At 42.6% G+C, this 71,239-nt stretch overlaps 4 protein-coding genes across 4 annotated transcripts; 1 reads left to right on the top strand and 3 right to left on the bottom strand.

Moving 5' to 3' along the window:
* Positions 1-14,298: 14,298 nt before the first annotated feature.
* Positions 14,299-16,874, bottom strand: LOC143416918 (butyrophilin-like protein 10). The gene is made up of 3 exons (XM_076882593.1): positions 16,797-16,874; positions 15,549-15,869; positions 14,299-14,728 (listed from the first exon to the last, which is right to left on the bottom strand). The coding sequence occupies exons 1-3, from the start codon at positions 16,864-16,866 to the stop codon at positions 14,580-14,582; spliced, it is 540 nt and encodes a 179-aa protein (XP_076738708.1). The 5' UTR covers positions 16,867-16,874; the 3' UTR covers positions 14,299-14,579.
* A 9,865-nt stretch (positions 16,875-26,739) lies between these two features.
* LOC112431084 (uncharacterized) lies at positions 26,740-47,411 on the bottom strand. Its single transcript, XM_076878576.1, has 11 exons — positions 47,349-47,411; positions 43,376-43,536; positions 42,275-42,392; positions 41,989-42,164; positions 41,787-41,901; positions 33,887-33,992; positions 33,682-33,785; positions 33,543-33,586; positions 33,289-33,408; positions 33,073-33,162; positions 26,740-26,932 (listed from the first exon to the last, which is right to left on the bottom strand). The coding sequence occupies exons 2-10, from the start codon at positions 43,499-43,501 to the stop codon at positions 33,106-33,108; spliced, it is 966 nt and encodes a 321-aa protein (XP_076734691.1). The 5' UTR covers positions 43,502-43,536; positions 47,349-47,411; the 3' UTR covers positions 26,740-26,932; positions 33,073-33,105.
* A 2,606-nt stretch (positions 47,412-50,017) lies between these two features.
* On the top strand, positions 50,018-57,233 carry LOC106676565 (uncharacterized). The gene is made up of 15 exons (XM_076878575.1): positions 50,018-50,443; positions 50,904-51,401; positions 51,480-51,542; positions 51,632-52,195; positions 52,705-52,782; positions 52,927-53,081; positions 54,412-54,451; positions 54,527-54,724; positions 54,949-55,127; positions 55,212-55,391; positions 55,502-55,615; positions 55,695-55,778; positions 56,001-56,181; positions 56,267-56,425; positions 56,504-57,233. The coding sequence occupies exons 1-15, from the start codon at positions 50,323-50,325 to the stop codon at positions 56,668-56,670; spliced, it is 2,781 nt and encodes a 926-aa protein (XP_076734690.1). The 5' UTR covers positions 50,018-50,322; the 3' UTR covers positions 56,671-57,233.
* Positions 57,234-58,585: 1,352 nt separating this feature from the next.
* On the bottom strand, positions 58,586-60,555 carry LOC106676564 (bifunctional phosphoribosylaminoimidazole carboxylase/phosphoribosylaminoimidazole succinocarboxamide synthetase-like). Its single transcript, XM_024799637.2, has 7 exons — positions 60,435-60,555; positions 60,171-60,350; positions 59,947-60,060; positions 59,784-59,867; positions 59,381-59,561; positions 59,137-59,295; positions 58,586-59,058 (listed from the first exon to the last, which is right to left on the bottom strand). Exons 1-7 carry the CDS (start codon positions 60,549-60,551, stop codon positions 58,892-58,894), a joined length of 1,002 nt encoding a protein of 333 aa, XP_024655405.2. The 5' UTR covers positions 60,552-60,555; the 3' UTR covers positions 58,586-58,891.
* Between the last annotated feature and the right edge of the window lie 10,684 nt (positions 60,556-71,239).

Here is a 71,239-nt window from a genome sequence, read left to right as displayed (position 1 = left end):
TGGGAAAGCATTGCGGTAACAAAACAGTTTTATGGATTATCCTTAAGGCCCTTTTCTGTAATAGAAAGATTGATGATAGCGAACATTTGTAAGTATTGCCCCACACCTCTGCACAGTAATTCAAATACGGTGCAATCAGGGAACAATAGAGCATGTGGAGTGATTTGTGGTCCAGAATGTGTTTTACTTTACTCAAGATTGAGACACTTCTTGAAATTTTGTTATGTATATGATTTATATGAGACTTCCAGTTTAATTTATCATCTATAATCACACCAAAAAACTTATGTTCAAGTACTCTTTCAATTTCCACACCATCTACATGAATCTGCACTTGTGCATTTCTAAGGGAATTCCCAAATAAGATAATTTTAGTTTTACTTAGATTTAGCTATAGTTTGTTCCTGTTAAACCATTTTTTAATTTTGCACATTTCTGAAGTAATTGTATCCAGCAGCTCCTTTAGATTCCCCCCAGAACAAAAAATATTTGTGTCATCTGCAAATAATACTAATTTTAATATATCAGATGCCTTACAAACATTTATATAAATAATAAATGATTTTGGACCCAGTACAGAGCCTTGTGGAACACCACAGCAATGTCTAAGCATGATGAGGAATGGACACCCAGCTTCACAAATTGTTTCCGGTCACTTAAATAATTTTTCACCCATTGCAGTACAACCCCCCTGATCCCGTACCGTTCCAGTTTATTAATATGTCATGATTGATTGTGTTGAATGCTTTCTTGAGATCCAGAAATACTCCAGCTGCATACTGTTTCTGATCTATAGCATTCATAATCTCCTCAATTGATTCGATTAATGCCAGAGATGGACAAAATGGATAGCCTATAAGACTCACTCAGCCCCATAAGGCAGGGACCTTTCCTCGTTGTTGTTTTTTTTTCCTCTTCCACAGATTAGGTGTCCTTTATTCCTTTTAGTTTGTTTATTTTGTGTTCTTTTTTCATATTTTTGTTTGCATGTACCATAAAATTGGAAAAAGTACAAAATAAAAAGTTAAAAAATATATATATATATATATACCTTAAAGTCTACTGAATTTTCATGATAGTTAATTTCTAAGGCATCTTCAGATCATCTATGTAACAGTCCTCCAAAAGAGGCTGACATTTTTTTATCCGGAAATGAACAACAACACCACCAACAACAACAACAACAACAAGCACAGCAACACAAAGAAACAGAGCAGAAACTGCCACTCCAACTTTCAGTCCAAAAGATCCATCCTCTGTATCTCCTCCTGTCTGACCTGCAGGTGAGAAACAGGTGTGAGGTGTCAGGTAGGTGATGAGTGAAGAACAGAACAGAATCCATTTCCTTGTCTAGTTGATTAGGTCAAAAAATAGAAGTTTCAAAATGTGTAGAAAGGGTGAAAATGTTTATACTGGTGGGTTTTTCTGTGCTTTTCATTAAAAACATGAAACACATGATCTGACCAAAACTACAGCAGCCATCTTGTCATTATAAGTGCCCCCCCTCCCCTTGGGACATTTCCACTATTTCAATACTGCCAGAGCATACACTGACAAATAAGGTGATTTCTATTTATGGACAATAAAATGCCATTTCATTTCCCCGGGGTCAGTGTTAGTGTTAAATTTAAATATATGTTTGAGGCATTTGAAAAATCTTCGAGTTTCTGAAAATAAACTTCTAAAATAAAGCTGCATCTGCTCCGTGCTGGAGCAGGTATATATAGATGTGTTATATATAATTTTTGGGACTTCATGGTTTTGTGTTTGTTTTTTTAAATGGTGAACATTTTTTAAAAAGATGGTGGCTGCTGTTTTGGTGTCAGGATCAAATTAAATTAACTGGACTTAAAATGTATTCTTGAGGATAAATATCCTGATGAAGTTAATAATCTATCTTCTAGTAGCTTTAACGTCAGCAGCCTGGGCAATAGATTAGAATCAAGTTTGAAAACATTTACACATTTTACACATCACTAAATTAAAACTCAGATAAAAACTCTGAACATGACCAGGTTATGTTTTTAACATTAGTTACCATGGTGATTTAACCAGGTAAAAAGAGAGTGTCTGACACAGGAAGCTCTGAGTAACATAGTTTGATCAGACATTAATCAACTCTGTACTGTAAATAAAAAACAAACAAACAAACAAACAGCCACAAAGACAACAGCTGGAGAAACATCTGTCTACCTCGGACATCCACCAGCTCATCCATACAACAAACAAACAAACATCAGCAACCAGGAAGCAGCTTCACCTCTGATCACACACTCAACTCTACTCACTCACCTGGAGGAGCAACAACACTAAGATTGATGATGCTGATGGATTTCAATGATTGTGTTTCTTTTATAAAGACACCACACACGTATGTTCCAGCATCATTAATCGTCACGTCCCTCAGAATCAAAGACACGTCTCCATCCTTCATCTGTCTGTCCTGCAGATCCACCCGGTTCTTAAAAGATGGATGCTGGTTGACAGGATCCATGTTATTATTCCGGTACAAAAACACATATTCATCTCCTAGATCAGCTCTGCTCCACTCAACAGCTATAATCTTGTTGTTGTTTGCAGCTCGACATGTCAGAGTGACGTCCTGTCCAGACTTAACTGTGATGATTGTCTGGTCTGAAAGAAGAACCAACACAGAGCAGAGAGGTTAAAGGTCAAAGTACAACTGTTGACTCTACAGCAGCCGTCTTTGTCTCTCTCACAGATGCTAAGTGTCCACTCAGCCTCTTGTCTCCGTCACACACAGACAAACTGAATCCATATAAAAAAATTCTTTACGAAATTTTGTTAACATATAGAGGCTGATACTATTTAATCATCTTCATGTCAGAGTCAGATATATTTGGGCTTAAAACAGTTAAATCTCACCTGCAGAGACGAACACGACGAACATCAGCGTGGAGCAGAGTGACGCAGTTACAGCAGACATGTCCGTGTTCTCTGTTTCTGCCGATCTGACTCTTAGTTTGTTCTGAGTCTGTTAGTATTTTCACTGAACAACTAAACCCGAGTTTAAACCTGAACTACATCAGATCACATTTAAGGTTTAAATAAAGCTAAAGCTGCGGTTCAAACGCTTCCGTGTCTTTGAGGACGTCGCGTTAGAGTGACGTTTGATAGGTTGGACTGAGGATGCGCAGAAATAAGTGCGTCATAAGGCTTAGTTGTTTACGCAGGTTTAAGGCAGGTTTACGCTTACGGCTCTGTTGCTATGACAGCAAGTCCCGGATGGGCTTCGGGGAACCGAACGATCCAGGATCACGCGAAATCGTCAACAATCTCATCCAGCTAACTTACTTAGCGAGGTACGAAGAACGGGCCCCTGGACTGTAGCCAGCTCCACATGTCAGTCCAGAAGGAGTGCACTGATTCACAGTTGAAAAACAAGTGATCCAGACTTTCAATATCATTTTCACAAAATGTGCAGGCGTTCACATCTAAGTTAAATTTCCGTCTTAAGAATTCATTGGTTGGATAAACCTCATTAATGATTTTAAAGTGAACCTCTTTTACTTTAGGGGAAAGAGGAAGTGAGATATACTTTTTTCTTATCGCCTTAACCTCCATGGTCTCAAATTCTTTAAGGATATAATTTCTTTTAACCGGATTAGGGCAAATTTCGTTTATCAAAATATTCCTGATCACTTTGTTTGTAAACCTGCTGTCACCAAATTCAACTCCAGCTATGCAGAGCTGCCTCAGTCCAGGAGAAATTTTAGAGTGCACAATGTTGAACGATCTCCACAGAACAAAATCAGAACCTCTCATGTGTCGTCATGTAGGAATGTTTGTGTTACAGTCGCTGAAGCAGAAGAACGTTTTGTTTCTGACGGCAGTTTGATTCTTGTTTAAGTGATCTGTTGAATCCTCAAAACACTCTGATCGTCAGGATGGAAAAACATCCATATGAAGATAAAAAGTGTGAGGTTGGTGTAATCCATCAGCTTTCTCTGTAGGTCAAAAGGTTAGGTTAAGGTTAAGCTTAACAAAACTGCTTAACGTTCAACATGAGCATTTTTTTTTATATAAAAACAAGAGCAATGAAAAAGAAGTGTAAGAAGTCAAACTGTGGCTAAACTGACCTCTGTGCTAAATAGCACCGCGGTCAAGTGAGCCGTCAGTTGTGAGCCGCGGTCAAGCCAGCCGCTTCTTATCCGCAGGATAAATTTTCTTGCGCCTCTACACCAGTCTTTACGGTAGTGCCTTTTCTCGTTATAGCCCATATTTTTATGTTTGTCAAATGTGTTGTTTGTTGGTCTGTTTGATTTGATTTGACTGAAACTCTTCCAATAAGCCATTCCTCTGCAGATGATCAGTTAGCTGTTTGACTCTTTCAAGGATTTTTGATATGAAAGGAAGGTTGGAGATTGGCCTATAATTAGCTAAGACTGCTGGGTCAAGTGATGGCTTTTTAAGGATCTGTGTACTGTCTGACCTTGAGGTGAAGGTTCACTCCTGTCTCGAATGTTTTTGACCTGTGGATAATCTCTTTCACTGCACAACGATGGTTTGTTTAGTATTGTAGTGTTTAAACCCTTCTGAGACTCATGGGCAACAGTTGCTTCAGTCACACTTCAGTCCAGAAGGTGGCGGTAAGTCACCTGAAGTTGTTTGTCATAACCGCCATAAACAATAGAAGAAGTAGTAGTTAAATCTGAAGTGTGGTGTTTGAATGAATTGCTCAAGACTTTCAGCTTTATTTAATCTTTAAATTGAATCTCATCAGGTTTTAAACTCAGGTTCAGTTATTCTCTGAAATTAGCGACAGATTTAGACTTCAGAACAAGTCAAAGAAGCGCTGGATGATCAGTAATAATGACACGGAAATGTCTGCTGTAACTGCATCACGCTGCTCCGCTTTGCTGTTTGCTGTCGTCGTCGTGTTCGCCTCTGCAGGTGAGGTTTACAGTTAGAAACTAAACTGAGTTTATCTGACAATAGACCAGCATCGACTAGTTTACATGTTGTTAAGAATAATAATGATAAAGAATTATTTTCATATTGATTCAGTTTGTCTGTCTGTGTGTGTGAAGGAGACACGAGGCTGGGTGGACACTTAACATCTGTAATCCAGCTGTGACAGAGACAAAGAAGTGTAATGTGTGTGTCAGTGTGATGTGTTGTAGTGTCAGGAGTCAGGATGCAGCTACAAAGCTTCTTGTTCAGTGTATACAAACAGCTGTAGCTCCATAAAGGCAGCATGCAGAGACTCACAGTGTCTTATAATGAGAGGCTGCTTTCTCTCACACATTATGTTCACTTATTATCAGCACATGTTGTTGTTCTGTGGAAGCTAACATCTTGTAGTTTCTGACACTTTGCATGTTTAGCATGAGGCTAAAATTCCCCCTCAGTGGGTCACTGGTGACCTGCTGGATGTTCAGAGGTTCATTAAATCCAACATGACTAAAAACTCAAATGTCAAAGGAAATAAACAAAATATTTAAAGTCAATCATTCTGATCATAATTGTACTTTGACCTTTAACCTCTCTGCTCTGTGTTGTTTCATCTTTCAGACCTGAAAACCATCACACCTGTGCCTGGACAGAAGAACGTCACTCTGCCATGTCGAGTTACAAAAAACAACGAGATCATAGTTGTAAACTGGACTAGAGCTGGCCTGGGAGATGAATATGTGCTTTTGTACCGGGATGGTCACTTTGTCCCAGAAAACCAGCATCCATCTTTTAAGAACCGGGTGGATCTGCAGGACAGACAGATGAAGGATGGAGACGCGTCTTTGATTCTGAAGAACGTGACGATTAATGACACTGGAACATACAAGTGTCACATTGTCCAGCAAAAGGGAGGAAACATGACTCTAATCAACAACATCTACCTAAATGTTGTTCCTCCAGGTGAGTGAGTAGAGTTGAGTGTGTGTGTGATCAGAGGTGAAGCTGCTTCCTGGTTGTTGATGTGTGTTTGTTGTATGGATGAGCTGGTGGATGTCAGAGGTAGACAGATGTTTCTCCAGCTGTTGTCTTTGTGGCTGGTAGTCTAGAGTTGTAGAGCAGCATTGTTTGGTTAGAGCAGAAACAAAGACATTTATGAATCCGTCTCTTCTTCTCTTGCTCTCTAACTCGTCTGTAAACATGTGTGGGGAAATGTCTTTATTTAAAAACAAGAAACCCAGAATCTGACCAAAACTGCAGCCTCCATCTTGTTTTAAAAATTACCATCAATCAAAAGAAAACCCATTCCCATTATCTCAACACTGCTGGAGCATACACTGGCTGATGTGATGATTTGGCAATATTTAGGCCAAACTAAGCTAGCAGTTCCTCTGAATACATGCAGTGTTTATTGTAATATATCTTGTGTATATATCTTTACTGTAGCTGTGTTGCTGATCTCTTGCCTTAAGGTTCTTGAGACCAGCTTGGACCGATCTGCAAAGTGTAGAGGAGACTGATCACATTGTGGCTTTGAACCTCTGAAATTATCATCATCCCTGTGACTTTTTGATCAGCTGTAATAAACAGCTGTTCTGTCATGGCGTTATCTAACTCTGATTTTTGTTTTTAAATTAATGATTTAATCTTTGTACTATAAACTTACCCGTCAGAGTGAAATAAATAAAAGCAACAATGTACAGTTTGTCGGTGTAACAGCTGCACTGAATATTGTAAATCTTACAGAAAGTAATTCACTAATTATCTGAGTTGATGATCACACTGAGCTCACTGAGGTGTTGTAGTTGAAAAAGTCCTCTTTTAGCTGCAACTTTGAAAGCAGTCTGTCAGTTTGAACTGTTTGAAGTGCTTCATATATAAACATTGTAAACTGTGTACACAGTGTAGTTTGGTTGGTGTAACAGAGCTGTTATCACTGAAGGTTCAGATGTTTCAGCCTCATAATAAACAAACACATGTTCAGAGACTCGAGGATTTGAAAGTGTCACATGTGTGTGTGTGTGTGTGTGTGTGTGTGTGTGTACATACATTATATAGAACAGTTGGATGAACCCAACATGACCTCTGATAAGCTCTCACAGGTGTGTTAAATGGTCATTTCTGTTTTTATAATTGTTTCTTTAGTTATGGCAGCCATTTTTTTGAAAACCAGATTGCAGACTGCAGTTTTAGTCAGATCATGTGTTTCCTGTTCTTAAATTAAAAGCACAACCCAAAACCCACCAGTATGAACATTTTCTCACTTTATACATGTTGTGAATTATTTTTTAACCTAATCTCTAGTAGTTTGTATTAATCTGTTCTCCTGAACTACAAGATGATTCTGTTCTGTTCTTCACTCATCACCTACCTGACACCTCACACCTGTTTCTCACCTGCAGGTCACACAGGAGGACTCACAGAGGATGTTAAATGGATTCTTGGTCTGTTTTCTCCTGCTGTGCTTCTTCTTTTTTTTGCTTTCTTGCTCCACAAAACATATGGAATCCAGAAATCCTTTGCTTTGTTTAGGAATTTTGTTTTGCGCAGAAGGTGGTGGTCAGTCCCTAGAGATGAGAAGTAAAAACAGTCGCTTCTCTGTCCGTAGTGTGGTTATTTTAAATATAAGAGAGAGAGAGAAGTTTAAGAAATTACTATAGCCACTACAGTGGCCATCAAAACGATGAAAGATTATTGCCGTAAACAGTTTATTTTGTGACACCACGAAACAAATAGCATTCATAGCGTATATTATGAAACAATACAAGTTTTCATATCGTCATCCGATATATATCCTCATATCAAACAGCCCTGTTATATAAAGATTTTATACTGTTGTACAAATGATTCCGATTTTCTTACGTTGGTGCTTTTTTGAGTCAAATTTGGCTCGTATCTCTTCAGATGAAGTTTCAGATCCACAAGTTTGGCTCAAATTAGAAACATTGTGATTTATTTTTTTAGGGAAATTTGACCCTGTGAATATGTACACGTCATGTTTGTGTGGATTTTTAATGAGATAGTGATGTCAGAGGTCAAAGGGCACCTCGAGGTGTTCACACCACATTTCTTCTGCTGCCCACAGAAACAGACTCTTTCAGTGAATTAGTAAAATAATGCATGGAGCACATGAAGAACAGAGGTCGTACATGTCTGACCAACTCTACAGCTGCTGAAGTGGATTCTGGGTCTCTGACTTCCTCCCACAGTCCAAAGACATTAATGAGTGTTTGTTGTTTAGCTGTGTGAATATGTGGTCTCATACAGAACTTTATGCTCAGTGAACATGAGTACATCACATTAGCACATGAAGCCCAACAGTGTGGCATTAATCACTCCAGCAGTGTGATGAACTGATGCTCTGATCTCTGGTCTGACCAAAGCTTTAACTCCAAACATCTCCACTGTTAGAGCTTCTGCACTGTTTCAGGTTCAGTTCAAATAATGACTCTTATTTTTATGGCCTGATGGTGTGAAGCTCAGCTGCTCCACTCCTTGAGATTTTGTACCAAAGTAAGATGGATTGTGCCTTACAAACCAAACTAGCTGCAAAACTTTTGTACTCTTCACTCTTTGACCTTCTTCAAACACCATGTTTTTGTGTTTGTTGTGTTTTGCTCAGTTGATGTGTCCACTTTACCTTCATGAACACTGTTTTTCTATATCGCTGTAAAAAAAAAACAACACTTTTTTAAAAAGACAAAGACAGTTATGAGTGAATTCCTTCTGTGAACAAATGAAATATAAGCAGTATGTAAGTGATAATAAAGAGTTACATGTAAACCTGTTGAATGATTTTTTTTTCCTTGTTTTTGTTACAGCTTAAACCTTCTGAGTCTGTCCCTGTAATAACAGACAAAACTATTTCTGAAGATCCTTTGAGCACTAATAGACGTCTTCCTCTGTAACTGAGTGCTGAGCGTAAACATGTCTGCTCTTTATTTCTGTGCCTGTAAACAGCTCTTAAATATGAAACAGTGAATGGATCTGATTATAAAATTATAAACCTGAATCTGCCGTGTGACCAGACTGATCCCTGGAGATGGTTTATAGTTGTAATAATTAATTGGACATGAGTTTATATGCAGATTGTTTTTGTGTTCATCTTTCATGGATTCAACCAAAGAAAGAAGAACTACGTGCTTGAAGATTCATATTTCAGTGTTAAATAAACACCTTCATCTGTCAGCTACAAGGACTGAAAATGAGTGAAAAAGCAGCCAATGTCCAAAGAAAAACCATGAAAGAGCCTCAGAAAGCTGGAGAACTGCTGCCTAACATCACGTTAAAATTTCAAAGACAGTCTGTCTGCTTGGAATCAAAACATGAAGAAGTGATTGGTGGTTCAACACTTTTGCACAGTACTGTTAGCCAATGTTAAGTTACACCACAATATTATATGTATGGACTATTATGACATTTTCATGAATTTTAAACAGGTGACCAAAGAAAATCTCTACATGTGATCCATAGGAAGTGCTGCAGCAGCTGCATGCTCTGCAGCACTTCCTCTGTTGCTGCTCGTTGTTCTCAGAGGGCAGAATTTAATCCCAGACTGTGGAGATGTGACACTGTCACTGGTTGCAGTTTCTCATCTCCACATCTCTCTGCATTCAGTTTGTTTCCAGTGACGATGACTCTTATTTTTCTAGTGAGGAAAATTTTACACAGTTAATAAAGTTGTTCCTCTTTACTTTTAAGTGTTGTTGGACTTCCTGCGTTGTTAGTTTCTCATCCTCTCCCTGCACCTTGGAAGTCGGTGAAGTTTTGCCACAAATTTTTGCTGCTAGGAAAATTTCACTTCACACATCACACTGGCTCCATCTTTGACAAAAGCTTGACTGGATTAGTGAGAATTACGGTTTTAAAATAAAGTCAAGAGTCACTGACTGCAAGAACACAGCAGCTTCCTGTAAATAACATGACTGTGATCAGAGTACAGGAGAGTAACTGAGTACACTTCCTCTTTGTTATGAAGGGGATTTTTTTTCTTTGTATTGTGTCATTTTTTCTGAGCTGCAGTCAGTCACACAAACAGGTTGAACAGGGTGTGTTCTGTGCAGCACCTGCATGTAAAACAGAAGCAAAGCTGTTCCTGTGAAATGAAACTGAAAGCCTCTCTGAGCGTCTCCCTGTAGAAAATGGAGGCTGAGCTCAGTCAGATCACTCAGCCTGCAGACAAAATGGAGGCGTGTTTGAGACGTGCAGATAAACAGTCACAGCTTAGTGTCGGCCTCTGAGGGCTCAGGGCCGTCCTGGTATCAAGTGCATGACGCCTCTCTGCACACACTTTGAGTCCTTATTCACATTTTCTATAAGTCCTCATCTCTGTGGACCTGAGGGATTACCCACAGTTCATAGTGCTGTGATGGTCAAAACATTAAGAACAAGGATGGAAATAAATAAATAACCAAACTGAAGGCTCCAGTCAAATATCCCAGTCGGCAGGTTTGACTGGAAATCTGACTGGAAATCCCTGAGCACTGTGCAGAGGACTCTGAGGACTGAGCCTCTGTGAGAGCTGCAGGATTATAAAGTGACCTCTGTGATGTGCAGAAGAGCACAGAGCACGACTCACTGTCAGATCCTCAGCGTCACTATGACTCGTGCCTGTATGTGCACATCTTTACTTTTAATAAGATGTTTCAACATGCAGACGTTAATCTAACACAGTAACAGCTGCCTTTGTTTCAGATCCAGCTCATTCCAGTTCACTGACAGAGACAAAGTTTTGGTGCTGTGGTAACGACTCTGAGCTGATGAAGCTCTGATAACTCTGATAACATCTCCCTCCCAGTAATAACCTCCCAGCAACAACTGCCACAGGCACAACGGCCACGAGTCAGGAATGTTTCACTGTTCAACTTCCTGCAGTTACAGTGAAACAGTCTTTGTAATTCACATCTGTGTGACTCGTTTAAGTTTTCTTCTCCTGACAGTGAAACTCTTACAGATCCAGATGTGATGCTGCTGCACATGTTAGTAAATCTGTCTCTAAATCTTCTTTAAAATTTCAGCCTTTGTAGTGAACACATGTTTTTCAAACACCAGGGTCAGAACACACTGTGGAAAAGTAAGGTGCATGTTTTGTAGTCCATCTTCTGGTCATTGTAGTTTTTACCCTGTGGACGCTGTTAACGACAGACGAGTGTAAGGTCATTCTCAGCACACGGCTCTGTTATTTCCTAACTCCTTATCAGTTCTCCTAGTGACTTTTCCTTCACCTCATTGGTGTTTTCACTGAGGTCAGAGAAAGGAGGTTAGGGAAGGAGACAGGAGAGACTTTTAGAGCACACAGGTAACGGCTAAACTGAGCATGAAGGTGTGTCTGCAACATGCTGAAGCACGTCTGGTGCAATGATTACAATCTGCTCCGGGGCAGCTGGAGAGTCGTGTTTGGAGTTTTCCCCTTTTGAAAAATACAATAACATCCAGAAACTTCTTAACTATTTTCAGAAAATAGTCTTTGAATGTGTTTTATTTTATTTCGTAGGATCCATTAGAGTGACAGAAGATACATTTAATGATGTTAGTGGAGAATTGTCAGAGTGTTTAGTAAGAGGTCAGCGTGACAGTTTATGGTTCACCTCTCTATGTGTTTGTTTCCATCTTGTGTTCTTATATGTTGTTTGTTTGAAACTTATGATCAGTATTTTAAAGCTCTTAAACTGAACTCAGACACTTAACAAACTGTTCAGACATTGAAATGAATTGTTCCTCTGAGTATCTGAACCTGCTGTTGTGTTGCTTTTGTGTGCTGGTGTCACTGATGGCTGCTGCTGTGACAACAGACACACAAACAGTTTGATGTCATCAGAAATCCCTCTGGAAATTGTTGGAATTAAATAATTTGCAGTGCCTCGATAATTCTATGCTTTTTATTAACAATAAGTGTTATAAAGTTATATAGTATTAAGTGGACACAGCCCTGAGAAATAATTGGATTATCAGATGCCTCTGAGGAATCAAAAGAACAAATGAGTATTTACAAAATACTCAGAAAAAAAAAGACAATTTATGGTTTGAAGCTGATGTACTTTCACACTCCAACACTGTTATTATGTCCTGCAGTCTGAGTGTATAACAGCACTGCCCCCATGAGGTCAAACTGAAGCATTGCACATTATAATTCTCATCCAGTAAACTTTAAACCTCCACTATGGGCTCAAATTGTGCTCATAAATATTTTTGCGTAGTTGTGAACTGAGTTTTGTAACCATGTAAACAAAATATTTCGAAATTTTATGTTTGTGCATCTACAGATGAGAATTTGTGTGTGATTTGTGTTTGTAAAAAACTAAAGTTACAATTTTTTTGTTAAGGTATGTTTACTACAAAGAAAACGACCTGTGAAACTCTGCGCTCAAGTTTCCTGCTTGTGTGTGAGTTTCAACTTGCAAGTACAAATTTTGACCTGATTTTTCCTCCTTTCGGCTGATTGGTCAATGTCATGTCAATCACAAATTTAACAATCCAATCAGAACAAATGGGTTTGGCTGTAGGAGAGGTGCTTTACTGAGCTGCAACCCGTCCACTCAGGGTCAGAGGGGCAGGAGAAACAGGCTGAATGTCTGTAAAACGAGAGAAGAAGGTTATTAGGAGAAAGCACTAAGAATTACTTGGCCAGCCGGAGCTACACTGATGGTAGTTAGCACAATGATCCAATGAAGAAGCAGACTCTCCTGCGGTCTTAAGTAGTGTGAGAGGGGCATCACTCATGATGAGAAGCCATTGGGTGAATATGGTAGATGGCCACAGGTTATAATCCAGAGCTTAACTTCACACAGCTTAGAAGAGGACGAAACATAGCCACAGGGCTATTGTCAACACACCAGTGGAAGCTGGGGGTCATCCGAGGGTATCTTTTGTACTTCCATCACATAGAATGAAGTCCAACTTGGATTTAGCAAAACTGACCTTCCTCTCACATTTTACACACCTTTTAGACAGGTTCCACATTGTTGTCATAGCAACAAATGCGTCCTTCATTTCCACGCATTTGAAGGATGGGTCGGATGTATCCTTCATAGCCCAAGCTATCCCAGAATTCATAGCGCAGCCCAGCCAATTCCAGCTTCAACAATGGTGGCCGCTACTTAGTTTCAATATTACTCTGATTACGGTTTGTGCGTCATACTTTTAAGATATTTAGACGAGAATGTAGCTGTGTAAACTTCAAATATCTGCTCGGTTTATCAAGACATCACATATTTGTAAAAGTGCTTCGACGTTTTCAGAGACATCTGTTACCCACCAGCTCGATAGCTAGAAGAGAACACATTGAGGGCACATTGCTTTCAGATCCCTGTGGTGAATTGGTGGTAACTTAAAATGTTATTGTTTTGCTATTTCCAATGTTTTATTTGTTCCTGAGTAAATCGGTTTGGCTAAGATTAAAGTTATAGTTTTCACAGCTGAATAAACTTCAAACAGAAAACTGATTAAACAGAAGTGTAAGATGGTAGAGAACGTACTCCAGTGTCCTGTTATATTTTAGCAAGCGAGGAGCAGACGGCTGAGTTTATTAAACTCCATCGAGACAGCTGGTGACACAAATCTGAAGGCTAGACCGTCCCATTTCGCAGCCTTGCACTTCCAGCCTTCTCGGTCTTCAGAGGACATGGCCGACGCAAACCGAGAAGGCTGCGTCCTCTGGGTTTTGGGACATAGCTAGAATCTTTGTCCACATCTCCTATTTTTCTCAAAATGACAGTAATAAATTACATTACTTTGACATTTTTTAAAATCGTACAAAAACAATTTGCTATAATTGGCAGCTTGCAATTTACTACAAGTTGCATTTACTGAAAAAATGTGTTGCAGGGCTGGTTTTGATCTTTACAGCTCAGTTACAACACGGCCAAATGTTCTGTGGCACAGACGTGGCGCTGAAGTCACTCCACACGAAGGAAACACAGATGAGCCCCTGTGTGGGCCAAAAAACACAAACACTGTATGTGATTCATACTAAAACACATCAGGGGTGTCTCATTGTTGAATCGGCTGACCTCCATTCATTACCATTGAAACCCACTGCAGGTAACTGTCTACAAAAAACAATAAATACATTCAGCATTTTTTGTCTGTCCTAAATCATCTGTTTTGATTTACAAAAGTATAAAACTGTATGATTCTGAAAGATCTAATTTCGCTGGTTCTTATATAGTGAGACTCATTCACCCATTTCTACACCCACGTGTTTTCTGTGTAGCTCGATGTTTGTATCTTTCCCAAAGACTTCTCAGAGTGCAGACTGGAACACTCAGGGGTGAAACCACCAACCTTTCAACCAGCTCAACCTCTGAGCCACAGTTAGCCCAAAAACATTCAACAGGACACACAGAGTAGAAAAGTCAGGAAGTGTTGTTTAATATAATATTGAAATACAGAGCTGAGGTTCAACAGGATGACTGGTGATGTTAAGATGTTTTCTCATTCATCATCATGTTGATCAGATTTAATCTTGATAACATGATAAGAGTTAAGCATGATTAACTATTATCAAAGGAAACAAAAGTATAACTTTAAACTTTGTCTATTTATATCATCTTAGTCGCTGTTCTGCTGTCAAGTGTGATGATGATGACATTGATTATCATGTTTGGTGTCAGCACTGAGAGTTTAGAGCACCAGCTGAAGACTCGGTTTAGAGTTTAGCAGACAGTCTAGTCCTGATCATCGGGAGGCTGGAAGGAATCCGGACTCTGTGGCTTTTGTTTTCTGCAGAACGATAAACCAGCAGCAACAGCCACACCTGCAACTATCAGGCCAACTATCACTCCAATAGATCCAGTTCCACCCGGTCCTGATCCATCTGCAGGTGAGAAACAGGTGTGAGGTGTCATGTCTGGGCCAAAAAACAGAGATACTGTATGTAATTCATACTAAAACACACCAGGGCCGAACAACATGTTGGTCCTGGACCAAGCTCAACACTGGAGATCAACAGAGGTCCCCCCATAAGCCTTTGAGGAAGATTCGGCCGACCGCCATCTGGGTCTGCACAGCCTGTTCTCCACTGCATGTGGTGATGACCCCAGTTTTTCTCAACCATCTGTCCCAGTTGCACCTGATCCTGTTCCAGTTGTGCTTGTTCTATGATCCCCGTTACATGTATGGGGCTGCAATGGGCAAGCTACACCATGTGGACCAGCAACTACTCAGTGTTGAACACTTGTTCTAATGTTTTAGGGAAAAAGGGCAGTGCTTACATTCAATCTTTGGTTTGTATTTGTTTCCTCCTGAAAACTAGGAATTAGTGAGTGGTCTAAGGAGCTTGGAAAGAAAAGCGTCGGGACTTGTTTAAGTTATTTAAGTTCCTTAGACTACGATGACCTGGATGACTGAGAACCTTCACAGACGAATCAGTGAGTGTTATTCCCGGCCACTATACAGTGATTACCATTATTACATCTTTCCCACTGTGAAGCACTTACAATGTTTGTGTGTCCCCTGACCACTGTTAGGTGACCAAAATAGGAACGTTTAAATGAAGTGTAACATTTTCACTTTCCAGCATGTTTTCAGTGAGATATAGATTCTCTGCTGGGGGATAGAGGAAGCTGTACCTTACTAAAAACCACTGAATGAAGTTTTCTAAATGATTTACAGAAAAATTAGAGTTACTCACTCACCTGGAGGAATTCTCAGATTGATGGTGATGTTTTTCCATGAACGTGTTTCTGCTATTTTAAAAAGACACTTGTATGTTCCAGAGTCAGCAGTGGTCGCTTTCTTCACAATCAAAGACGCGTCTCCATCCTTCATCCCTCTGAGAGCCACTCGGTTCTTATATGATGGATGCTGGTTGTTTGGAACAAAACGCCCATCCTGGAACAAAAAGACATTTTTCTGTCCCAGGCCAGCTCTGCTCCACTCTACAGCTGTGATCTTATTGGTAACTCGACATGGAAGCGCGACGTCCTGCCCAGACTCGGCTGTGATGTTTATCTGGACTGAAAGAGGAAACAACACAGAGCAGAGAGGTTAAAGGTCAACAAGCAATTATAAGCAGAATTATTTACTTTAAATATTTGTTTATGTCTTTTAACATTTGGATGGATTTAATTAATGTTATTGTCTTAAAGCCCAGCAGAGGCCTGTACTATAAAGCAGCTTTGGGTTCGGGGTTTTCTGTGCTAGGAAGTTGGTTCACGTCTTATAACAGTGCATTGCCATGGTAACTTATTCTGTGAACCTGCTCCTGATCAGATAAAATCCAGATTAGAGATCATGATGTATAAAATAAATCTATGAACCAATAATGTTTTATAAGAGTTAATATCTGATTGAAAACAAGATGCCTGCACTTCACTTGTGGAGCTCATGTTAAATTTGTACATAAACTAAGTTTAAATCCTGTTTTTGTATTTAGTCTTAAACAGCACAGAATCTGCATTCAATCAACATTTTTTCATTACCTGACTGATTATCCTGATTTCCATTATCAGAGTAAATAAATGGGACAGACATGTTGTTGATATCACTTCCCAGAACAAGGCGAAGGTCATTTTAGCCTCATGCTAAACATGCAAAGTGTCAGAAACTACAAGATGTTAGCTTCCACAGAACAACAACATGTGCTGATAATAAGTGAACATAATGTGTGAGAGAAAGCAGCCTCTCATTATAAGACACTGTGAGTCTCTGCATGCTGCCTTTATGGAGCTACAGCTGTTTGTGTACACTGAACAAGAAGCTTTGTAGCTGCATCCTGACTCCTGACACACGTTACACTTCTTAGTCTCTGTCACAGCTGGATTACAGATGTTAACTCCACACAAACTGCACCCAGCCTTCTGTCTCCTCCACACACAGACAGTCTACTTTACTCCTCGTTTTCTCAGAAGGGCATTATGTTAGTTTCTAACAGTAAATCTCACCTGCAGAGACGAACACGAAGACGCTGAAAAACAGCAAAGTTGAGCCGAGCGAGACACTGACAGCAGACATTTCTTGACTCCACCCTTCAGAGTCAGAGAGAGAGAGACGTTAGGCTGCGCACCGCTGGTCTGAAAGGCTCTTAGCACATAAACCGTACGTACTAATTTACTTACTCGGGTTTCATATGTGATCGTTTGTGTGCAGGACTTAGTTTTAGGGCTTAAAATGAATCTGAAGAAATCCTGTTTTTCCCTCTCAAAGACTCACAAACTCCTGGCATCCCTGTTAGAAAGAAACCTAAATATTTGAGAGTAAATGGTTGAGAAAATTTAATTAAAAAAATCTGCCAACATTTTAAAATTTTGTCCCTGAAATAAAAAAAAAGGTAAGTGTGGAGAGAGATCTGTCCTTAAATGGACTTTGGCTGATCTGTTTGTTCTGTTAAAGTTTGTTAAAGTTTGATATACTTTGATTTTATATGAAATAGAAAATTTAAAAAAGAAATGATTTAAAACTCATGTAAGTCAAAACATGATGGTGGACTAAAAGTTTACGTCTTTCAGTATTACAAAATTACTGTTATTTAAAAAAACAACTCGCTTTTAATCTGATCGGTTGAGCTAAATTATGGCATAAATGTGATGATGAAATTAAAGAGCTGGCTGGAAAGTCGCCCAGTATTCATGAGAAAGCTCCTCAAGCGGACTGTTGCTTCTTTGGGACAGGGACGATGATGGACTCTTTGAAGCACGTGGGAACCACTGCTTGGGCCAAGGAGAAGTTGAAGATCTCCCAGTGCTAGCTGGTCAAAGCAGGTTCTCAGGACCCGACCCCCTTGCATCTGGTCCTGCTGCCTATAGCGTTCAGTCTCCTGAAAGCTTTCCTGCTCTGTGATGATAAAAGTGCTGTTGTCACTGGTGCACTCTGAGACACAGAACTGTACAGAGGGGTCTGACAGCATGAATGAAGATACTGTCATTCTTTGTGTTGGACTGCCATCTTGTGTTGCAGTTAAGAATTGTTTTTAATCTTTAAATGCACCGTGCATTTTGTGCATGCTAACACAATTAGAGTGATGAAACTCCATAAAAAGATTTGAGACAAGTAATATTAACTGTATTTATCTTGTACTGATGCTTTTTCAGAAACCACATCTACTCCTCGTGCACCGTCACATAGCACATGAAACTTTCTCTTGCACGTAAATCTCTGGATGTTAACTGTCCCTTCTGACTTAGGATAATTGCAGTAACACAATCCAGTATTAATTGTGTGTAAATATTTATTAACAAGGTGAAGTTGAAGATGACACAGGGTGTAGGTGAGGAACTTTACATTATTTACTCCTTGCAGCACGAGTTAAATTAAGGAAAGTGGCAAACTTCACAGTTCATGATCAGAGAGAAATATCTACACATCAACTACACCACCGGGCAAAAGTTTTAGAAACATCGATGGATTTCCACTTATTTATTTATTTATTGCAGTTCAAGTCCAATGACTAGCTTGAAATGGTACAAAGGTGAGTATTGAACTTCCACAACAAAAAAGGTAAGGTTACCCAAAACTGAAAAATAATGTACATTTCAGAATTGTACAAAAGGGCCTTTTTCAAGGAACAAAAAACATGTTAAAATTTAAAGCTGTTCTGCTGTAATGGAGGTCGATCAAGCCGTGAAAGCTGGTGCTACTAACTCCTACAGGTGTTTCAACTTTTATGGATTTCTTCCAACCCTCTGTCTGCATAAAAGTGCTGGAACACACTGTGGTACCACACCCATGAACATCGGTGAACAGTACTGCAGAAAGTAGTGTGCTGCTATAGAAATGGTGAGAAAAGGGCAATTAACAATGGAAGAGAGACAGACCATCATAACACTTGTAGAGTATGTTCATACAGAGAAATTGCCAAGAAGAGCACAGATTAATCACGGTCATAGCAAGCCTCAGTTTCAACTTTGAAGGGAAGACTTTGAGCTGCAGGATTGACAGGATGAGTTGCAGCAGGAAAGCCACATATTAGAATAAGACACTGGATTGCCTGGGCCATGAAACACCACCATTAGACTACTGAAGACTGAAAGAAGGTTTTTGGACTGATGAATCAAAATTGTAAATCTTTGGTTCATGCAGGATCTTTGTACGACGTTGAGAAGATGAACGGATGTTTCCACAGTGTGTGGCATCAACCAGGTGATGGTCTGGGGCTGTTATGTTGGATCCAGGATTGGTGACTTGTATAGAGTGAGACACACAGCAGTGGGAGCCGTTTTGTTTGTTTACTAAAAAAGCTGATCTCTGCATGAGGATCAGTTTGTTTGGTTCACAAGTAAGTTCTTACAAACAGCTGAAGCTGAAGCTCCAACACAAAAACACTCACTGACTCTGAGATTAGAGCTCAGAAATTCATGTGTGTTTGTAACACAGTTTGACTTCAAATTTTTCAGAAGGAATTCGGGAGAAATATCTGTCATCTAAAAAGCTTTAATTGCCTTTGGCAGGTGAAATTACAAGTACACAAGGCTGAACCCCAGTCTGTCTAGAAACATATGAACACAAAAACACACCCTGCATAGCCTTGATTATCTAATGTTATCCTTCAGCTTATTCTAAGGCTCAGTTCAGGACATCTTTATTCTTTAACCAGAGACTTATAGAAAACTATTATCAGTGTATGTGTGAGCATGCAGCAAAGACTCTCAAGCGCTCTGCGTCCACTCTTCAGTACTTCAGCCCAGTCTTAGCACCAGAAGAAGCTCATGATCCTCAAAACACAGAGTGCCAACTCGTTTTTCAAATAATAAAACAGCTTTATTGAATTCTTTTATAAACAATTTATATTTTTTCAACCCTAACAGCCGGAGTCTGAACATTAATCATCAGACATGTTAGACGTCTACAGTCGTCTGCTGGGTGTTCAGGAGAGTCCTGACTCATCATGATATCAGTCACAGACCAGCTCTTGGGGGGAAAGAGGCTGTTCATCCTCTGGATGATTATGAGTGTTAGAATGGCGTCGTTTTCTTTTGTAGATCAAAAATCCAACAACTAAAACAACAGCAGAAACACCGATGATCAGTGCAACAGATCCTCCTGTCGGACCTGCAGGTGAGAAACAGCTGTGAGGTGTCAGGTAGGCGACGAGTGAAGAACAGAATCTCTTTCTTTGTCAAATAGATTAGGTTAAAAAAAAGAAAAAAGGATGAATAAAGAATGACAATTTGGACACTCTGCATTTGAAGTAAAAGAAGTAAAATACCATTTAAATTTCCCCTAGGGTTAGGAGACAGAGACGGATTCATAAATGTCTTTGTTTCTGCTCTAACCAAACAATGCTGCTCTACAACTCTAGACTACCAGCCACAAAGACAACAGCTGGAGAAACATCTGTCTACCTCTGACATCCACCAGCTCATCCATACAACAAACACACATCAACAACCAGGAAGCAGCTTCACCTCTGATCACACACACTCAGCTCTACTCACTCACCTGGACGATCAGTAACTCTCAGACGTACGTAGCTGATATATTTCCATGAGCGTGTTTCTTCCATAAAGACACCACACATGTATGTTCCACTGTCAGCAGGCGTCAGATCGTTCACAATCATAGACATGTTTCCATCCGTCATCTGTATGTCCAGGAGATCCACCCGGTTCTTAAAAGACCGATCCTGGTTGTCTCGTTCAAAATTCCCATTCTGGTACGAAAGAACATGTTCACCTTCCAGACGAGATCCCATCCATTTTACACCTGTGATGGAGTTGTTGTTGTTTGAACTTTGACATGGCAGAGTAACATTTTGTCCAGACTCAGCTTTGATGTTCATTTTCTGACCTGAAAGAGGAAACAACACAGAGCAGAGAGGTTAAAGGTCAAAGTACAATTATGATCAGAATGATTGACTTTAAATATTTTGTTTATTTCCTTTGACATTTGAGTTTTTAGTCATGTTGGATTTAATGAACCTCTGAACATCCAGCAGGTCACCAGTGACCCACTGAGGGGGAATTTTAGCCTCATGCTAAACATGCAAAGTGTCAGAAAGTACAAGATGTTAGCTTCCACAGAACAACAACATGTGCTGATAATAAGTGAACATAATGTGTGGCTCTCATTATAACACATGGTGATGGCCTGGGTGATCTGGCAGCAGAGAGCGGGACAAGAAATGGGCAAATACTTCAAACTGTGAGTGCACTTTATACACATGTATGAAAAGAAGTAATGATTGCCTTTGTGTGTTTGACTGTCTGCTAACCAACTAGTATAGTATTATAGTATTGTAGCACTTTTTTTCTAATATCTCTCTAATACATTTTTCTTCCTGAAGTCTATGTTTCACAAAAACTCTGAGGCATGCTCAGTCATCCAGGTGACTAAGTCCCCAAAAGTTGATTCTGTTCATCTGGATGTTGGTTACCAGAGATTTCGTCACTCACCCGAGACACTTGGATGAGTGACGAAATGTTTCTCCCACTGACAACATCCAGATGAACAGAATCAACTATTTGGGGTGCAACAAAAAGCTTTGTAGCTGCATACTGACTCCTGAAACTACAACACATTACACTTCTTTCTCTCTGTCACAGCTGGATTACAGATGTTAAGGCCACACAGATATGTGTCACCTTCATATGCACAAACATAATCAATATTAAAATTACTCTAAGAAGAGGCTTCAGGGAGACGTTTGCTACGTTGGACTGTAGGACCATCAGAAATGTGTGCAGTAACAAAACAGGCAGCACTGAAAGCAGCTCTAAGTGTTTGTGTTGTTCAATGATTTGTGCACAACAACAACAATGGGACCTCTCTCATCCATTTGTCATCATGTGGACATTTTTCTGACAGACGCCACAACTTTAACACCCACCAGCTCATCCATACAACAACAAACATCAACAAGCAGGAAGCAGCTTCACCTCTGATCACACACACTCAACTCTACTCACTCACCTGGAGGATCAACAATCAGATAGTTGTTAATGAGCAATTTCCATGAGCGCGTTTCCTCCATGAAGACACGGCACATGTATGTTCCACTATCAGCCGTGTTCGCATCCTTCAGAATCAAAGACACGTCTCCATCCTTCATCTGTCTGTCCTGCAAAGTCAGACGGCTCTTAAAAGATGGATGCTGGTTGTCTGGATTTAAATGCCCGTCCTGGTACAAAAGGACATATTTATCTCTAAGGTCAGCCCTGCTCCATTTTACACGTTTACTGTTGTTTGGAGCTCGACATGTCAGAGTGACTTTCTGTCCAGACTCAGCTGGGAGGATTTTGTGTTCTGAAAGAGAAAACAAAACAGAGCAGAGAGATGTTAGTTGTTTATTTATTTTTGCATCTGAGTTTTAGGGCCTTGTGTTGGTATGGTAGTTATCACTTTTGCCTCTCGGAAAAGTCCTTGCTTCAAATCCATGATCTACTCTTTCTGTATTAGCCCTGTAACAGACCAGCATCCTGTCCAGGCTTCACCTGCTACTAACTCAGTATCTGTGATACAGTCCAGGCCCAATAACCTTGGCTTAGTTAAACAGAAGGAGATAGATTGAGTTTTTTTGCCATTTTTTCTTTCATTCATGTAAACCTGCTAGCATCCACCAGATCATCAGTGTAGCCTCATGCTAAACACAACAGCTAGCGGACCTCAGAAATCCACAGCAACTGGGCCTCGCCCACCATAATGGTATGTAAGAAGGATGGGATATACTGTCTCTGCATTGTTGGCTATCCACTGGACCCAGTAGCAGTTTTTGATACAGGCGACATGGGCGGTTGCCCAGGGCGGCATAGTGGTGGGGGCGGCAAAAAAAAAGTTGCTCGGGCTCATGCTGGACTCATGCTGCCCTGACATCATGCCGGCGGATTTTGGGGATGGCATAGGCGCTGATCGGTTTTCTATCGCCCATTTGCTGGGAGTAAGGGCGCCCTCCGTTGGTGAGGTGCGCCTACTGCAGATGCTTTTCTTTCTGAGCTCTGTAGACATCCAAGGTCCAAAACAAAATGCAGCAGGGACCTGTTTTCAGAGTCCAAATTGCACCGGACTGCCTGATGACTAGACGTTGACAAGCTGTGCTTGAAAAAAAGAAGATAGAGCCTGAAGGACAGTTATCTCGGTGGCTGCAGAAGCTAATATACACTGGTCGATTGGTGTATTGCACACTGATGTTTATAGTCTTTCAGAAGACCCTGCCACCAGTCCTGCCCATGCAAACAGCAGGATCCCTCCAGGCACCAAGGGAGTACTAGTCATCAGGCAGTCCGGTGCAATTTGGACTCTGAAAACAGGTCCCTGCTGCATTTTGTTTTGGACCTTGGATGTCTACAGAGCTCAGAAAGAAAAAAAGCATCTGGACTTCTTTAGTTGCTTGAAGATGTTTCACCTCTCATCCAAGAAGATTCTTTAGCTCTAGAGTCAAATGGTGGAGAGTCCCAGATTTAAACCCTGTGAGAGAGTCACAGAAGAGGGAAAGTGGACCACCTAATGATCCTCTACGTAATCACATGAGCCAAGGTGTGAACACAGGTTCATCAGCCAAGGTTTCGGGTGAGCTCAACCTAACGCCACCCTATCATGTGATGCCTTAATGCTCACTCACATCCTGGGCCATCTGACCTCAGGAAATCACATGACAGGGTGGGATTAGATTTGAGCTCACCCGAAACCCTGGCTGATTTTTATCAGCATGTTTTCAGTGAGATTCTCTGCTGGGACTGCTGAATGAAGTTTTCTGAATGATTTACAGAAGTTTACAGTTACCTTGCTCACTCACCTAGAGGAACACTGAGGGTGATGGTGATGTTTTTCCATGAACGTGTTTCTGCTATTTCAAAAAGACACTTGTATGTTCCCGAGTCAGCAGTGGTCACTTTCTTCAGAATCAAAGACGCATCTCCACCCTTCATCTGTCTGTCCCGCAGAGCCACTCGGTTCTTATATGATGGATGCTGGTTGTTTGGAACAAAACGCCCATCCTGGTACAAAAAGACATTTTTCGGTTCCAGGCCAGCTCTGCTCCACTCTACAGCTGAGATCCTATTTGTAATTTGACAGGGCAGAGTGACGTCCTGTCCAGACTCGGCTGTGATGTTCATCTGGTCTTAAAGAGAAAACAAGACAGAGCACAGAGGTTAAAGGTCAACATGCAATTATAAGAAGCATTGTTTACTTTAAATGTTCTTTATTTTCTTTGACATGTTTAGTCCCCATGTTAATGTCTTAAAGTCCAGCAGAGGCCTGTACTATAAAGCAGCTTTGGGTTGAGGGTTAACACTGGGTTTTCTGTTCTAGGAAGGTGGTTCGCGTCTTATAACATCCAGTGCATTGCCATGGTAACTTTCGCTATCTTAAGTAGCTAACTTAAATTATGCTTTGAACCTGCCCCTGATCTGATCTGCTCCTGAACCTGATTAGATCCAGACTGAAACATCAATCAGGTTCCACAGAACAAAAACATGTGGTAATAATAATTGAACATAAAGCAGTCCTCTCATTATAACACACTGTAAGTCTGTGCATTCTGCTCTACAACTCGAGACTTCCCGCCACAAAGACGACAGCTGGTGGTTGTCTGTCGAACCCAGACATCCACCAAAGGCCTTTACTTCATCTCTCAGCAGGGAGAGGCTAATGTTTTCAGTAGCCTCTAAAGTCTTTGTGTTTCCCTAATAAGCATCAGAAGCAAATAATATATATACTGTATATATGTACAACTTTCCCACATTTTGTCACATTACAGCCACAAACATGACTCAATTTTATTGGAATTGCACATGAAAGACCAACACAAAGTGGTGTACACGTGAGAAGTGGAATGAAAATCATACATGAGTCAAAGATAGATAGATAGATAGATAGATAGATAGATAGATAGATAGATAGATAGATAGATAGATAGATAGATAGATAGATAGATAGATAGATAGATAGATAGATAGATAGATAGATGTGTGTATACTTGTTCAAGCCACTGCATGCATACAGAACAGGCCTGTGTTTGAATTCAGTTTTAATATTCAATCTTTATTCGCAAATGAAAAAATGGAAATGGAAGTGTTGCAGGAATTGCATTAACTCATATGTGATGAAAGCTCAGTGGTTTGTGGTGTGTGCGTGAGCGTAGGCAACGTTTTCTTTACAGCATGTTTTCAGTGTCGAATAGATTATCTGCTGGGAGAATACAGAAAGCTGCACCTTAATAAACCAATGAATGAAACACAAACTCCATGCCAGATTTACAGAAAAATCAGAGTTACTCACTCACCTGGAGAAACTTTCAGATTGATGGTGACGTATTTCCATGAGCCTGTTTCTGCTATTTTAACACGACACTTGTATGTTCCAGAGTCAGCAGTGGTCGCTTTCTTCAGAATCAAAGACGCGTCTCCATCCTTCATCCCTCTGAGAGCCACTCGGTTCTTATATGATGGATGCTGGTTGTTTGGAACAAAACGCCCATCCTGGTACAAAAATACGTTTTTCTGTCCCAGGCCAGCTCTGCTCCACTCTACAGCTGTGATGTTATTTGTGACTCGACAGGGCAGAGTGACGTCCTGTCCAGACACAGCTATGATGTTTATCTGGACTAGAAGAGGAAACAACACAGGGCGGGGAGGTTAACGGTCATCATACAATTATGAGCAGAATTATTGACCTTTTGTTTAATTGTTGTTTATTTCTCCCCTGTGAATTGAACACACTCGCATAAGACAAGGACTTTCAGAATAAAACACGAAACTAACAGACAGGGGACCAGACAAAACACTGAACTGAACAGACAGACTCACGAGCAGACACAGTGACACCATGGACAGACAGAGGGAACACAGGCAGGTATAAAACAAAACTCTAACACACAGCACACCTACACACAAGACATAACAGAATAAACAAGAACACAGAATAATATAAAGAGTCCTCAGACTCGGGACCATGACAGAAGGTGGTTTGCCTCTTATAACAGTGCACTGCCATGGTAACTAGTGCTAACGTTTAACTAGCTAACTTAACTTATGCTGTGAACATAATCTTATCATCATAACAACATAATCTGCTTTGGATCAGATTAAGATCCAGATTAGAGATCATCAGGTTTGAAACATCTATGGACCATTCAGTTCTCCAGAAAATAAATAGCATAACTACTCCTGGATGATCCCTCAGTCCTCTCCGTGCAAAGAATGGGAGGGTCTAATTTTGTTTTGTTTGTTTGTAATTGGGTCTAATGTCTTTGTTTCCCTGATGAGCATCAGTAATAAATAATAAATAATGTCAAATTTTAGATTCAACTTTATCCTGTGATTTTCTATTTTTATATTCTGTTAGAGGCAAAGACATTTTAAAACAGTTGTAGTGGTTCTAAAAGTGTTAATATCTGATCGAAAACAAAGTACCTGCACTTTGCTTGTCGAGCTCATATTAAATTTTGACAAAGACAAAGTTTGAATTCAGGTTTTGTATTTAATCTTAAACAGCACAGAGTCAGTATTTAATCAATGTCTTTTTATCCCCTGACTGATTATCCTGACGTCCAATGTCAGTTTGAATAAACTCAGCATACCCTGGATGTTGATATCACTTCCTAGAACAGGGCCCAGGTCACTAAGGACCATCTCTGGGTAAATTTGTGCCTCATGCTATATTCACAAAGTGTCAGAAACTACAACCTGTTAGCTTCCATAGAACAAAATCATGTGCTGTCAACCTCTGACATCCACCAGCTCATCCATACAGCAAACAAACATCAACAACCAGGAAGCAGCTTCACCTCTGATCACACACACACTCAACTCTACTCACTCACCTGGAGGATCAACTCTCAGGTTGATGATGGTGAACTTCCATGAGCCTGTTTCTCTCAAAAAGACACGACACTTGTATGTTCCCGAGTCAGCAGTGGTCGCTTTCTTCAGGATCAAAGACGCGTCTCCATCCTTCATCCCTCTGAGAGCCACTCAGTTCTTATATGATGGATGCTGGTTGTTTGGAACAAAACGCCCATCTTGGTACAAAAATACATTTTTCTGTCCCAGGCCAGCTCTGCTCCACTCTACAGCTGTGATGTTATTTGTGACTCGACATGGCAGAGTGACATCCTGTCCAGACTCGGTTGTGATGTTTATCTGGACTGAAAGAAAAAACAACACAGAGCAGAGAGGTTAAAGGTCAACATACAATTATGAGCAGCATTACTTTAAATATGTTGTTTACTTTAAGTAATTTTAACATCTCAACATCCATCAGTGTCCTGTACTATAAAGCAGCATTTGGGTTCATTGTTAACATTGGGTTTTCAGTGCTAAGAAAGTGGTTCGCATCTAATATGAGTGTATCACCATGGTAACTTATGCTAACTTTTAACTAGCTAGCTTATTGTTACCTCACCAGATCCACGGCCCCGATCCATAGTAAGGAGCGCGCTGTCAAGTGACGCACTTCAAGGACAGTTTCCCGTCTCAAATCTCTGATTTTCTGCATTATTCATTGGCTTATTACCCACCAGTCTACTGTTGTGTACACCGCTCTTGGCCACTGTCTTTTATTTTTAAGGCTATCTGCTATAAAAAGCCAGGCCAGGAAAACCTCATTCATGTTTTTCTGTGTTTTATTCTCAGTTACTTTGACACAAAGGCATCTGCTGTGATGTTCCCACCTCTGATGAAGTCTCACATGTATCAGTGCTGATAAATGATCAGAATTATAATATTTCTGACTGTCTGAGGCAAAAATGATTTGAATCAAAACCTTGTGAATCAGAATCTAATGGATTATAGAAATCAGTGATGATACCCAGTCCAAGTGAGTAGCCTAGGCCTGACAGAAGTGGATGTAGCTGTGGGTAATAAGAAAAGATGAAAAGAACTATTGATAACTTTTTGGTTAAGGCCTGGTCCGTCTAAAATTCATAACCAGTGCTCTGACACAGAGCCACTAACCTCTGAACGCTAGAAAAAGCACAGTGTATCCAGAAAACACACCATAAGCCGTGATAAATGCACTGCCCAAGTGTCCCCTCCCCCCATTGCCTTTCAGCAGCATGCAACAGCAAACAGGTCGTCAGAGGAGTAGTGATGTTTCAGTTGCGAACGAAACAGCTCGTAGAGCCGGATCTTTGAAGTGAACGACGCAAGCCGGGTTTTTTTTTTTTCTCTCACCCTCTCTCTCGCACTTTTTTTCCGCTTCACTCTGCACGCGAGCCTTGTGCTTATGGATTCAGAAAGTTTATTCATGCAGGCCCATATGACAGAGAATATGCATCTTCTTTTTGTTTTCATATTTTAACTTCATATTTAATTGCGTTGTGGTTTGCAGTGTTTTGTGTTGTTTCACTTTAAACTTGTTTAAAAGGAAAAAGCTGAAAATTTATATGAGTGCTTGTGTATAAATACACAAACAACACACATATGCTTTCAATTGTGTAATTTAAGTGGTCTGGGCAGCTCTGTTTTGGAAGTTCAGTTGACGCTAGAAATGCGTTTTGGAGTTTGCACGTGCTTTGTCTATATTTATACATAAACATATATAAATAAAACCACGGTATTTTTTTACATTAGTAATTCCTTTTGTGCATAATTTTATATTGTTGTTAATAATGAATTAATTAAAGCAACAAAACCAACTGAATAGACGGTTGGGAGTCGGAAGAGTCGGCTCTTTTTAGTGAGTCGAGCCGAAAGAGCCAGTTCTCTAAAAAGAGTTGGAAATCCCATCACTACAGAGGAGGCCGATATCATGATTAAGTTTAATATTGTCTACAATATTGCCAAAGAATTTCAAAGCACTTTAAGCACAAAATTGTTAATTAATGATTTACAAGTCAACACTGTCTGTATGGACATCAAATTCCCCCCCAAAGAAGTGCACATGTAAAACTGCGGTGTTTGTGTTTCCTGTTATGCCGTTTTTCTTCGGTAGCTACTCGTAATCCCTTTCCCCCACTCCCTTCCTCTCTCTCTCACACACACACACACACACACACACACACACTCTGACTCACTCACTGGCCTGCACCAGTTACCAGTCACTTTGTGGAGCATTGGACTGCCATTACCTCATAAGACTTTGTTGTTACACTATCTCTTACCGCATACTACTAAATCTCCATTTGCACTATTTGCCTATTTGCACTACTATGCCTCCTTACTTGAATGTTGTATATTGCATAGCTTTTTTTTTTTGCCTAACACACACACACACACACACACACACACACACACGGCGAGGGCGGGCCGTCCCGCACATCCTCCCCACAGCCCGGAATACATTTCCCTTCAAGGGAAGGGCATAACATTGTGAACTGTGAACCTAGCCAACTTCTGCTTCCACAGAACAACAACACGTGCTCGTGAAACGTGAACATGTGTGAGAGAAAGCAGCCTCTCATTATCAGACACTGTGAGTCTCTGCATGCTGCCTTTATGGAGCTACAGCTGTTTGTATACACTGAACAAAAAGTTTTGTAGCTGCATCCTGACTCCTGACACTACAACACACCACACTGACACACACTGTTAAGGTTCAAAAATTGAGGAAGGAGAGTACAAACAACCATTGGTCCAGAAGCTCTTGGTCAAACAATTGATTTTTAATGAATACACATGTGGGAAGAACACTCTGTACGCAGACAGCAAGTGGTCTTCGACTTAATCAAAGCATACACAGATTTTTATACTGTCAGGGCTTAAATTTAATGACACCCCTTTAACATCACAGACAGGATATAGACATACGTCAGATCAAAACCACAAAGACCTTTTAACACAGTTTTTAAAAGAGCCTCGTCTTCCATCTTCATAACAGGTGCATCCTGTCACTGCCGGATGCTCGCTTGTCATCTTGACACCTCAGCAGCAGTTCTGCGACAAACTGCTCTTTTGCAACATCAGCAAAACATAATTAAACTTTCCCCTATAAATGATTCTCTCTAACTGAGTGTATGTGTGTCTGTGTCTGTGTGCTAACCACAATTGCACCCTGTTTCACCTCGGGGACTAGCTCCTGACCTCTAACCAGACAGAGAGACAGATATAAGTGTTTTGTAAGCCTGTATTGCCATTTCCTTCTATGTTCTAGTTTTCCCTCAACATGTATCACCTGAACAGTCGCGTCAGTGAAGCTTCAAACCTTTAAAGAACCTGAACATCAACTCAAATAAGCACAGATATGCAATGTGTACAAAATAGTTGTAACTGCATCTGAAATACAAGGTTAACATCATCATTGTATGCATAAACATCTTAAGGCCTTCTTAAAGCTAGCTGTTACATTGTTAAAGCCTCGTCTTAGCCTGCTGCTCAAAATAACTTCCTGCTTTCACTTCTGCAATTTCTCTGCAAGCCTTGTTTCCTGTCAGCCTGTGACTTTTAGCCTTTCTAAAAGACACACTGTTTAAACCTCTAAATGCAATATAAACTCCAGATTATATTTTTAATGCAATGGTACTGTTGATAATTATTTAACAATAGCAGTAAAATAATTTCCCTGCTCCACAACACATTACACTTCTTAGTTTCTGTCACAGCTGGATTACAGATGTTAACTCAGCCTCGTTTCGTCTTCGTCTACTTTACTTATCGTTTTCTCAGAAGGGCATCATCTAACAGTAAATCTCACCTGCAGAGACGACCACGAAGACGCTGAAAAACAGCAAAGTTGAGCCGAGCGAGACACTGACAGCAGACATTTCTTAACTCCAAATTTCAGAGTCAGAGAGAGAGAAGTGAGAGTGATGTGACGTCAGGTTGGCTGGACCCGAGCCCACCAATGGTCTGAAAATCTCTGGACAAACAAACGTTACGTAGTAATTTACGTCCTCGGGTTGTGATGGTTTGAGCAGCTGTTTGTAACGAATCTGACCAAATCAGTTTTCCCCTTTTAAAGACTCTAAATTATTGGCATATTTGTTACAGAGAAACTTATATTTGGGAGTAAATGTATGCAAAAATTAAATTAAAAAAAAATCTGTTTGTGTTTCCTTATTGGCAGATAAAGTTTGATTTGGAAAAATTAACAAAATATATTTTTTAAATCTTGTAATGCAAAAAAGAAAAATGGTGGTGGACTAAAAGCTTTACGTTTCTTAGTGTTAAATAATGTTACTTTTAAAAAACAGCCACCTTTAATCTGATCAGTTGAGCAACATTATTGCATAAATGTGACGAGGAAATGAAAGTCGCCCAGTTTTCATGAGAAAGCTCTTCTGGCTCAGTTCCAGTGTGAGAGTGTTCACACTCAGCCTGTGAGGGATCAGGGCTGTCACATACAGACATGCTGAGGCCTTTAAGTCTGCATTTATGATGAATTTGTCTAATGAGAATGACCACATTTGTATCATAAACCATGAGGAGACACGTGGTAGTTCAGATATTGAAGAAACTCTCTTTATCTTTATTCAGACCTTTGTTCTGCTCTACACTCTGCTGCTCCTCTTTCTCTGTGTTCATGACATACTTACACCAGAAGCTCGGTGGGAACAAAAACAGGGAAATAAATCTATTTGTAGTGAGGATTGTTAAGAAAAGAGTTGGATGTTTTTCTTTCTTTCTTTTTACAGCCTCACTTCCTGCCTGTGCAGTGTGCAGGTCAGATGGAGTCAAGCAAGCCAACAAATAACATTTTGTGTTGAACGCAGAAAAACTAGAGATCAGAGTTACAGCTGAATATTTTCTACCTGCTTTGTTTTCATGCTCAAAGCCACGGATGCTGTCTGTTGTTGCACTCTCTCTCTGTCTTTCTGCTCTGAGTCAATGGAGCTCACCCAGCAGTCTGAGTAATGACAGTAACCATTAAAATATATTGATGCCATTACACTTTGGATCTCAGCCTTTAAGTGGCTGGATGGACTACACTGATCTTCATTCACAGAAAACATTCACAGTACCTCTCACACAGATAACCATTCTTACACTCTTAAATGCTGTTGATGGAGGAGAAGAAACCGTCCACAGCTTTCAGTCTCCACATTTGAAGCTCTGCAGGAAACCCTGACAGCAGCTTTTTAGCTCCAAAGCAGGTTTAGCTCTGGTGCAGAGTGTTGGTGACTCTGCCCGTGGACACAGTTATTTCTGCAGGTGACCTTGTTACAGGTGCATTTGGAGGAGACTCAAAGCTTTGTGGCAGGGAGTTTACTGCAGACTGCAGCATGTTTAATAGCAAGCATGATGTGAGCCTGATGTGGCTGATAGCTGCTTCTAGCAGTCTTCATGTATGTGGAATGAGAGGGGAGATGTTATCAGGACCAGTTGCTGATTGGACGTCTCAAAGCTGTGAGCGCAGCGCTGAAACTTTGTCCTGTAGCTCTTCACTCAGTCCTCACCCTGAGTGTTCAGAGCCCAGCCCCACATATTCCTGCTCCTCAGGAATTCTGGGATTTGGATGAAACACAGCTAAACTGACCTGAAGCTAACACGGAGGTCAAGGGGGAGGAGCCACAATACAAGCTGCATCCAGCACTGTTGCCCCTGAGCCCATGGATGTGCAGAGGGTCACATGTTTAGTCCCATTTGTAGAAATGTGTCCATGATGAAGACAAATGCAGTCACACAGCTCTGCAACAGCACAAATCACTTTGATGGAGTTTGTTTGTGCTGCTCTCAGATCTGTACAACACTGACATGTGTGTCAACATGCTGCAGACTCACACAGATGTGCCGTGTTAGCTTCATGTGTCCATCTATCACAAACATGCTGCTTCTTCTAACAGGAAGGACTCCTCAGCCGTGTCCACAGCAAAGTAGAATCAAGGCTTTAACCAGGCTTTTATTGTGAAACACTGAACATGTGGAAAAGTCAGCCTGAAAGTCAGAGAGAGAGATGGCATCAGTCAGGGAGAGAGTGGGCAACGATCCCACAGGAAAAGAATGAAAGAGAGAAGACACATCCAGGGAGAGATGGAAGCAACATGTAGCAGCTGATGAAGTCAGGCGGGTGGGCTGTGCACACAGAGGACTTTATGATCTGGTTCTCAGCTTCATCTCTCCATCGCTCTCCCCACGGCTACAGTACAGGTGAACTGACACATCCATCAGTGGAGGCTGTGGTGGAGCAGCAGCTGAAGCAGGTTCATTCGTGTTGATGGTTTACAGGTTTCCTTGGTCAAAGGTCACTCAGACCTTTGACCAAGGAAACCTTTGAGATTCAGCTCTGTGATTTCACCTTCTACTGATGGAGTGTAGACCACATCACCTTCACAGAGGACGACCACACAGTCGCCCGTGTGCAGGCCGATGAGTTCAGTAGCCAGCGACTGAAGATGTTAGCGTAGCTTACCAGTGACAGGAGCCAGTGGTTTTTCCCAGCTGATCATGATGGATGCATCTCCCACTTCCTCCACTTCTTGCTCCTTGGGATCATCAGCTTCTATGAAACAAACGTTGATGCATGACACAAACTGTATTTCAGTCTGGCTGCACTTATTTTAAAAATTAAGATGACGAGAAATAAAACCAGAAATGGAGTCAGAACTTAAAGTACGAGTGTTCGCACCTGTTGTTTGTCAAGTAGTAAGAATGAGGTTGTCCTCGCCTCCCTCAGTAACCTCGCAGACATTAACAGTGTACCAGGGAGAAGCTCACTAATGTTCACAGAGGTAGATGTGCAACAAATCTGTGATGAGCAGGAGAAGTTGTAATCAGGCAAGATTTCAACACACAACACTTTTGAACTGAACTTGTAAATGTCTGAATCTGCCCCTGCCAAGAACAACAGGTGCTCAATGAGCCCGTACTCCACTCTGAAACCTGAAACTGTGTCCAAGGCTGCTGGAGGTCATATCGCTCACAGACTACAGGACAAACAGAGAAAGTCAGAGATTCGTTACTCAGGACAGTCTCATACATGCATTCACTGAGGTGACTCAGCCAGCCTCTCTTAACTTACACGATCCATAAGTAGTGGTGAAGTCAAAATTCATAACAGAGATGGTGTAGGAGTTTAGATGGCCAGGAACTGCCACCTCTCTCCTCGGGCTGTGAGATAATTGGCTGAGGGAGAGTTTACAGGCTGAGATTATTACAAATGAAAAAAAGACATTAAGTTTAGCCCAAATCATGGAGGAAGAGGAAACAAATCTAAAAAAACAAACCCTATCAGCTCTCCATTTAAGGATGTACTGGGTGATGATCCACTGAATAGGGAGACTGGTTGGCTTCCTGATTCTGTGATGATCACCTGGACGGGACGGGGACCACCTGAGACAGAGACACAGGAGTAGAGACAGCTGCTTTACCACTGAGGAGAACAGTCACATCGGTTCTCCAGAGTGGGAAATCATTTTGTTAAACCAGTAGCTTTACATAACCCAGTTTAACAGTGAGTGGGTGTGTGGGAGGATTTTCCTGAACAGAGCAGAGAAAAAGTGTTAAAAACCAGCAGGTGAGATCCCAGCACAGTTTCCACCTTAGTTTACGATTTTTCCTGTTTCTCAGAAAGAAGTTAAAAAAAGTGAAAAACACTTTAAAAACTGACACCAGTATAAAGCTTGTAGTTCTCTTACAGTGTAATCTGACATATAAAACTTATTCTTCCACCATGAACAGCTTGTGTTGCTATATAGTCTCTTTTCCATCCAAGAAACATGTTTCACTGCAAAATTAAGCATCAAACTTCACTATATTCACCCAAACAGTGAGACTGCTGTTTGTAGATTACAGCTCAGCGGTGAAACACAACAGTGCTCGGCAGACCGTTCACAAAGCTGAGGGATCGAGGACAAATTAAAGAGAATCAGAAATGTTTAAAGCAGCAGATCAACGGTAAAATACACACCTGCCAAGAACAGGCTGCAAGTGCAAACCTTAATGTGGCAGTGATATCAGACGCAAACATTACCGTGTACATCATTACACGCTGCCTACAAACACTCAGTTTACCTGCACAGCTCCTGTTACAGCTGCACTTTGAATCTCGAGTCAGAATTATTTCAGAATACTTTATTAATCCCTGAGGAGATTATGCGAGGGAAATGGGGTTTGTTCAGAAGGGTTAAAGAAATCTGAGCTGGCAGCAATCACTTCAGAGTGTCGGGTCAGGACACTTGCAAATGTTCAGATGTGAGAGGAACAAACAGGCAGAGTCCAGGAATAAAGTTGTCATTCTTTGTATTTTCAATTGAGAATGTGCCCGCAGCTGGGCGAGATAGAGTGTGTGTGTGTATGTGTGGTTTGGTCTTATGAACGCACACACTGTCCGTTGTTTGGCTGCCGTTTGTCTCTGAACTAAAGTTGCGGACATGCACCCCGATGGTGCATTCAGGGGGCATAGGAAATCCCATACACAACCCTAACCCTTTTGTACAGCCGCCCCCAAATTTGGTGTACAAATTTGACCTTGATGGAATGTCCTCTGCACCTAAGCAGAATCCCGGGGTAGAACAGGCAACCTGATGAGCCGGGCCACCGGGCGAGTGTAAGTTCGGTCCTTTACTCGAACGACTGCAGCTCTGACACGATCATCGGCCCCCGGTAGGATAGTTTTCACAGTTCCTACTTGCCAGAGCGCTCGTGGGGTCTGCTGATCAACAATGAGAACCACAGATCCAACTGCAATGTTGTCTGTGTCCTTGTGCCATTTCTGCCGTGGTTGCAAGGTGGGCATAAAATGCCTTATGAAGTGCTTCCAGAATTGGTCAGCCAGGACTTGAGTGTGTCTCCATCTCTTACGACTGAGCAGCTCGGATTCTGGATAGAACACTTGGGGTAGAGAGCAATCTGGCCGCCCCATCAACAAAGAGTAGGGCGTGATGGGATCTGGGTCTGCGATGTCTGAAGAAACATAACCCAAAGGCCTGGAGTTGAGTATACTCTCCACCTCAAGCAGGACAGTCCTCAGCACTTCCTCTGACACTATCTGCGCTCCCAACGTGGTGCGCAGAGCGGTTTTCACAGATCGCACCTCTCTCTCCCAAGACCCTCCAAAGTGTGGAGCACTAGGGGGATTGAAACAGAATCGGATCTGTTCTGCTGCCAGTTGCTGTCTAAGATCTGGCGTTAGGGCGATGAATGCTTCTTGTAGTTCCTTACTTGCACCTCGAAAGTTAGTACCCTGGTCCGAACGGAGTTCAAACGGCTTCCCTCTACGGGCTATGAACCGTCTGAGTGACATCAAGAAGGAGTCAACATCCATGTTTACCAGCAGATCCAGGTGAACTGCTCGAGTAGTAAGACACTTGAAAAGGATGCCCCACCTCTTTTCTGTGCGCCGACCCACTTTAATGAGCATAGGGCCGAAGCAGTCCATTCCAGTCGAATAGAAAGCAGGTCGGAAGAGCCTCAAACTTGAGGGCGGCAAATCTGCCATTTTCGGGACCTCTGGTTGACCTCTCCACTTCTTGCATTCGGGACAGTAATGCTGATGTCTTCTGACTGCTTCTCTCCCCCTTAAGATCCAGTATTTCCGGCGCAACTCAGCGAAAACACGTTCAGCTCCCGGGTGGTTGAGCTTATTGTCACATCGCTGGATTAGAAGCTTCGTAACTGGGTGAGCAGGCTCTAGAAGTACAGGGTGTAGTACCTCAGGGCTCAGGCCTTCGCATCTGCGGAGTCGACCTCCAACTCTAATCAAGTCAGAAGCCTTGTCATACTCAGGAGTGAGGGTAATTAGCCTGCTACTGGATGGAATCAGCTTCTCTGATTTAAGTAATGTGAATTCTCTCGGGAAGCTCTCCATCTGAGAATGTCTAAGCAGGGCCAGCTCTGCCCTTTTAAAGTCATCAGCATCAGGGTGACTGGTGTCATTAGCCGCCCCGTGCATCACTCGAGCAGTGGCTTTCAGGAGTTCCTCATATGTGCTGAACTGTTTGATGTCAGGTATCGCTGGACTAGCGGATCCAGTAAGCAGACCACAGAACACTGGCTTCTTCAGCTCCTCCACTTCCTCCTTAGCTTCTCCCACCGGTGCTTGTGGCCAAAGGCTGGGTGGCAGCTGAAGAAATGGTGGCCCCCGGCTCCAGCGATTCGCACCAGCAAGCTGAGCCACAGTTTTCCCTCTTGTGATATCGTCTGCTGGATTGGTTCCTGAGTCCACGTACCGCCAAGATGCTGCAGCAGAGAGTTCTTGTACCTCTGCAACTCTGGTTCCCACAAAGACTTTATATCTGCATGAATCTGAATGGAGCCAGTTAAGCACTGTAGTCGAGTCTGTCCAGAACACCACATCTTGGATGTCAAGGGTCAGTTCTTTCTTCAGAACAGAAGCCAGCTGTGCTCCTGTAAGGGCTCCACACAACTCTAGCCTTGGAATTGAGAGTTGCTTCTTGGGTGCAACTCTCGACCTCGCAGCCAAGAAAGCCACCTGGACCTTTCCTTCTCCTTGGTCGGTCCGTAGATATGCCACAGACCCATAGGCACGCTCAGAGGCATCACAGAACACATGAAGGCTTCGATGGCTGTGACTACAATCCGAGCGTGAGTCAGTGTAGCATCTCGGCAGCGTTATCTGTGAGAGCTGGCTGAGTTCACTTTCCCACAAACGCCAGGCGTGGAGCAGATTCTCAGGTAAGTGAGGATCATCCCATCCTCTTTTCTTGTCCCAGAGGTGTTGCACGATGACCTTTGCCCTGGTTGTATATGGAATAAGAAACCCGAGAGGATCATACTGCTGGGCGAGCAGCCGATAAATGTTGCGCATTGTTGGCTCTGAACTGACACTCTGCTGATGCTTGTACCGGAGTGCATCAGTCTTACAGTGCCATACGAGTCCTAGAGTGCGCTCTTGCGGATCGGCTGACTCCTGGGAGAGCCAGAGAACGCTACCCTCTGACTGGGATTCAACTGGTAGGTGGCTGATGACCGTGTGGACATTGCTAGCCCATTGTCGTAGTTCAAATCCACCCTCCAAGAGGAGAGACTGCAGGCGATCCACCAACTCCTTGGCTTGGCCTTCTGATGGGAGGCTCTGCAAACAGTTGTCAACATAGAAATTACGTTCTATGGACAGACGAGCATCCTCTCCTGGCTCAGTGTGTTTCTGGACATGATCTTGAAGTGCAAAGGTGGCGCAGCACGGACTGCATGTAGTCCCAAAGGGAAGCACCTGCCATTGGTAGATGGTGGGTTTTTCGTCTACCTTCATGTCTCGCCACAGGAAACAGAGAAAGGGTTTGTCCTCATCTAGCAGACGGACCTGATGGAACATCCCCTTTATGTCACTGCTGAAGGCGACTGGGTGTTCCCTGAACCTGAGAAGAACTCCCAACAGGCTAGCTCCCAGTGTAGGCCCTGGAAGAAGGCAGTCGTTCAGGCTCTGACCCTTGTAGGTGAAGGAACAGTTGAACACTATCCTGTCCTTCCCGTTGTGGTGCACCATGTGATGGGGGATAAACCACGAACAGTTACTCACTGCGGCCTCTTCCGGTGCAACAGCTGTGACGAAGCCAGCCTGCAGCAGTTTTTGGATTTCCCGAGAGTAGGCAGCTGCCTTCTGTGGTTCTCTGGCAAGTCGTTTCTCTGTACCACGAAGCTGGGCCAAAACTGCCTCTGGTGTAGCACGAAGAGGGGGAAGATTCTTCTTCCACAGTAGTGGGGTGGCATAGCGATTTACTCCATCAATTGTTACTCGCATTGTCCTTTCCTCAAGTCTCTGAATGGCCTCAGCGTCTTGTCGGGACCTAGTAATGAGCCGCTCACTCCGGTATGGCAAGGTATCCATCTTCCAGAGTCTCTCCACATGGCTGAAGAGCTCAGCTTCTGGTGAGGCCCCAGAGGTGAAGAGACACTGCTGTGGGGTTAGCCGCTGACGTAGGAATCTCGATGGACCCTGTAAAGTCCATCCAAGTCGGGTGGCACAGCTGCAGGTCCACCTGGAGGACCTAGACGTACTGGCTCCACAGGAGTGAGAAGATGTGGATTATCTGACCCAATAAGCAGAAGGGGCTGTACTTCCTTTATGTCTGGCAGTGGCAGGTGCTTAAGGTGACGGTACCGCTCCTGTAATGCTCTTATCGGGTAACTATGGCGTGCTAGGCCAAGTTCCTTTGCTGTGAAGGCTCGGTGGATCTGGAAGGACTTGTTCGGCTGTGAGGCAGGAGAAATGGAGAATGACACAGCAGCACCATGGATGGTACAGCTATCTTGACGGACAGTGCGGAGTGCTAGGTCCTCTGCTTCCCCGTGCAGCCCCAAGCAATCAGCCGCTTCGTGCAGAAGTATGGTACGCTCTGATCCATCATCCAGTATAGCATAGGTTTCAACCATCTTTGTACTGCTCCTAATGATGACACGACTTAGCTTGAGTAACACCTGACTGCTATTGGTTTGCCGGTCTACGTACAGTGTCTCAGAGGTGGAACTTACTAAGCATGTGCTTTCCTCTGGTGCACTGGTTGAATCAGAGGCTGTAGCATCTGGGCTGGTATTGACATCATGAAGAACTTCAAGATGTCGGCGCCCACATGGTTTACACTTGGCTTTGAGGTTACACTTAGCTGCTTGATGATCACGGGCGCATCGCCAGCACCTCTTATTCACCTTGATCCACTCTGTCTTCTGCTCCTTCGACAAGAGTTTGAAGTTACTGCACTGATTCAGGTAATGCTGCACTGTATTACAGAATGGACAGTACTTCTTGGGCCTTTCTTGTGCCGCTGACATGTCACCTTCCATCTTTCTCCTGGGCTCACTACCATGGAGAATGGTGGCAACCTTCTGAAACTTATGCTCAGGACGTCTTTCCTTTCGTGAAACTTGCCTCTCCCTGTCAGAGTGGCCGCAATATTGGTCTCCAATTACCTGGACACGCACCTCATACTCAAGCCATTCAGCAAGATGAAGCAGTGTTGGTATAGGAGTGTTGATGGGATTGACAAATCTCTGGAAATTTGCTCTTAGGTCATAAGGTAGCTTAGCTAAGAGGCGAGATACGTGTGAGCCACACCTCAACTCTGTCCGACCTTGTTCTCCCAACTGGTGTAACATACCGACTAGCGCACGGACTTGTAGTGCAAAAGACTTGAAGGCTCTGATGTCACCACTCCTAATGTTGGGTCCATCCATCAGTTTGGTAATCCTTTTTAAGGCCAGATGTTGAGGTTGCCCATACATTTCTGTAAGTGCTCTCATGGTGTCAGCAAATGGGAATGGACTGTTACTGTATGAGTCAGCTACAAGTAGTGCATCTTCACACTTAAGGTGATCTGTCAAGATTTGGAACTTGAAGTGTTCAGGAGCATCAAGTGGAAGTATGTTATCTAGAGCTAGCTTTAATCTTGCAAACTCACGTGGGTCCTCGTGCACAAGGTCGGGGATCGTTGGTTGAGGTCCACGATAAGTCTCTATCGGTTGGGCTCTGCTGAGAGAGAGTGGTGTCTGAGGGCACCCACCTGGTTGCAGGCGATCGGTTGGACACTGTCGGCGGTCATCTGGATAGTTACCACAGCGCCTGTATGGATAACTCGAATCCTGATACCCATATCCATAAGGAGAACGATAGTGACTGTCAGGGCAGCTTGGGTGACCAGGGGTAGGATGCCTGTCATCTTGTCTGTAGTATGGATCATCTTCATAGCAGGCCCCTAGCCTTGGCAATCTAGGAGGAGTGGCAGGCTGACTGCAGTTCCTGTGGCGACGAGCATACACCTCGTCAACCCTTCTTTGGCCTGCATGATACGGTGATCGTCCCCTTGCTGCTGACGCTGGAAGTGGAGAGGGCCTCTCACCTGGTGTCATTGGTGAAAGAAAATCTTGAGATTCAGGGCATGAGTCGACTGAAGGTGATGGTGACTGTGCGCTGCGCTCCCTGTCAAGATCTGCGTCATTTAGACTGTGGGTGAGCTCCTCAATCAGGCCATGCTGGCTGTCCTTTGGATGGTGAGACTCATCCCCAAATGGCACCTGTGGAGCACTTTCAGGCTGATGTGGGCTCTTCTGACCTTTGATTGGCACCAGCTTACTAGTGTGGGCAGGTGTGGTTGACGTCCCATCCTCAGACCGTGATGTGGCATGCTGTGGAGCTAGTACAGGTGAGCTAGAGATCAATTCTGTCAGGCGTTGCACATCTAGTCGGAGTTGATTGTGTTCCTCTTTCATATGATGAATATATTGGAGAATTTCAGGATGAGTAGAATGCTTGCCCTGATCATCATGTGAGAGTCGGTTCTTAGTGAGGTCATCCACTTCATAGTTCTGGAGGTATGATGGCAGCTTGCTATGTCTGTGCGGACGGTCAGATTCTCTGTATGGGTATCGGCCTTCCATTCTGAACATATAAGGCTGAAGCAGTTGCTCACATCCGGCTCGAAGGACCAAATGTTCAGAAGGGTTAAAGAAATCTGAGCTGGCAGCAATCACTTCAGAGTGTCGGGTCAGGACACTTGCAAATGTTCAGATGTGAGAGGAACAAACAGGCAGAGTCCAGGAATAAAGTTGTCATTCTTTGTATTTTCAATTGAGAATGTGCCCGCAGCTGGGCGAGATAGAGTGTGTGTGTGTATGTGTGGTTTGGTCTTATGAACGCACACACTGTCCGTTGTTTGGCTGCCGTTTGTCTCTGAACTAAAGTTGCGGACATGCACCCCGATGGTGCATTCAGGGGGCATAGGAAATCCCATACACAACCCTAACCCTTTTGTACAGGGTTAAAGGGGGAGACTGCTGCAGACTTTGGAAGAGCAGCAATAGCTGTAGCTTGTTTGATGTACTACAGCACCACCATGTGTTAGAAATGAGTCATGGCAAAAAGCAGACTTCAAGGTTGTCTGAGGTGCAGTTTGACCTGAACTTTACAAACAGAGAACGAGTTCACACAAATCTCTGAATCTCCTGATCAGACACGGTGCAGGCTTCACCTTCAGGTGTACAGTCTGTGTAGGACGGGGCTCCACGAGTTACAACAACAAAGGATGTACCACTAAAAGCATGCACTGTGTATCCATGTATCTTCAGTAGGGTGGATTTCATATCAACACTGTGTGCACACCTCACTTTGTAGTTCTTCTAGTGTGAATTTATGAATAAAAGTGGAAAAAGTTCAACAAACGCAGTCAGATTTACCTCCAGCCTGCATCTGCACCCCGGGGGTCATGTGGATGAACTCTGGCCTCTCTGTGAGCTTGGAGCCACAGATGAACCCCATCACAGAGTCCGAGTGCTCCTCTGCCATTTGCACCTGTGAAACACAAAACAGCTGTAAGCTGAAAAGAACACAAAGCACATGTAAACAAACTGAGAACAAGTCCCACACAGTTGTGCTCACCGCAGCCTTTGTGTATTCACCAGCAGCCAGGGTTCCCTGGGAGCTCATCTGAGCTATGAGCAAACAGCCTCGGCCCAGAGGCTTTCCTACAGCGCTCAGACCTTTCACCACTCCCCGCCCCGGCACTGCGTGGGCATTCACTATGTGGGACCAGGAGGAAATCTGGTACAAACCACCTGGAGAAAAGACAGAAGATCACAGCGTTCAAATACTTTGGATATAAACAAAATGATTTTTAAGTTATCCTGAATTTACACGACAAAAAGAAAGTGTGAAATCGTCTCACCATCATACTGACGCTTGACTGTGTTCCCGATGTCAGCAAACTTGCGATCTTCAAAGATGAGGAAGTTGTGTTTCTCTGCTAAGGCTTGCATGTTCTGAATGAAGGCTGATGTGTAGTCCTGTAACACATATGGAAAAAACCATCAGCTTGTTTGTTACATGTACAGACTCAAGGTTTGAGTTGACCTGCCATCTTCAGAAGTTTTCTGATGACTCTGCGGTGGTTGGATGCATCAGCAGGGATGATGAGACAGAGTACCGGGCTGTGGTCGACTCCTTTGTCACGTGGTGTGAGCAGAATCATCTGCAGCTCAACGTGGCAAAGACCAAGGAACTGATCGTGGACTTCAGGAAGACCAGGAAACACTTGACCCCTGTTTCAATCCAGGGGGTCAGTGTTGACATTGTGGAGGACTATAAATACCTTGGAGTACACATTGACAATAAACTGGACTGGGCTAAAAACACCACAGCACTTTACAGGAAGGGCCAGAGTCGTCTCTATTTTTTGAGGCGACTGAGGTCCTTCAACATCTGCCAGAAAATGCTGAGGATTTTCTATGAGTCTGTGGTGGCCAGTGCGATCCTCTATGCTGTTGCATGCTGGGGGAGCAGGCTGAGGGTCGCAGATGCCAACAGACTTAATAAACTGATCCGTAAGGCCAGCAATGTTGTGGGGATGGAGCTGGACTCCCTCAAGGTGGTGTCGGAGAGGCGGATGCTGTCCAAGATAAAGACAATGTTGGATAAAACCTCCCACCCACTCCATGACATGCTGGTCAGTCACAGGAGCTCGTTCAGTGAGAGACTGAGATTACCCATAATGCACCACTGAACGACACAGGAAATCTTTCTTGCCTGTGGCCATCTCCCTGTACAACGCATCCACTTAACACACTGTTTGCTGCTACAGCTACACATGTTTCTTTTCCAGCTATTTATTTATAAGTGACTTATGTATGTATGTATATGTATATATTGTACTATTCTTAGTTAGCGTATTGTCTGTCTTGTCTTAATGTTGGTTTATAATGGAGCACTGTAACAAAAAATAATTTCCCCCAGGGATCAATAAAGTATTCTGATTCTGATCCTGCTGTACCTCCAGGATGTCTGCATGGGTCTTCAGCATGCAGATCTTTGGACCGAGCGACTCGGCCAGCTGCAGCAGCTCCTCGCTGTTGGTTACATCAGCAGACACACAAAGGTTGGACTGCTTCTCCTCCATAATCTTCAGCAGCTTTGATGCTAGAAGGTAAATGTCTGCAGATAAAAGAAGGAACAAATGAAGAAGGAACAGAAAATGAGAAACCAAAGAAAACACCACCAGTCTCTGTTTGAACTTTAAATAATTAAATTAGGACAGATGGTTTGAAAGAGGAGTGAAAGAAGCCATCTATGTCCACTGTGAGCGACCATCTTTGAACAGAGGCGGGGGTTTACGACACCAACTCTCTGCCATCTGTAATCCAGTTTTGAGATCCCTTCCCAGACGCCTTAACACCCACTCACATCCTGGGCCATCTGACCTCAGGAATTCGCATAATAAGGTGGGGCCAGGTTTCACAATGAACTCACCCAAAACTCTGGCTGATTGGGACCCACACCCAGTTTCACACCTTGGCTCAGGCGATTAGAGGATCATCAGGGGGTCCTTTTGTCCCTCTGTGGGGGGTCACTCCCACTAGGTTTATATCTGGGACTCTCCACCATTTGACCTTAGAACTGAAGAAGCTTCTCGGATGAGAGGTGAAACGTCTTCAAGTAACTTAAAGAAGTCCAGACGCTTTTCTTTGCAAGCTCCTTTGGCTACGATGACCTGGATGACTGAGAACCTTCACAGACTTTAAATAATTAAAGTTTTAAAACTACATACTTCCTAACTCGGCTCTTTCTGAATAACTAAGCTCCAGCTTCTTACTGGCAGGAGAGTCGCTGCCATTCTTGGGGCTGAGAGAGAGTGAAGGTGACAGAGTTACTGTACTGATTTTTTGTTCCTGGATTGTGAAGCAACACAAATAAACACATGAGCCTTATCTTATCCTGAGTGACCTGAAGAGGAGCTGCAGAAAGCTGCTGATTCATATAAACATCATTGAGGCTTGAGTGAGTGATTAGCTGCTGACAGGTCCAGTCCGATCTGTTTGAACTGCCTTACGCTGTGTGAAAGGAGGAGTTCCCTGAAACTCAACCATTAAGTCTGCTAAATTACTGTAAAACAAACCGCGAGTATTAATGTTACACAGGAGCTGACGAGTGCCTACACAGACACATTTGCCTTCAGAAAGTGCATCCAGCAGACGTTTCCTGTGTCCGGTATCGCTTTCAGCTGTTCTGAAGTCAGTATGCTGTGCAGTCATGAAGGCAGCACGTGGTTACCTGGTGCGTGAGCGCGGGGTGGGACACGAGCACCCTCAGGTGGATATAAATGGGTGCCAGCAGGCCGCTCTTCAGCTTGTATTCTCCGAACTTCACTCCGTTCACGTCGTGGAGCTTCAGGATTAAACTGTCAGTGGAAGCGCTACCTGGAAGCCTTGCGCCAAATGTTTCAGAATAAAAGCGTCAATGTATGTTTTGAGAGCATTTAATGTTTACAGATAAAACGTCGCGTAGGTCAGTGAGCATGTGTGATGAAGCCTGGTAGAAAGAGTCGTTGTTTGTGAAAGTTAAAATAACCTGATGGCAGACATGTTTCATTAACACCTCAACATAAAGAAGTGCTGAAGGGTGTTGGCAATGAATGTGAGACAGAGATCAGTGGATGAAACCATCAGAAGCTCATGTTCTGCAAAAAGAGAATACGTTTTTGTTTTCTGAAGCTATTCTGGACATTTTTAAAGTCTTCAGCATGAAGTTGTCGTTCATCGTACTGTGAGGTTACAGGCTAGACTGCTTAATAATGGCCTCCAAGTTTAACCTGACACTTTTATTCATATTTACTTCATATTTGTATTCTGTGTCTCCAAAGTCAGAATACAGTTACATTTTAGTGTCGCTGATTTGCAAAACAAAAGCTAAACTCGGTTCAGACGTGAGTTACAAGTTACAAAACAAAGATCTCAAACTAAAACCCACGTTCTCAGTCTGTCCCAATAAGTAAACACAGTGAAGCCCTGCTGTAAGTCTTTCTGACTGAATAAAGTCATACAAAGACAAACTTGCATTATGCAGCATTTTATTCAGATTGCAACTAATCCATGTTCAGATGTTTTTACGTCTGTTCTACTGTATTCTACTGGTTACACTTTTATTTTTCTTGATAAAAACTGATTTATGCTGAGGTACATCCTTATACTATTCAATGTGGAACAACGATATAACTCACTGATTTTCCATGTTGTTGTTGTAAACAACAGGAGGAGATTCATTGTCTGTGTTTTTGCCATGAGCGGCTGAGTCTTTGTGTGAATGCATGTATGCATCTTTTCAAGGAGCGTCAACAGCAGAGGGCCTCCTTCTTTGTTTTTTGGACCTTATTGTCTCTATTTTCTCTCCTCTGCCTCAGGCCAACAGCCAGGTGTTGAAAATACCTGCAGTTAACAGACACATGTGACTCCTGAGACGGCATTTCAGATAGAAACACTGCTGAGCCTGAAGTGTTTCTGTCTACAATCACCAGATTTCACAAGATACAGACACAGAAAGCTGTGTGTGCATCAATAAGAAGGCGTTACACAAAATAATAAATCTTCACCTTTATCATTTACAGCTTTCAGACTAAAATATAACTCTTTAAGTAACGGTGCACTCACTTCGTGGAACGCACTAAATTACTTTTATTTTGTTGTGGGTTAAACATAACCTAAGGTTTTTAACCAAGGTCCTAACACGATTTACAGTCCACAAGTAGAAGTCTGTGTAACTGTGTAAACAGTACACAATACAAGTAATGCAAGTAAACACTGACAGCTGTACCACAGTTATGTCTAGTTGTAGAATGCAGCTTCCATATTTAACAAAGCCCCAATATTTCTTCTTATACTCCTTATAATATTTCTTCAGAGTAAAAGATCTCTCAGCAGAATTATGCAACATTTTAGGCACACTATTGCCCCTATCAACTCAGTGAGCTGGGAGTGTTTATTCTAAACATGAACTACTGTTAAAGCAACACACATGGACTACTGGAGCCCCACACGACAACATCTATACTGTCCAGTCTCTCCTGGTGGACATGGCATCACGTTATTCATGGTTACAAACAATTTTAGACTGATGTGGGCCAAGCCCAGCACCTACTTGCCAACATTGAGACCTCAGGTGGAAGCTGCGCCCACCTGAGGACCCGCCCTTCGCGGTCTGAGTGGGCGGGTCATACGAAAGCCGGTTTGGCCGGAAGTGAGCGACTGTGACGATCCAGCCTTCAGAATTACGTCACGAGCTCTCTCGGTGGAGTGACACTGCCGTCTGCTCCTTTTTTATCTAAAATATAACCGGACACTGGCGTAAATTCGCGACCGTCTCGTTCTTCGAGAATTTACGCCAGTGTCCGGTTATATTTATGTTTAATCAGTTTTCTGTTTGACGTTTATTCAGCTGTGTGAAAACCCCGGAGGAACCTCCCGAGGGATTAATAAAGTTTTATTTAATCTAATAACTTTAATCTCAGCCAAACCGATTTACTCACGAACAAATAAAACACTGAAAAAGGCCAAACAATAACATGTTTAAGTTATTTAAGTAACTTTAGCGAAAGACCGCGAGGGTTTGCTGCTCTCGCCGGAGCTCAGATATTTGAAGTTTACACAGCTACATTCTCGCCTGAAAAGACGCTAAAAGTTTATTTTGCGACCCAGAAAGAGAAATAAGAGCAATATTAAAACTAAGTAGCTGTAGTAATAGTAGCCATTGTTGGAAACTGGAATTGGCTGGGCCAATCTGGGATATGGTTTTTCAATTTTGTTGTCCAGGTGGGAAATCGGGAGATATGGGGAGAATGGTGGCTCCTGGAGAGGCACTGAAATTCGGGATTCCCACAGAAAAATCGGGAGTGTTGGCATGTATGGCCTAGCATAGCCTGTAACGTTATTATGACGGACACATTTTATGAGTGAACTTGACTTTAAGTGACTTACAGGTTTCTTTGAAAACTACTTTCTTATATCCAGGTTCTTCCTTTTTGCTGTCGTCCTCGCAGCGCAGGCTTGCCGCTGCTAAAACTAAACAGAGCTTCCTGAAAGGCACAGCCAATCACATTTGCCATATTTGTCACATGACGTAGGACTCCAGTAGAGGACGTAATTTAACTCTTTCTGCACCGCTGGGTGAATGAGACGCTGACAGATCGGGTTTTTTTCTTTCTATCGGGTTAGTTTTTCTTTACTCGAAGACATCAAATTATTGGTGGGGACATGTCCCTTCCGTCCATGCCAAATCTACGCCTTTGTTCAGCAGGAAATACTTCAACCAACAGATTTTCCTCATCATCATTTCCCCATAACCCTTTAATGACTCTTGAGTACTTTTGAGATTTAATTTACAACAAAATAACACAATAAAAAACAATAAAACTGTCAATCGTGCATTGAAATTACTTTCCTGCACCGGATTGTATTTTCACATGAACCTCTATGAGGTCAGATGTAGAAGGGTTTAGGGCTACAGTGCAAATGTAAGATTGTTTGTTTCTGGGCGGGATTAAAGACAGAGAACAGAATCAGCATTGAAAATAGCTGCAAAATGTCATATTGGTGGGTTTTGTGTGGGTGTTTTGTTTTACTTAACTTTGCTAATTAATAATCTAATTATGGGACTTGGACATGAGGTCAAGGACACTCTAAACCCAGGCACAATGTACATTTCAAATTCCTTTCATTTTAAATATGTTTATATTGTCTATCCTGTAAAATAGTCAGATGTCTTATTAATGTACAGAATTCACCTGCTTGCTGCTACTGCTGCACATTTACCCAATGTATATACTACATATATATATATAATGTTCTTCCTCCAACCCCCCCACACCCCCTCCCATTTTTGCACATGTCGAGGAGCGTGTCAGGTTACATTTCACTGTGTGTTATACTTGTATAACTATGCATGTGACAAATAAAGAACCTTGAACCTTGAAGTTCTTTCTCTACTGGTGACCTGCTTTATTGTAGAGCTGTTTGCAGTAAAAGGTGAGCGGCAGCTAGTTATTTTGTTAATCCCTTGGATAACAGAGACAAAAAGGATACAGCAAATGGATGATAGTGGAAGATGGATGCAGATTGTTTTTTCTCTGTGAGGACACATTTGAGAATCCCAGAGTTACTAAAACTGATTTAGAGCCACTTCAGTTTTCACAACAGTCAAAAACGTTTTCATCATTTCTCTGCAAAAGCTGCATTTAACCAAATCAAAAACAAAACCCACAATTTCATTGTGTGTAAAGAAAAACAAAACATGAGAATGTAGAACAATGAGAGCGACGTGTTTAAGATGCAAGATCCAGCTCTTTCACTACTTTTAAGGAGAGGTTTACACTTTTTACTGAATTTATATTGATTTCTGCGTGTGTTGTTGCTGACTGTGTCTATATGTGTCATTTTTTCTAACTGTGAGATACTTGCTGCAGGTCTTCCTTGAAAAATGTTTTTAATCTCAGTGGGATCTTCCTGGTTAAATATAGATTTAATAAATAATAAAGAGACAGATGATTGAAGCCTGTAAGTATTTCTGTGCGTTTCTTTAAGGCACACAGAGCTTTTGGATCGTAGCAGAAAAAGTGGAATCAAAACATGTAAACAGTTTGTTCACAGTGGCTCACAGCACAGACACGTGGACATGAAGTCGTGTCATCGAGTCAGCTTTCTTTTCTGACTCGATGCAATAAAACATTTAAATACTTGTATTCATGAATCTCGTGATAATTTGGGGGTTTTCATGATTTCTTTGAACTTTTGCTTTTCCAGGGTGTTATTATTGCACTTCATACGTCTTCAGTAAAGTATTTTCCACAGCAAACTGTGAATTGCTTGGAAATGGCAATGTAGCCTTTCCACTTATTATGAGCCTCTACGATCTTCTTTCTGATTTCCTTTGTCTTTGGCGAGTAACAGTCGTCCCTGTCATGTGTTCGAGTGCCCTGTTCCTTGGAGTCTTTTTTATGCTGATTGGATGTTGTTAGGAAGCCAACTGATTTAAATTGAGGTGTGTTTTTAAAGGTGATTCATTACTGTAGGTGTGTTTTGAAAGCAAACATTCACATGGGGCTTTTTACTACATTTGGTACAAAGCAAGCCTACAAATGTATTTTATATTACAAAATGTACCAGAAGCTACTAAATAGCACCAGTGACTCTGATTATATCAAGTTTCATCAATACTGCATAAAATTGGGAAGAAGTTTAGGAAATTGTTCCATGTTTCCTGGGGGGCTAATAATTTTGGCCTCAACAGGATATTATGTGTCTGACAACTCTTTTAAAAAATAACAGTGTAAATTGTCATGTATTAGTGGGAAATGTGTTTTTGCATGAATGATTTTCTTTTCTTCTCTGCATGAAACAGTAACGGTCGCCTTGAGGCAAATCAAAACTGGTTTAACGAGGGCCAAATGGAGCAGAAACAAAATTCACCCGAAAACAAAAAAGCAGATTTGCTTCCCTGCTGTGAGGCTGCCATATATGGAGAGTCTTCTTGCTGCAGTTTCAGCCATTACCAAGCTGCTTCTCAGATTACACTTAGTCCCGCCCCCTCAGCACACAGCTTAAGCCACTGGTGAGGCAGCTTTTCAGCATGAAGGCGTTGCTTTCAGGCTTAACTGCCTGGTTTCCTAGGGAACCGTGCAGCAGACAGGCTGGGCGGAAAAGCGTTTCCGGGTCGGTTCAAACTTGGAGAGAGGAGCAGAGAGACAAAGAGGAGGTGATAGTGAGGTGGGGGAGGGAGAAGGCTCCGTGGAGAGGCAGTGGGGGGAGGCTGAGGTGCTGGCTCTACTCTCAGTGTGGGACCAGGGTGGACATCAGCACGTGGTAGAGAACAGAAGCACATTTGAGGGGATTTCAGAGCGTCTGAGGAGGCTCAGTGTTGTGCGCAGCTGGAAGGAGTCTCAGCTAATTCAGAAGCATGAGACTTCAGAGCAAGAGGCCTGATGCAGGCACGTCAGTGAACTACAGCCCAGGAGTGGAAGAAAGGCCACGGGAGGAAGGTGTGGATAATCAAAGAAGAATCTACCCAGTCCAGCAAGGTAACTGTGTTCAACACCAACTGTACTAACGACGATAACAACATGACTTTGTTCACTTGGGGGAAAAACAAAAACTAGCATCAAAGGATAAAGCTTGATTGTGCTACAAACTCAGACAATTACATTAACCTCCTAAGACCTGAACTCTTCCATGGCATGCGTTCTTAATTTCTCTTTGATGTTTGGGCTGATTGGGACCTGTTGAATGTAAAAACAAAGAATTATCAGAATTGTTTTTTTCACCTGATTTTTGTTTCTAAGAAAAACGAGATCCACATATGGGGAGAAGAGTAGCAGTATAATGTCCTCGGAGGTGGATATCAGGCCCTTGTAGAGCAAAATTGAGTTTTGGTCTAAATGTGATGTCTCTATATGTGGATCCTAGGAGGTTAAAGTTTCTTTTATTTAAAAAAAAAATCACCATTTAGCCAAAAATGACAATGTCTTCATGTTTGCACAGGAATAAAGATTCAATTTCATTCAGCTGTTTCTGACTCTACGAATGTGGCTGAAGAGGGAATCCGCAACTGGACAGATGATGAAGTAAAAGCGCTGCTGTGCGTCTGGGCCGACCGCAACATTCAGGAACGTTTGAAAAGCACGCTGCGCAACAAATCCATATTCCAAGAGATGGCTCGGCAGATGCAAAGAAAATATGGGGTGATACGCGACTGGAGACAATGCCGTACAAAATACAAGAATTTGAAATATGACTATAAGATTGCTAAAAGTGCACACGCTGCAGGAGGCAGCAGTGCAGGAAGCCTGGGGAAGTACATGAAGTTTTTTGATGAAGTGGAAGCTATTTTACTGGACAAAGGACTGGAAAATGGGAGCATGGAGATGCAGAAGAGACTGTATGATGGTGAACTGAAAGCAGGGAGGCTACAAACGCCAGCAGGCCACACAGGGCAGATAACAGGCTCTGAGAGTGAGGTGGTCATCGACATGGATGATGGTAAGCATCACGTTTGCAAGCAGTTGTTTTAGATTCAAGACTCCATGAAAATAATTTTCTTATTTTTCCTTATTTAAGATGACAACAGTGATGATTGCAACATGGACGGAGAAATGGAAATAAAGAGAGAGAGAAGTACAGGTATGCCAACAAAGAAAAGAAAATCTGCTACCTGTGGAGTTTAGCTGCATATGTAAGCTTTTCCTTCCATATCTGTTCTTTTATTCCAGATGCCCATCGAGCACACACAGACTTCTGCTCTGACCAAGTGGTCATGGTGTCGGACGCTGGTCGCAACTGGAGCGACCAAGAGGTGCGAGCCCTGATCCAAGTCTGGGCCGATGAGCGCATATGCAGGAAGCTGGAGAGCTCAACCAGAAAGAGGGACATCTTTGTCCAGATCTCGAGGAGGTTACTGCAGCAAGGCATCGATCGTGACTGGAAACAGTGCCACACTAAGTACAGGAACCTCAAGTATCTCTACAGGTCCCTTCAAAGGGGCAAGACTGATGAAGCTGACCCGAGATGCCTCATGAGGTTCTACGAAGAAGTGGACTCCATTATGAATCGCGCGACTAACGACTACACAGAAGAAGATTCGGACAGACTTACAATATCTGACAACTGTGATGAGAAAAATAACGTGGACGGCAATTTGGCAAACACGAGGAGAGCTGTGGAGGACAAAACCTGCACCTCTGATTCTGACTTAACCATCGAGGCATCAAACACGTATGAGTCAGAGCGGCATAAAATCAAGGAGCATCGTTTGGATCAAGAACACACGTTGATGAGTGAGCTGATCATTTAATCATCATTATCATCAGTATGAATTAGATGAAAAGGTTACACAATGCATTCAGTGGTCAGTTACCATGAGTAAGATAATCAAGCAGGAACAGCACGGACAGCCAAAAACAAAGGTTTTGGCTGTTTTTGTCCTTAAAATATTTCTCAAAATCTTATATCAACACAACACATTAGTTAGTATTTCAACTAAAACCATAAAATCTGCAGAGAAATTGTGATTCAGTAAACTGACCCTTTAACACTGAATAGACTTGAAGGTAGAGGGAAATAAATATTATTTTCAAACTACAAACTTTCCGGTTAGTAAACAACTTGGTCCAACTTGAGCTGCAGCCACCCAGGAAGTGGTTTTGAGATGTGTTTTATTTAAAATGAGTCTCGTGGTGGTCGTAAGCCAGTCTTACTTTGTTTAATACCAAGACAAATCTTTTCTTTTGCAGCAAAGAACCATGTCTATATCTGTGTTTTAACTGCCTTAAATATATTTTTGCAGGTGCTTCTGAGAGTGAGGTCGATAAAGAGAATACTACTGCATCAAACAGAAGACTGAAGAGGAAAGCTGTGGATGAAGGTCTGAAATGTGTCTCCTTCTGAAATAATTAAATATGGATAAGAACACGGCTGTGAGCTAAAACAATGCACAACTCATGAAACCCTGTTAGGAGCTGACATGTTACACTAGTCGTACGTTAACCTTTGTCCTTCTTATTTCCAGACCCTGGACTGCACACATCACTGAAAAAGCTGAACCCTCTCGGCCCTGTTGCTGCTGACAGACTGCACACCCAGTGTAAAGAAGAGCAGGACCACATCCCCATATTAAAGATCAACTCAGTCTGTTCAGTGGCCTCCCCTGCTCCATCGCCACAGGTAACGTACACTGATCTCACGTGACCATTACAAAACTGACGTATTCTCCGACATAATAAACGCTGGTGTGGGTTCTTTTAAAACTACCCCAACTACTTGATTAATCGAGTGACAGATTATTATATAATTATTTTTCAAATAAAAATGTCCCACATTAAAATTACATTTGTCAACTTTAACATGTTTAGGTTTCAGATTGTTTCAGATTGCAAAAACAAAGATGAATTGATTCATGCAAATATTGTAAAGCCTAAAGCTGCAGCTCTATGATGTATGTTGGGCTGACGTTTGTTAATCAAACCTGAGGAAAAGTTATGTCTTCAGTGTTATTCACTCATCCATGTTAGAAAGTTCCAGAGTTGGTTTTGTTCACCTGGTCACAGGATTTTAAATGGGAGAAATATTTCACTGCTTATCCAGGTGACTCCTTCAGTATCAGCTGACCACAACCTTAACAGTGCAGTACTTAAGCAGAACAGCTGCATAACAACTGAAACCAGCACCACTGACTAACAATGAGCCACCGATTCAGTTTCAGGATCGTCAGTATGCAAACTGGTACCACGAGTACCAATCGCATCACTGTGAGATGATGAGCAATCGTTCAGAGGTGTCATCGCCTTTTCACGTAACGGCTCCCCACTCAAACCATGATGTGCACACCGTCACTGTGAGAGTTGCCACTGGCCTGTAGGTGTAAACAGACCACCGCGTCTCAGCCTGATGAGCTAGCTCTTCTGCGCTGTGCAATCTGCTAACCTGTGGTTGTCTGGTTGACTTTCTGAATTCAATGTAATTGGAAAATAAAGAAAAATACATTAAACTGCAAGCTAGTTGAAGGAAACCAGGGTTTTGGTTCATGAAGACATTTCACCTCTCATGCACGATGGATCGTTGACCTGCCCGGTTTCTATGCAGGTCGTTAAGGGTCCCATCAGTTGAGCTGACGTGTGACTCAATGCATGGGTTATGTGGGTCACATGACCTGTGGTGTGATTCCTATGTGGGACAGCTTCATGAACCAAAAACAAAGTCTAGCTGCCGTCAATTTAATAACTTCAAACTAGCCTGGTCTCAACACCTGTATCTTATGTTTCATCAGAAATAAGAACGTGGCAATCATGTGACATCCTTACAGACAAGCTGCATGATAACATGTCGCTAACAACAGTGACACTTGAAAAGGCGATTTGTGTTTCCACTATTTTCTTCTTTAAAAAAGAAACAAGTGCTGCCTGCTAGGAAATCAAATCCGGCTTTTATGGGCGTAGACTAAAATGAAGCAATTCTTCTGTAAGTTCACTGGCGTGTTGTGTGATTTGTCTTTCAGGCCTGCTCAGGATCCACGAGCGCCATGGCCCCCGCCCCAGGTACTGCACGAGCCTTAATCCGCACTTTAGCGCTTCAGTTAGATGTGCATGGTTTAATTCTTTCCTTGTTTTCAGAGTTGAAAATCGGCCAGAAGCTCAATGAGGGCAAGACTAAACAGATTTTCGAGCTCGTGGACCAGCCGGGACTGGTTCTAGTCCAGTCTAAAGACCAGATCACTGCTGGGAACGCCGTGACCAAAGATCAGATGGAGGGCAAAGCTGCCGTTGCCAACAAAACCACGAGCTGCGTGTTCCAGCTGCTGCAGGAGTCTGGTGAGGTTTTTATTTCTGCACAAGGTTTTGGGAACAACAGATTTCATCAAAGGTTGATTCAGTGACAGGAAACAAACAGCCTAAATCTCGTGCATGAACAGAAATGATAATCATGCAGTAATACTTCATGTATACAAATTCAATAAAATGTAGTTTTTAATCTCAGATGTTGTCATTTGTCCGTGAGTTTGAGGTTGCTCTGATATCCACCCTTCTCTCCTCAGGCATTAAGACGGCCTTTGTTAAGCAGCACTCGGACACGGCGTTCATCGCTGCGCGCTGCGAGATGATACCCGTTGAGTGGGTGTGTCGCAGGGTGGCGACTGGATCTTTCCTCAAGAGGAATCCAGGAGTCAAAGAGGGCTACCGCTTTTCTCCTCTAAAGATGGAGATGTTCTTTAAAGTGAGTCTTGCTGCGTGCGGCGATTCTCTCCGTGTGTTTTCAGTCTGAGTGTTGTCGCAAACTCATCACTGATTGTGTTTTTAGGATGATGCCAACAATGATCCTCAGTGGTCAGAGGAGCAGCTGCTGGAGGCCAAACTGTGTCTGGCTGGGCTCACTATTGGTCAGTGTGAGGTGGACATAATGAGCCGCAGCACTCTGGCCATTTTTGAGATAGTGGAGAAGGCCTGGGCCACTCAGAACTGCTCCCTGGTGGACATGAAGGTAGGCTGTGCAGCAGCGCCCCCTGCTGGTTGAAGTCACATCTTGGTGCGATCACTTCTCTCCTGTAGCTGCAGCAGAACTACAACTAAGGACTTTTTCTTTGCTTCTAGATTGAATTTGGCGTCAGTGTGAAAAGTCGAGAGATTGTGCTCGCTGACGTGATTGACAACGATTCGTGGAGGCTTTGGCCAGCTGGAGATCGGAGCCAGCAAACAGACAAACAGGTGATGGACTGACTTTGATTTATTTTCATGCTGATATGAAAAAGAAACAAGCCTCAAACTTTTCTTTTCCCCTTTGTAGGTGTACAGAGAGCTGAAGGAAGTGACCCCAGAGGCAATGCAGATGGTGAAGAGGAGTTTTGAGTGGGTCTCTGAAAGGGTCAAGGTACAGCAAACAGATGCCTCTAATCTATTCTTGATCTTGTAGGAGTGTTTAGCTCTTTCTTTGCTTTGAACATCCAAACCAACAAACACTGTTTAACATCACAGAAGCCTGCAGCTGCTTTTGATGTAATTCAGGAAAAAACCAGCACAGCTGTACGATTTTTCTTTTGAGCAGGTAAAACTGACATAAAGTGATGATTCAATGGTTTCTGTGTGTCTACAGTTGCTGCTGGAGCCCCAGGCAAGCAGCAGGGTGGTGCTTTTAATGGGCTCCACCTCAGACGTGGCCCATTGTGAAAAGATAAGAAAGGCGTGCGCCTCCTACGGGATCCCCTGTGTCCTCAGAGTCACCTCGGCACACAAGGGTCCAGATGAGACGCTCCGCATTAAAGCTGAATATGAAGGTGAGCTTTAATGTTGACGTAACTGCGTCTTTATACTGATGTGGGACTCTTTCTAATCGGATCGTTTCTTTATGCTGTGCTGCAGGTGATGGCATACCCACTGTGTTCGTGGCTGTGGCTGGGAGGAGTAACGGCCTCGGCCCAGTGATGTCTGGTAACACGGCTTACCCTGTGATCAGCTGCCCTCCTCTCACTCCAGACTGGGGACCACAAGATGTCTGGTCATCCCTCCGCATGCCAAGTGGTGAGCAGAGCTCTTTACTGTAGCGTGCAGCGTTAATCGTTCGTGCTGTTTTTGGATTTATTTATTTTTGTCCTGCAGGTCTTGGCTGCTCCACCGTGTTGTCTCCTGAAGCTTGTGCTCAGTTTGCAGCGCAGATCTTGGGGTTGAGGGACCACCTGGTGTGGTGCAAACTGAGGGCATCCATGCTCAACACCTGGGTGTCTCTCAAGCTGGCTGACAAGAAGTTACAGGCCTGCAGCCTCTGAAGAGCCCAGCGTGCATCACACTCAACAAAAGAGCTTTGGTCCATTTAGCACCCTTGAAGCGAACTGCAGGACTGAAAACGACACAATTCATTTATTGAGACCAAGTTTATAACATGGAACAGTTTCTAACAGATTTGTTATAGTTACTCATTTTAATGGAATTTTATAGAACTTTTTAATTTGTTTATTTATTTTTGCATGCATGTTGTTGCTGCCTGTGTTTCATTGTATCATTTTTGTAACTAGCTGCTGCCTATCGTCAGGTCTCCCTAAAAAAAGGTTTTTGTTTCAGTGGGATCTACCTGGCTGAAAAAAAGTTCAATTACAAACATTGTTTACTATGAAAACCCATTAACTGTAGATGTTTGTCACACATATGATTGAAGCCTGTATGTATTTGTATGCTTCTTAAGACACAGCTTTTGGATCACAGCAGAAAAAGTGGAATCAAAACATGTAAACAGTTTGTTCACGGTGGCTCACAGCACAGACACGTGGACAGGAAGTTGTGTCATGGAGCTTTCTTTTCTGACTCGATGCAATAAAACATTTAAATACTCGTATTCATGAATCTCGTGATAATTTGGGGGTTTCCGTGATTTCTTGAATCTCACTCAGTGCACGTACTCATGAATACAGTCAAAACATCCTGTAAATATTAGTCTCAGACTGGAAGAGAGGTTGCTGAGAGATGTGAGGGAAAGAGAGATGGGAACATAGATTTCTTAAATTATGAATAAAATCAGTTTAATATCGCTCACGTTTATACACTGTTCTTTTTTTTTTTTTTTTTTTTTTTTTTTTTAAATCTTTTGATGCTCCCCTGATCTGCCTGGAAACAGTCACACTGAGTACAAGAACCTGAAGTTTCTCTACAGGTCCCCTCAAAGGGCAGGACTGACGAAGCTGACCTGACTCATGAAGTGGACTCCATGATGAATCACATGACTAACGACTCTGCCAGACACCGTTACAATATCAGTGATGATGTGTCTTTAAAATCAAATCTGTCTTTTATGTCTGATAAATATTATAAATATGTGTTTAACACTGTGTATCTAAACTAATTCAGCACCACAGAGCTAATTACAGAAACGTTACTACTTCAAACAAACTCCCTGATTGTCCCCCACTGTGCTCCATCTGGGTGTTTGTGTGCGAGTCATGCTGTGTTTGCCACATACACAGCATCTTTATCTTTAAGTGATTATATGACAGACCGGGTGGCCGAGAGGCTTTGTGTGGTGAGGAGAGAATAGCTCTGTGAAAAATTGTTTGTTGCTTAATTTGTTTATGCTGCTCTAAGAATAAAATAACGCGTCTTTGACAAAGTCGTTCTAACTACTATGATTGATGCTTTGACAAAAGCTAATTTACTTTTTTGCTTTACTTGGGAATGAAAATTCATTTTTTGAGCTACAAAGTCCCAGAAATGTTATTACACCAAATAAATAATGCATCTTAAACTATAGTGGGCAGAAATCCAAGGCTGGATTAAAAGCTGCTTGGCAAGATGGCTGCGTCTACATCGGCTCACTTCTCACCCTGTTTGTCATGTGCTTCATGGTGTTGTGATGTGAAGCTGTGCAGACGAGTCTTTTGTTTTCTGTTCTCATGCTGACCTCCCACAAGCAGCCCAGTATGAGCAGGGGGCCTCTTTCCCCCTCCTCCAGTTGCCCATTGAGCTGTGCATATCTTCCAGTTACTACCTGTCTCCCATGTGGTGTCTGTGCTGTGTATGTGTGGTCGGGGCTTGCAAACTTGCATGTGACAAATGAAGGTTTCATTAAAAGTTTTAGGTCTAATCTTAAAGGTAGAGACAGTGTCTGTCTCCTGAATCCCAGCTGGTTCCACAGAAGATGGAACTGGAAGTACTGTGTTGTGACAATAAAGCACTATGAGATCTTTTAGCAGGTATTTATCCATCTGACCTGCAGCCGTACTGGCTTTATTTAAGGAACACTGATTATTTACATTTTTACAAAAATGACACCATTAAAACACAGGCAGCAACAACATGCATGCAAAAATAAATAAACAAATTAAAAAGTTCTATAAAATTCCATTAAAATGAGTAACTATAACAAATCTGTTAGAAACTGTTCCATGTTATAAACTTGGTCTCAATAAATGAATTGTGTCGTTTTCAGTCCTGTAGTTCGCTTCAAGGGTGCTAAATGGACCAAAGCTCTTTTGTTGAGTGTGATGCACGCTGGGCTCTTCAGAGGCTGCAGGCCTGTAACTTCTTGTCAGCCAGCTTGAGAGACACCCAGGTGTTGAGCATGGATGCCCTCAGTTTGCACCACACCAGGTGGTCCCTCAACCCCAAGATCTGCGCTGCAAACTGAGCACAAGCTTCAGGAGACAACACGGTGGAGCAGCCAAGACCTGCAGGACAAAAATAAATAAATCCAAAAACAGCACGAACGATTAACGCTGCACGCTACAGTAAAGAGCTCTGCTCACCACTTGGCGTGCGGAGGGATGACCAGACATCTTGTGGTCCCCAGTCTGGAGTGAGAGGAGGGCAGCTGATCACAGGGTAAGCCGTGTTACCAGACATCACTGGGCCGAGGCCGTTACTCCTCCCAGCCACAGCCACGAACACAGTGGGTATGCCATCACCTGCAGCACAGCATAAAGAAACGATCCGATTAGAAAGAGTCCCACATCAGTACAAAGACGCAGTTACGTCAACATTAAAGCTCACCTTCATATTCAGCTTTAATGCGGAGCGTCTCATCTGGACCCTTGTGTGCCGAGGTGACTCTGAGGACACAGGGGATCCCGTAGGAGGCGCACGCCTTTCTTATCTTTTCACAATGGGCCACGTCTGAGATGGAGCCCATTAAAAGCACCACCCTGCTGCTTGCCTGGGGCTCCAGCAGCAACTGTAGACACACAGAAACCATTGAATCATCACTTTATGTCAGTTTTACCTGCTCAAAAGAAAAATCGTGCAGCTGTGCTGGTTTTTTCCTGAATTACATCAAAAGCAGCTGCAGGCTTCTGTGATGTTAAACAGTGTTTGTTGGTTTGGATGTTCAAAGCAAAGAAAGAGCTAAACACTCCTACAAGATCAAGAATAGATTAGAGGCATCTGTTTGCTGTACCTTGACCCTTTCAGAGACCCACTCAAAACTCCTCTTCACCATCTGCATTGCCTCTGGGGTCACTTCCTTCAGCTCTCTGTACACCTACAAAGGGGAAAAGAAAAGTTTGAGGCTTGTTTCGTTTTCATATCAGCATGAAAATAAATCAAAGTCAGTCCATCACCTGTTTGTCTGTTTGCTGGCTCCGATCTCCAGCTGGCCAAAGCCTCCACGAATCGTTGTCAATCACGTCAGCGAGCACAATCTCTCGACTTTTCACACTGACGCCAAATTCAATCTAGAAGCAAAGAAAAAGTCCTTAGTTGTAGTTCTGCTGCAGCTACAGGAGAGAAGTGATCGCACCAAGATGTGACTTTAACCAGCTGGGGGCGCTGCTGCACAGCCTACCTTCATGTCCACCAGGGAGCAGTTCTGAGTGGCCCAGGCCTTCTCCACCATCTCAAAAATGGCCAGAGTGCTGCGGCTCATTATGTCCACCTCACACTGACCAATAGTGAGCCCAGCCAGACACAGTTTGGCCTCCAGCAGCTGCTCCTCTGACCACTGAGGATCATTGTTGGCATCATCCTAAAAACACAATCAGTGATGAGTTTGCGGCAACATTCAGACTGAAAACACACGGAGAGAATCGCCGCACGCAGCAAGACTCACTTTAAAGAACATCTCCATCTTTAGAGGAGAAAAGCGGTAGCCCTCTTTGACTCCTGGATTCCTCTTGAGGAAAGATCCAGTCGCCACCCTGCGACACACCCACTCAACGGGTATCATCTCGCAGAAGGTGTGCAGGCAGCCGAGGAGGGGAAATGGGCGTGTCTTACCTGTGCCGGGAGCCAATCGCGGTCCTCAGCTCATCTAACCAGCCAATCACAGCCGGGCATTGATTTCCACGTGAGGAGAAGACGCTCAAACATCAAGAGAAGACGTTTAATTAGGTACAAATAAAAAATAAAAACCTTTGGAGCTTCTTTCGCAAAAGTTAATCGTTTTACTCTTTGATAAGAAGTGATGGCCAAATGAAGCTTTCTGAAGCTTGTGCTGAAAAACGGTTCATTACTTCAAGCTCTTCAACACAGTCCTGTCTGGTGACACCTGGTGGCCAAAAATATGAAGAGCAGCTTGAGTCTACAAATTAACGTGTACTGCTTCATCATGACTACCCACTCTACAGAGTGATTCACTTCCCTATAATCCACTGACTCAGATATTGAAGCAGTTACGTTCTAAAGGAAGCTTCAGTCGTCACTGATCATGTGATGTTTTTTGACACACACGTCGGAGCGTCAGCTTCAAGCTGGCCATCACTAATAAGAAGCTTGTCTTATCAAAAGCTCCAACAGGTCAAAACAGTGTGTTTTTGATCGAATCGATTAGTTTGAGAAACTGAGCTGTTTGCACGTTATCTGTGGAGGAATGTTATCAAAGTAAACAACATCATCTCATGACAGCAGTGGGTAAAGGCTTTGTTTATTTTGTGGAAAAGTCCTTTCATTCATCCTCATCATTGTGTATGTGGTGTGTTGCAGTGATGGACTGTAACAACATGACAGCTCAACCAAAGCAGGGCAGCAATGAAACCCACACAAATGGACGATTGAAACTATCAGCAACACCGACTCGTGATCTAGAGCTGGTGTCACCCAGAGTTTTGTTTTTAGAGATGTGTAACAGAACCAGGCACAATGGATCCTCTTACATCAGGTCTTAGCTGAAAGAAAAAAGGACAAATAGGAGCAAAGAGGCAACAAGGCTAAATGAATACAGGAAGCATAGATAATAACTGGAGTTAACATTCTAGACAGCAGCTACTGATGTTGTTGAATGTGATGTGTTGTTTTTACTTGTATTGGTCTGTAATGCAGTAATAAAACGCTAAACTCAGTGATCACACTGCAATAATGTTTCCCATTACAAACCACCAAACATGCCTTTGTCTCCTGTGCAGCGTGAGCTACAATCACCTGATTTCAGTTCATGCAGAGGAAGAAAAAGGTGGAATCATCTTACAACCTTTGAGGAGTGAAGATATGGACATTTCTTTGTTTTTAATTATTGGATTATTTTGAGCAGTATCACTGTGGTTGTGACTGTGTGGAACTTTTAACCTCCTAGGACCTGGCGTCCACATATGTGGACATCACATTTTGGGTTATTTAGACCAAAGTACTCGATTTTGCTCTACAAGGGCCTGATATCCACTTACGAGGACATTATACTGCTACTGTTCTATCAACGTTTTAAACGAATATTCTCATATGTGTCTCTTATTTAAAAAACAAACAAAAATAAGGTAAAAAAAAAATCTGGTAATTCTTTGTTTTTGCATTCATCAGGCCCCAATATGCCCAAATATCAAAGAGACATTAAAAATGCATGGTGTGGAAGAGTTCAGGTCTTAGGAGGTAAAGGCCCCAAACTACCAAAACTGTCTCTGTGTGGTAGTAAATCATTTTATTTAATATGAATATAACTGTAGAACCAATTGGAAATGTTGACAAATGACCATGGACAAGTCAAATCTGTTAAATGTGAGGTGAGCAGTGAAAAATCATGTGACTGACATAAACTTGGGGGTGACGGCCTGGAAGGTAAAATGAGCTTTTTAATCTCTCTGAGACAAACTGTAAAGAACAAGAACAGATTCAGTGCGGCTCTTCGTGTGAGCACGTCTCTCTAAATCCTGTCACACAATCAGACGATGAGATAAGCTTTGATTACAAAAGTTACTGAGCTGTTGTGCTCGATCAGTCAACACCTTGCATCACTGCTGCACTGGAACGCTGACTCTGAAACAGCCCATCACACTGAATAATGTTCGGTGTCCACAAACATGTCCAGTTGTTCTGCAAACATACACTGTACAGGATCGGCAGCGTTTTAGAGTGATTTTTTTATTCTGTTTCCTGGGACTTAAGACCATGAATGAAACATTTAAGACAGAATGAGACACAGGGGTCAAATGTCACATTTTGCAGAGCCTCTGATCCTCCCACAGGCTACAGCAATGTAAAGGTTTTAAATTTGACTTTTTAAAAGCATTTATGATTTTACTTGAGTGATTCCTGGTTTATCTTTTACCTCATTGTTCCAGTGAGCGATTAAAGGAAATCTGTCTCACATGCACGTTCAATTTAGGCTCACCAGTTTACCAAACGAGCGTGTGTTTGGATTGTGGAGGAAAGCTGGAGTACTTGGAGGACTGCAGGTAGGTAGAGAGCAAACAATCTCCTCATAATAGGTGTTCAAACCAGTAACCACCTTACTGTGCAGCTGAGTTTAACAAGCACTATCATGAGGCAGTTATTCCTCTGCTGTCATGAGACTGCATCGTGCCCCCAACAAAGAAGTCCAACTGCATGAAAACAATAGCAAAGGAAAATCATCATCTCGATTCCTCTTGTTCTGTGTCAGTATACAAATCGCTTATCAGTACACTAAGCTAAAGTTGTAACTAAAGAAATATAGTGATTATAATTGATGATGTAACCAGAAACCTCTCTGATTGACTCTGATGACCTTTAAAGTTATGGTGTAGAGTTTAGAGGGGTTTCCTGTTACACTATAAGTTATGGTGTGATTTAACATGTAGATTTCCAGCTGAGGCATCAAAGCTTAGTGTTTGTGTCCATTTCTGTAATGATACTGAATGACAAGATCTAGTTACTTTGTACAGATTCCGGTTTGAAAATGTCATTATGCACAACACAGGCGACTTTTTCAGCTTTTTTATTGAATGACTTTGAAGCTGAAATTGAGGCCCTGTTTCATTATGCTACTCTATAAAACATTTACTGCAACCCAGTAACCCAGGGGGCAGCTTTTCATTTTTCCCTTGTCAGTGTCCAGCAGTACTTCCAGATAGCAACTCCGTTCTATCCTCTTGTGGTGTTCATTCAGTTATATACCTTAATCTTAACTGTATCTCCTCCTCTAACTTCATATTTTCTCTCTCCTCCTCCTCCTTCTCCTTTCCCTCTCTCTGCTCTCTCCATGGCTGCCACCCTCAGATCGCCTGTCCAATCTTTGCTGGCCTTCTGCATTTCTTCTTCTTGGCTGCCTTCTCCTGGATGTGTCTGGAGGGTGTGCAGCTCTATCTCATGCTGGTGGAGGTCTTTGAGAGTGAGTACTCACACTGGTGGTGGGCATGTCTGCAGCCATAGACTACAGGAGCTATAGGACCAAGAAAGCGTACGTGTGAGTACAGGCCTTTTGCACCTGCAGATTGAGAAGTAGGATTGTGCTATTCCCCCAGATGGAAATGTAATGTCAACCTCTTTCCGGTTGAGTGAACGCTGGCGCGACTGGCGGCCGCTACTCACCGGCCGCCACTCACCACTATCGCTAACGTTAACGCTACTGGACTCTGGACTTTTGGACTTCTGTCCTACTCCTGTTTCTAAGGCCCACCGGTGTCCCTGCCTGGCTGTTCCTGTCCATGATGTGGCCTTTCAGGATCTATGTACTCTCAGTGTGGGTCTGGATCCTTATGTCATCGACCTACCGACTCGGCACTGGACTTCATCAATATACAACTGATGAGCTCCTCCGGCTCCGCTTCTCTTTAGCTGCTCCGCCGTTGGCTGCTCTTCATTTCCACACGGACATTGCCTTCCTCCCTCGCCGAAAGTACGTACATCGAGGCTCCCGTCGGTATTTCCATCAGGATAATTCCAAACCAATTCAGTCCTTCTGGTCCACCTCTGGTCGCTCTCAACGGAACCCCTGCAGGTCTATTGACCACAATGTTCTGACTGGTCTGCCTAGGTCGGCTAACACTCTCATCCAGTCCGACAGTATTCCTGTCAACTTTGGCCTGCTTAATATCCGTTCGCTTACGAACAAAGGACATCTCATCCAGGATCTCCTAACAGACCGTAAGTTTGACTTTTTCTGCTTGACTGAGACATGGCAACAGCCCAATGACTTTTCGCAACTCAACGACTCCACCCCCCCGGGGTCCGGCCGTGGTGGTGGCCTCGCGATAATCTATCGCGAGAACTGGAAAGTCTCGCCGCTGTCCGCCCCTACGTACAGCTCCTTTGAATCTGTTGTTTGTCAACTTTCAGGACCTACCCCAACTGTAATAGCTGTCATCTACCGCCCCCCAAAATTTAATTCTGTTTTTATCAGTGACTTTGCCGATCTGCTGACCAATCTAGCTACTGTCTCCCCTAATATAATATTGCTGGGTGACTTTAACGTTCACGTGGATAATTGCGACCATCCTCTTACCAAGGACCTTCTATCCTGCCTTGACAGCTTCAGCCTTAAACAATACATAAACTTCCCTACCCACATTAAGGGCCACACTTTGGACTTAGTCTGCTGCTCTGGACTTACCCCCTCCATCTGTACAGCTGACGAACTGCCAATTTCGGACCATCTGCTTCTCTCCTTTAATGTTCACATGACCCTCTCTGTAATTAACAACCCCCGTATTATCTCTTTCCGGAATATCAAGAATATAAATCTTGATATCCTTTCCTCTGCTTTTTCTAGCTGCTTGTCTTCTAACAATTTAGCTATTCAAGAGGACCTGGTACTTTTTTATAATCATAGCCTTAGTAGTATTTTAAATTCCCTGGCTCCACAAAAAACCAGAACTGTACTTTTTTCTCGCTCTGCACCCTGGTACACCCCTGAACTCCGGCTACTGAAAGCTAAAGGCCGACAGCTTGAACGTCTCTATAAGAAAACTGGCCTTACTATTCATAAGGATATGTTTAATAACCACGTTCTGTTTTACCAGGAATGTATTAGTCAAACCAAATCTGCTTACTACTCTGCTATTGTCTGCTCAAGTGAGAACTCTACCAAGACCCTTTTCTCACTATTCAATTCTTTTAACAGGCCACCTGATTCTCTCCCTGCTCATCTCTATTCATCTAACTTCTGTGATGCTCTAATGCTATTCTTTATTGATAAAATTCATAAAATACACTTAGACCTGGACCCTAATGCTCAATGTAGCTTCTCTGTCCTAACTCCCCCCCCTTCTCACTTCCTCTCTGTTTTTCAACTTCCATCCTTAGCTGATATTGCTGATCTCATCCATAAATCAAAGCCTTCTACCTGCCAGCTCGATCCTATCCCCACTGTCCTCGTCAAAGCCTGCTTACTCCCTCTCCTTCCCCTCATATCTGCTATTATTCACTCTTCACTCACCACTGGAACTGTTCCTGCTTCCTTCAAAGTTGCTGCTATTACCCCAATCCTGAAAAAAACTGGTCTAGATCCCAACAACTTTAATAACTTTCGTCCTATCTCCAATCTACCATTTCTCTCAAAAATCCTTGAAAAAATAGTTGCTTCACAAGTCCATCTTCACCTAACTGATAATAACCTCTACGAACAGTTCCAGTCCGGCTTTCGTCCTTTACATAGCACTGAAACTGCTCTTATAAAAATAACAAACGACCTTCTTATAGCAGCTGATTCTGGTCTCCTCTCTATCCTTATTCTTCTTGATCTGAGTGCAGCTTTTGACACCATCTCTCATCCCATTCTCCTTAGCAGATTAGCTTCTATTGGTCTCTCTCACACTCCACTAGCCTGGTTTAAATCATATCTATCTGATCGCACTCAGTTCATTCAATTAAAATCCTTCACTTCTCAACTTTCTCCTTTATCCACTGGCGTGCCCCAGGGATCTGTCCTCGGGCCCCTTCTCTTCATCATCTACCTTCTTCCACTCGGATATATTTTTCGTAAATATAATATTCAGTTCCACTGCTACGCCGATGACACCCAGCTCTATCTCTCTACCAAACCTGACTCTACTCTTCCTCCACCCTCCCTTATCCTCTGTCTAGCTGAACTCAATTCTTGGTTCTCCTCCAACTTTCTTAAACTCAACAGCAATAAATCGGAACTTCTTCTGGTTGGCACCAAACGACTGCTATCCAGAATTAACAATTTCTCTCTCACCATCAATAACTCGCTGGTCCCTATCTCTCCTTCTGTGAAAAGCTTGGGTGTCATTCTCGATAGCACATTATCCTTTAACTCGCATATCAATAATATTACACGTGCAGCATATTTCCAACTCCGTAACATTAATCGCCTCCGCCCCTTCCTCACACCTTACGCCACTGCCATTCTCATCCATAATCTTGTTATCTCTAGAATTGACTACTGCAACTCATTATTATTTGGCCTCACACAAAAATCTATCAACAAGCTCCAACGTGTCCAGAACTCTGCTGCCCGTATTATTACTAGGACTTCTTCTACCCACCACATCTCCCCAATCCTGAAGCAACTTCACTGGCTCCCGGTCAAATTTCGCATCCATTTTAAAATAATTCTGTATACATTCAAGGCTATTCACTCTCTCTCTCCACCGTACCTCTCTGACTTATTACAGATGAAGCTCCCATCCCGCTGCCTCAGATCTTCATCTTCTCTTTCTCTCTCTGTTCCCTCTGCTCGTCTGATCACAATGGGAGGGAGGGCCTTTAGTTGCTCTGCCCCTCGACTTTGGAATCCCCTACCCCCGGACCTCAGAAATATTAGCTCATTCTCTCTTTTTAAGTCCACCCTTAAAACTCATTTGTTTAAAATTGCCTATTCTTAAATTTCTGTATGTTTTAACTTTTATCTTCTATTCTTATCATTGTGTATATTTCCAGTTTTTATCTGTTGTACAGTGTCCTTGGGTGCTTTGAAAGGCGCTATTTAAATAAAATGTATTATTATTATTATTATTAATATGCAGTGCCATGTGAAGGGCTCTTGCGCCTCCCCACAGACTGGGTTCTCTGAACAAAGCCTGATGATTAGCCTTCATAAGATCATCCGCTGAGACAGAGAAATAGTGTGTGTATTCATGTGCATGAGCTCAGTGTGAGTGTACAGTTGTTTGTTGGTTTAGTTGTGCATAACTCACTCGTCTCCTCTGTGCCACTCAAGATGCTGGCTGTGAGTGGATAACTACTTCATCTGGAGCTTCATTGGACCTGTTTCATTTGTTATTATGGTATTAGCTTTACTGTCAAGCTGTATTATTAGCCTCCATATTTCGATATCCCGCAGTCAGAAGTATTTCACCAGCATGCAATTTTCCAATGTTATTAACAATATGAAATCAGTAATTTTGGACTAGAGTGCTCACTGCGCATTTTTTTTATTTCTTCCTATCGTCTTTCCTTAGCTCAACCTCATTTTCCTCATGATCACTTTGTACAAGATGATACGCAACTCTTTGGCACTTAAACCTGACTCCAGCCACCCGATAATATTAAGTGAGTTTAAATTATTCAGTGAGACTCACACATTTTCCTTTTTGAAGAAAAAAGAAATTTCAAATTGTCTTAGTATATCTGTGCATTAACTCAGTGTTAGTGAATGCCTCGTTCTCCGCTTCGATCAGGTCCTGGGCACTAGGGCCCATCACTCTGCTCTTCCTACTTGGCTTGACATGGGCCTTTGGCCTCCTCTTCATTAACGAGAATACAGTCATCGTGGCCTACCTTTTCAGCACCTTCAACGCCTTCCAGGGCATGTTCATCTTTATCTTCCACTGTGCCCTGCAGAAGAAGGTAACAATTCCAAACTACATCTTAAACAAACTTTATATAAATTGAATTAATTACGACTAAGCATCTGAAATGTTGTGTAGATGAACAAATGGATGGATGTGCCAGTCTAACTGAAATTCAGTAGACGTGCTCAGAAATATTGGATTTTGTTTCACTTCGCTGTGGCTGTGCGATAAAAGGCTCTGTTGCTCCACATTCAGTTTATATATATATATATATGTATATATGTATATATATATATATATATATATATATATATATATATATATATATATATATATATATATATATATATATATATATGACCAGTTCTGGGTCCCCAGGCCCCCAATAGAACCGGTCAGTATCTGGTGTGACCACCATTTGCCTCATGCAGTGCAACACATCGTCGCATGGAGTCTATCAGATTGTCAATTGTGGCCTGTGGAATGTTGGTCCACTCCACTTCAATGGCTGTGCGAGGTTGTTGGATATTCGTGGGAACTGGTACACGCTGTCGTATACGCCGGTCAAGCACATCCCGAACATGCTCAATGGGTGACATGTCCGGTGAGTATGCTGGCCATGCAAGAACTGGGACATTCTCAGCTGCCATCTGCCCTGAACAATGTGAACCATGATTCATCCGTGAAGCGCACACCTCTCCAACGTGCCAGATGCCATCGAATGTGAGCATTTGCCCACACAAGTCTGTTACGGCGACGAGCTGGAGTCAGGTCAAGACCCCGATGAGGACGACGGGCATGCAGTTGAGCGTCCCTGAGACGGTTTCTGACAGTTTGTGCAGAAATTGTTTGGTTGTGCAAACCAATTGTTCCAGCAGCTGTCTGGGTGGCTGGTCTCAGACGATCTTGGAGGTGAACCTGCTGGATGTGGAGGTCCTGGGCTGGTGTGGTTACACGAGGTCTGCGGTTGTGAGGCCGGTTGGATGTGCTGCCATATTCTCTGAAACGCCTGTGGAGACGGCTTATGGTTGAGAAATGAACATTCAATGCACGGGCGACAGATCTGGTTGACATTCCTGCTGTCAGCATGCCAATTGCACGCTCCCTCATTGCTTGTGGCATCTGTGGCATTTTGCTGTGAGACAAAACTGCACATTCCAGGGTGGCCTTTTGTTGTGGGCAGTCTGAGGTACACCTGTGCACTACTCATGATGTCAGATCAGCATCCTGATGTGGCACACCTGTGAGGTGGGATGGATTATCTCAATATAGCAGATGTGCCCACTACCACACATTTGGACTGATTTGTGACCACTGTTTGGGAGGGATGGTTATATTGTGTATCTGGAATGAATTTTAGGTCTCTACGTCCATCCCATGGGGAATGGGAGCAGTAACAAAGGTGTTGCGTTTATATTTTTGTTGAGTGTATATATATATATATATAGGTGCGGCTGCAGCAATAGGAGTGACTCAGACATTTACTGTACTCCTTATGGACCTGTAAAGAAAATAACACCACCGGCACAGTGGGCAGGTTTGAGAGTCACTCATAAACACAAACACTTTCGTTTCTATAGGCTAAACTGAATGGCAAATGGCCTGTATTTATATAGCGCTTTGTATATATGTTTATGGACAGGTAGTGTAGTGACAAGGATTGACAAGAACTAATACTGCATAATACTGCACATAAAAACTACTACTAATATGGTGTATTGTAGGCTGCAGGTACTTTGTTGTTGAGTCTGACAACGATTGGAAGGAAAGACCTTCTCCTGGTTCTCTCCTGTCTCCTGAATCTCTCCTGGTTGGGGGTTTGGGGGAGGGTATGTTTGCACAGCAAAAGCAGGAGAACAATGGAGCTTAAGGCCTCTCAGCGGGGTGCTAGGAGGTGTTAGGTTCAGGGGAATTTGCGCAAATTTGAGCAGGGCTAGTAAATGTAGTAGTAGGGACTTGCACCAGGAAAAAAAAGGGGTCAGTAATTCTAGTGTTAAACGCGTCGCTCTCATTGTTCTACATTCTTATGTTTTGTTTTTCTTTACACACACTGAAATTGTGGACTTTGTTTTTGAAAATCTTCAATCCATCTTCCACTATCCTCTATTTGCTGTATCCTTTTTGTCTCTGTTATCTGTTATCACCTTTCACTGCAAACAGCTCTACAATAAAGCAGGTCACCAGTAGAGAAAGAACTTGACCTCATGTCCAAGTCCAATAACTAAAAGTATTAATTTGCTCACAGATTTTGTTTTTCAAGAAAAAAAAAAGCAAAGTTAAGTAAAACTTAACTTAAAATAAAATTTGAATTTTGAATTTGAAAACAAAACACCCACAAATAACCCACCACTCTGACATTTTGCAGCTGTTTTCAATGCTGATTCTGTTCTCTGTCTTTAATCCTGCCCAGAAACAAACAATCTTACATTTGCACTGTAGCCCTAAACCCTTCTACATCTCATAGAGGTTCATATGAAAATATAATCCAACTTTAACCTGCCATCCCCATAGTACAGTATCTATGCTACTGAATTAGCAGATAGCAGTGTGGTGAACAAGTGTGTGTGTTTGTGTGATGTATTTCCAGTAGTCTGAACACATGTGAGGGACTGTTTCTTGCTGTGTTTATACATACGGGAAAGATCAACTGATCAAATGTCCCAACTTGTCCAAAGGTCACATGTGAATGTGTAACGGAGCGGAAAGGCTGAGTTTTATCTTTCTCTTATCTTCTTTCCACAGGTGATTTGTGTTTTTTAAAAGGAAGGAAACCTTCCTCCAAACGGACAGAGCAGTGGAGCCGCCAAGGGAAAGCACACGATTAAAAACTGTATAATTAAAATATAATTTATTATATTTAAATAGTTAAAAATGCAAAATGAATTAAAACAACCTTGGCCAAGGGATAACACAATAAAAATCAATAAAACACAACATTAAAAGTCCAGTGGGATCCACCACAGCATAAAAGTCC

Source organism: Maylandia zebra, linkage group LG3 (genome assembly GCF_041146795.1).
Source record: "Maylandia zebra isolate NMK-2024a linkage group LG3, Mzebra_GT3a, whole genome shotgun sequence".
In the NCBI taxonomy this organism is placed as follows: Eukaryota; Metazoa; Chordata; class Actinopteri; order Cichliformes; family Cichlidae; genus Maylandia; species Maylandia zebra.
The sequence above is the reverse complement of the archived record's forward strand: the minus strand, read 5'-3'. Positions and strand labels throughout refer to the sequence as shown.

Bases quoted from the DNA above. Each gene is read 5' to 3' on its own strand.
- LOC143416918 (XM_076882593.1), bottom strand. From the start codon at position 16,866: ATGTCTGCTGTCAGTGTCTCGCTCGGCTCAACTTTGCTGTTTTTCAGC. The intron at 15,870-16,796 runs GTGAGATTTACT...TTCCTCTTTCAG, and splicing joins CTTCGTGTTCGTCTCTGCAG to TCCAGATAAACATCACAGCC. The intron at 14,729-15,548 runs GTGAGTGAGTAA...TCTCACCTGCAG, and splicing joins CAATCTGAGAATTCCTCCAG to ATGGATCAGGACCGGGTGGA.
- LOC112431084 (XM_076878576.1), bottom strand. From the start codon at position 43,501: ATGGAGGAGAAGCAGTCCAACCTTTGTGTGTCTGCTGATGTAACCAAC. The intron at 41,902-41,988 runs GTGAGCACAACT...TGTGTTTCACAG, and splicing joins GTGAATACACAAAGGCTGCG to GTGCAAATGGCAGAGGAGCA. The intron at 33,786-33,886 runs GTTTGTTTTTTT...ACTCTCCCTCAG, and splicing joins TTAAATGGAGAGCTGATAGG to CCAATTATCTCACAGCCCGA.
- LOC106676565 (XM_076878575.1), top strand. From the start codon at position 50,323: ATGAGACTTCAGAGCAAGAGGCCTGATGCAGGCACGTCAGTGAACTAC. The intron at 50,444-50,903 runs GTAACTGTGTTC...ATGTTTGCACAG, and splicing joins AATCTACCCAGTCCAGCAAG to GAATAAAGATTCAATTTCAT. The intron at 51,402-51,479 runs GTAAGCATCACG...TCCTTATTTAAG, and splicing joins GGTCATCGACATGGATGATG to ATGACAACAGTGATGATTGC.
- LOC106676564 (XM_024799637.2), bottom strand. From the start codon at position 60,551: ATGATACCCGTTGAGTGGGTGTGTCGCAGGGTGGCGACTGGATCTTTC. The intron at 60,351-60,434 runs GTGAGTCTTGCT...TTGTGTTTTTAG, and splicing joins AGATGGAGATGTTCTTTAAA to GATGATGCCAACAATGATCC. The intron at 59,059-59,136 runs GTGAGCAGAGCT...TTTGTCCTGCAG, and splicing joins ATCCCTCCGCACGCCAAGTG to GTCTTGGCTGCTCCACCGTG.